The sequence below is a fragment of the Populus alba genome, chromosome 19, assembly GCF_005239225.2.
Source record: "Populus alba chromosome 19, ASM523922v2, whole genome shotgun sequence".
Lineage (NCBI taxonomy): Eukaryota > Viridiplantae > Streptophyta > Magnoliopsida > Malpighiales > Salicaceae > Populus > Populus alba.
In genome coordinates, this window is record NC_133302.1 from 14093141 (window position 1) to 14165229 (window position 72089).

The 72089-nt window shown below is 31.0% G+C and overlaps 4 protein-coding genes and 1 pseudogene across 9 annotated transcripts; 2 read left to right on the forward strand and 3 right to left on the reverse strand.

The window, feature by feature from the left end:
• Nucleotides 1-1665: 1665 nt before the first annotated feature.
• Nucleotides 1666-6249, reverse strand: LOC140955125 (uncharacterized). Of its 5 annotated transcripts, none has more exons than XR_012168869.1 (3): nucleotides 2895-6241; nucleotides 2387-2783; nucleotides 1666-2308 (listed from the first exon to the last, which is right to left on the reverse strand). XR_012168869.1 is itself a non-coding variant. In XM_073406845.1 (3 exons), exons 2-3 carry the CDS (start codon nucleotides 3635-3637, stop codon nucleotides 2462-2464), a joined length of 1065 nt encoding a protein of 354 aa, XP_073262946.1. In that variant the 5' UTR covers nucleotides 3638-4645; nucleotides 5332-6249; the 3' UTR covers nucleotides 1666-2461. The 5 variants fall into 5 exon arrangements, 4 of the variants coding, with proteins under 4 accessions (XP_073262946.1, XP_073262945.1, XP_073262944.1 ...); XM_073406845.1 differs by having other exon boundaries at nucleotides 1666-2783; nucleotides 2895-4645; nucleotides 5332-6249; XM_073406844.1 differs by having other exon boundaries at nucleotides 1666-2783; nucleotides 2895-4645; nucleotides 4737-6246.
• A 6370-nt stretch (nucleotides 6250-12619) lies between these two features.
• On the forward strand, nucleotides 12620-19231 carry LOC118028900 (uncharacterized). The gene is made up of 8 exons (XM_035032652.2): nucleotides 12620-12999; nucleotides 13083-13145; nucleotides 13236-13331; nucleotides 15366-15413; nucleotides 16765-16836; nucleotides 17987-18045; nucleotides 18593-18680; nucleotides 18787-19231. The coding sequence occupies exons 1-8, from the start codon at nucleotides 12700-12702 to the stop codon at nucleotides 18934-18936; spliced, it is 876 nt and encodes a 291-aa protein (XP_034888543.1). The 5' UTR covers nucleotides 12620-12699; the 3' UTR covers nucleotides 18937-19231.
• Nucleotides 19232-32099: 12868 nt separating this feature from the next.
• On the reverse strand, nucleotides 32100-36928 carry LOC118028899 (calreticulin-3). 2 transcript variants are annotated; one of them, XM_035032650.2, is made up of 14 exons: nucleotides 36773-36928; nucleotides 36042-36149; nucleotides 35532-35724; nucleotides 34495-34753; nucleotides 34302-34358; nucleotides 34157-34204; nucleotides 33874-33960; nucleotides 33732-33789; nucleotides 33542-33609; nucleotides 33334-33426; nucleotides 33172-33228; nucleotides 32973-33068; nucleotides 32579-32608; nucleotides 32100-32299 (listed from the first exon to the last, which is right to left on the reverse strand). In XM_035032650.2, exons 1-14 carry the CDS (start codon nucleotides 36870-36872, stop codon nucleotides 32288-32290), a joined length of 1266 nt encoding a protein of 421 aa, XP_034888541.1. In that variant the 5' UTR covers nucleotides 36873-36928; the 3' UTR covers nucleotides 32100-32287. The 2 variants fall into 2 exon arrangements, with proteins under 2 accessions (XP_034888541.1, XP_034888542.1); XM_035032651.2 differs by lacking the exon at nucleotides 32579-32608.
• An 8851-nt stretch (nucleotides 36929-45779) lies between these two features.
• LOC140955056 (uncharacterized) lies at nucleotides 45780-53801 on the forward strand (annotated as a pseudogene).
• A 13698-nt stretch (nucleotides 53802-67499) lies between these two features.
• On the reverse strand, nucleotides 67500-69915 carry LOC118028898 (acyl carrier protein 2, mitochondrial). Its single transcript, XM_035032649.2, has 2 exons — nucleotides 69616-69915; nucleotides 67500-67959 (listed from the first exon to the last, which is right to left on the reverse strand). The coding sequence occupies exons 1-2, from the start codon at nucleotides 69832-69834 to the stop codon at nucleotides 67783-67785; spliced, it is 396 nt and encodes a 131-aa protein (XP_034888540.1). The 5' UTR covers nucleotides 69835-69915; the 3' UTR covers nucleotides 67500-67782.
• Between the last annotated feature and the right edge of the window lie 2174 nt (nucleotides 69916-72089).

Here is a 72089-nt window from a genome sequence, read left to right on the forward strand (position 1 = left end):
AGAAGAAAAGTTCGTAGTGACCAGGAGAAGAAAGGCTTGCAGATGGCACTTCCACATTGCATGCATAAGTGTTCAGCAAGGAATTCCTGTTTATGGCATTAAGCCAAGCTGTTAATTAATTCAGGTTTCTATAAATTTTAAAACTGTAAGGCTAAGCTAATTTTTAAAAAACAAAAAAAAAAACCCATAAATGAAGGGATTTTGGTTTCCCGGTTTTTTTTTTTTAAATCGGATTTAATGAAGGGATTAGGTTTCCCGGTTTTTTTTTTAAAAAACCGAATTTAACCGAACCGGACCGGCTTGATTTGAACTGGTTTCTGGTCCGGTTTGGTTAATATTTCTCCAAAATAGTGAAATTCAGTTCGGTTGGTTTTTTTAGTCTGAACCGAACCGTGAATACCCCTAGCTCTAACCCTCTAAAACCACTGAAAAATGTTGCAAAAAGACCATCAAAGGCATGCTTGGCTAAAAGGATACAACCATGGTAGATAATTAAGATTAACTCAGGAAACTAATTGCCATAATCATTCAACCAAGAAAAAGTTTTAGGAGCTTAATACTTGCCTATAAATATAGGGGGAAAGAAAAAAAAAATAATGGGAGCCAAGCTAGAGAAAAAATGCCAAGTTTAAGAGGGAGAGAGAAGAAAAAAAGAGTTTAAACTTAAAGAAGTGAGGGTAGATTAGGCCAGAAGGTAGGAGAGATGAAAGAAGAAGAGAAAAAATCAAGAAAAACCTAGAAAAAAGGAGAGTTTTGAGCTAGAAATAGAGGTGTTTTAAACCACGAGGCACTAAAGGGAAAAATAAGAAAAAATAAGACAAAAGGAGGTACAAAAAATATAAAAAGGAGCCTCGAGTGGATCGAAAAACACATCTTTAACACACCACCATAAAAACAAGTGATAAAATCCTTCTTCCTTCTCTTTTTTTTTTTTTTTCAGGAGGTTTATGCATGGTTTACTATTCAAAACATAAAATAATGCACATATTACTATTCATGCATGGTTAGTATTCACTCATGCATTTTTATTTTATTTTATTTTATATTTAATTTTATTCACTTCACATTAACATTATCTTTGTTTTATAAAATTGCATCTTTGTCTTTTTACATATGTATATATGTGTAAATATTTATTTTTGAAAATGTTACAAAACCATGTTGACGAGTTAGAGTCAATTTTTTAATTAAACTTGGGCTTTAATAGTTATGTTGATGTTTCTCATAACTTTTAATGACCACCATAAGCCTAGCGTGACATTTTTAACCTTAAAATAAGTTCAATAATGAGTTGACATATTTTTTATTAAGTTAGTGTCATGTTTTCAAAACTTGAATTTTTACTACTAGGTCGACATGTCTCATGATTTTAGGTACTAACATAGACCTAGCATAATGTTTTAAAAATAAAAAAACAAGGTCGATAATAAATCCACGACAAGGTTGTCAAAAACACTTTTTTGACATGACACGAAACATACAATTTAAACTCGAATCGTAAAATCGTAAAATCGAAAGTAAAATTTTTTAACTAAAAATCGTAAAATCGAAAGTAAAATATTTTAATTAAGATCTTAAAATCGCAAGTAAAATATTTTAAACAATACAAATATCCAAACATATTAAAATACATAATTAAAATAAAAATAAAATAAACAATACAAATATCCAAACATCTTAAAATACATAATTCAAATAAAAATTCATACATGTCCATAGTATTTCAATAACTAAAAATTAACACACCTAAAACAAACAGTTTGTAGGTGTGTCATGTAAACTAAACACACCCTCATTGCCTTTGTCTCCCTCATTATTCCTAAAACAGTCATCAAAATCATTACCATCTAAAGGATTATTACCGCTACTACTAGTACTAGCACCGATATTATGAACATTAGTGCTACTACAAGTACCAGGACCAATACCAATATTGTTAACAATATTTAACTCCAAGCTCTTTGAATTATTTGGATTGACATCATTCTGAATCTCTTAATCATCTTCAATTCCATGACACTCCATCCCAACATCATTAAGATTTTCTTCATCATCACTTTCATCTTCTTTACCGTTTTTCCTTTGTGTTGCACTATCAATGACATCAAGCAAATCAAAGTTGGATGAACCATCATGTTTCTCTCCCTCGGTTATCCAATCATCATCAGATGAGAGATGATAAAAAACTTCACCAAAATCATTAGCTTGCTTTTTGACTTGGTTATCATTTAATTTCAGATTGCACATTACAAATACCAAGTCATTCATTTTTTTTATGGTGCAAACAATTTCTTCGTTTTGTATGAACCTATGTAAGCAATTCAAATTAACATATAAGATTCTTATAAAATATAAAAACATTAAAATTAAAAAGGAAAAAACTTACCATCTCAAATGCGCTCCAGTTTCGCTCGCATCCAGATGAACTACAAGTCAAGCTTAGAACTCCAATTGCAAATTTTTATAGCTCTGGACATTCATCTCTATAAGAATCCCACCATTTAGCTGGAGTCTTTTTATCCCTTGTTATCTTGACAGCCTCAATACCGAACAACCCACTTCCATCCTTGAATGAATCAAGTTGCAAGTCAATTTTACACCTTTCACTTGCATCGGGCACCATCCTTTCTAAGCATTGATATAATCCAATTTTAATGTTAGCATTAACTTTAAAATTAGAATTATAATGATAATAAAGATTCAAATAATATGCTGCTGCATGTAAAGGTCTGTGAAGTTGAAGTTCACATCTTGCATCAATGATATTCCATATAGGCATATAACTACAAAAAAAAAATAAGAATATTATCATCAACATTACATGACCTAGCTGGTAAACATTATAATCAACTGATAGTAGTAAATAAATAATTAGCAAGATATATAATCAATACCTTTTTTTCACAGAACCAAAATTCATTTGTATCTTCTCTTTTGCTTGATCCATTGCTTCATATATGAAACCCATAGCTGGTTTCTCATCTGAATCAACTAATCGAAGAACTTTTATTAGAGGATATGCTGCCTTAATACATGTAGTAACATCATGCCAAAACTTGCTGTCCAAAACAAAACTTTGAATTCGCTTCCCTTCTTCTGTTTTTGAAAACCTACATGACCTCCATTGGATAGAAGTAAACATTGTCATCAACTGTATCTTACAATCACTCAAACATCCAAGAGTTAAGTATGCAGTAGCAAATCTAGTGGTAGCAGACCTAATCAAATCCTTTCCTTTTGTAAAGTGTCTGAGCATGGAAATGAGAATAGTTCTTGAATATATGTATGAAGTGATTCTCCTCCCATTAACAATAGTTACTTGATGGACCTCTAGTTTCTTCTCAAAATCTTCCAATATCAAGTCGATACAATGGACAGCATATGGTGTCCAAAACAATCTTTTCTGTTTTCCCATCAATAATTGCCCTGCTGCCTTATAATTTGCAGCATTGTCAGTGACTACTTGCACCACATTTTCCTCTCCAATCCTCTCCACAATAGCATCCAACATCTCAAATATTTTATAATCAATCTTGGATATATTTGAGGTATCTATAGATGATAAAAAAAATTGTCCCCTTAGGACTATTAACCAAAAAGTTGCAAATAGAACGCCTTTTCTTATCAGTCCATCCATCAGACATTATTGAGCAACCTGTTTTTTTCCATTCTAACTTGTACTCCTTAAGCAAGTTGATCATGTGATCTACTTCTTGCTTCAAATACTTCTCTCTAATATCATGGTAGGATGGAGGCTTAAAACCTGGCCCATGTTTTGCAACCAATTTAAGTGCCTTAACAAATTCAGGGTTTTTCACATAGTTAAATGGAATTGCACTTATGTAGAAAAATCTTGCAATTTGTCGACATGCTTCTTCACTAAGATCCTTTTTTAACAGCTGGTTGATGGTGGTTTGTGTACTTCCACTCCCACTCGTTACTCTCTTTTCTTTGTCCGCTGAGGTAATTTCATTCCCTTCATCATTATCTTCATCTTTTCCAATATATTGGAAAGCCTTTCTTTTCTTCTCAGATGCTTCTTGATTTTTCACTAGAACATTCAAAATTATCTTCTTTACATCTTCTGGTGCTTGCTGGCATGGCTCAACATCCTTTCGAGTGCACGCCAAATGATGCTTGAAACAAAAAATGCCTCTACTAATAATTTTCTAACAAAACTTACACTGCACTCTTCTTGAATTCTTGTCAACATCTATACCATATTGCCATCCCACGTCAAGTCTATTGCCACTTGTAGTTTTTTTAGAAGTCATGTATCTTACAATTCAAGAATCATTTGTTTCTTGTAGTTCAATCATTTGTTTAAGAATTACAAATATGCATGTTGTATCCTACAGTTCAATACATTATTTATGGGAAACTATTTTAGCGAGACAAAAACCATTCGAAGCCATTTCAATTCATATTGAACATGATAAAGCTGAGTTTCTTCAGGGAAGCATACATTCAAGTTTTTGAAGAAAAAAAAATTAGAAAGCACGCACTACATGAGACAGAAAACATAATAGTTAGAGATGTTTACTTGCAAGCTTTCACAAACAGCCCCGGTGTCAATCACAATGAGAAAACTACGGGTATGCTACAAACTTTGTAGCAATCACAGTGTCATTTCGCATCTATTTTCCTGAAAATTAAAGCATGAATGCACTTATTGACAACCAATACATATTCGTAACATCTGTTGCAAGTAAAGCTCCTCAGACCATTCAACTCACAAATGGTTATGGCCCAAACAGAGCTCCTCAGGTGTTGCAGGTAAAGCTTTTAATTCGTAACATAAACAAGAGAAAAGATGTCTGTTCTAGCATTTTATAAACTAGAGGAAGAACTAAATCATGAAGGTCATCGTTGATTGCATGCAGTTCAAGCTGTCATAGACTTCCTTGCAGAAAGGTTTAACACATCTAATAAGATTTTCTTCTTCTTTTTTTTTTTTCCTGTAAGATAGATTCACAGAAATCAAAAGCACGGTTATTCATCAAGCCCAGTGATCAAGTGGATATTGAAATCATACTGCATGTCTATTATCAGAAATTATGCATACATTATGCCACATTGATCATCAAATTAATCACAGCATGCCCAGATCAAACCAAAAAAAATTCACACTTCACATATTCACACTTCACACTTCACAGCATGCCCAGATCAAACCGAAAAAAATTCCCTGGACAGAAGCAAACCACTTAATTGTATAATACACAGAAGCAAAAAAATTCACAGCATACCAAATCATTTTTTGTCTCTAATCACCAGATTCACCACCATTAGACAGAAAAAAAAAGCTTGGGATTGAGAGTCATTGCTTACCTTCGTCTCGCCAAGAACACTCTGGATCAATTCTTAGAGTGTAAGACAAAGAGGGGACGATTGGATGAAGTCTGGGACTCTGTAGTCAGGGAGAGTGTGAGACAAGGAGTCAGGGACGATGAAGTCACAGGTGGGGAGTCTGGGACCGTGGGGTGACCTTGAGACAGGGACGAAGTCGCAGAACTCAGGAGGGTGGTCGGGGACTTGGGTGGGAATTGGGAAAGAAGATAGATTAGTGCCTTAAATTCCTAATGCCCTGACCCTGAGTAAAAAAATTGTTTCAATTCTAATTTTCCATTTGGTGACCCGTGAGTCCGTGAGCGTCAGCTGTGTGACCGTGACATTTCCTTTAAATCGTGAAAACATAACGTTTTTAACGTTTTTTTAGAGTTGACCTGGTTTTATGCGAGTTTGACCCGGTTTTATACGAGTTTGACCATTTTCGAGTTTTGCTTTCGTTTCTACACGTTTTGCTGGTTTTGACTCGTAAAATTATACGATTTTACGAGTTAAAACGCATTTTTAACAACAATGATCCACGAGTCTTTTCTGGATTAGGATTGACATGGAACAGGGCGTCATATTATTTTCAATTTTTTTGCTTTGTAAATAATAATGATAATAAAAAAGTCAAGAAATATAAACAAATAAAATTTAAAACTAAAAAAATCATCAAGTTACGAGACACTTTATTCAAAGCCCGACATTAACTCAATGAAAATCCACCAATAATAAATGACTCACAAATAAGCTAGAAAAATAATTTAGAAAGTAAATGATGTAAAATAAATTTAGGAGAAAACACAAAAAACAAAAAAATGCAACCTTTCATTTAAAAGGATGGTATAAAGTTGATTTTTATATTTTCTTAAGTATAATCAACTATTTACTCAAATCTGTATAAACAATGCATGTTTTATAATTCTTAGTCTCTTTAAAAGAACTAGGTGAAAATTTCATTTTTCATTTTCCCCTTTTAATATTTGAAGTTCTATTTTTCATTTCGGGTGTGACAAGAATAATTATTTTTTAAATAACAATTTATCATAAAAATAAAAGTAAGTTTCAGTAACAAACAAAAAACTTATGTTTTGATATTTTTTACACAAATATATTAAAACAGAAAAGAATAATATAACTCTCGCTCACTACCACGAAAACAATTTTGAAATATTTTTTTAACTAATCATACGATTATTAAAAGGGCTTTCATATACAAGATAACAAATAGAATTATGGAACCAAAATGTATTTTTTATCAAAACCTGCTTTTGTGATTAATGTAATGTTTTTATAATGTAAATTAAAACTAATATCCTAAGAATAATTTTACTTATTTTAGTTAAACAATTGAGAATTGAAATTAAAAAGAAGAAGTTATAGCCAATTTCTACCCTAAACAAAGTAGGCCAAGCACACTTGAAAAGCTATGAATACATATTTTGATTTTTTTAATTGAAAAACACAAAGATAATATTTATACTTAATAAAAATAAATGTAAAAAATATATAAAGTGATAGACCGAGAAATAGTTGTTAATTCAAATTAAAAACAAAAATAGAAAGCTAATCATTCTCCTAAAATCGTAAGACATATGAGTATGCAAATATTTGACTCTATCTTTTCTTTTTAATTTATATATTTTAATTTATCTTATCTTATATATTATTTTTTCTTACTAAGAAAAAATGGTTTTTATTTTCTATATACATCATGAAAATATAGTTTCTTTCAATCTATATGAAAGGAAAAAAAAGATAAATTATAGTAATTTCTTTAAAACATTATAAAAATATAAAACAGTTATATAAAAAAAATATATTTAAAAAGGGTGAACCAAACTGATGTAATCATAGATTTAACATCAAGAGATCCATTAGAAGTTCTATTTGGTCTAATCACAAGACTTGGAGAAAAGAGATTCAAGGAGGCATTTAATGGATTTCTTTAATATACAACGACAAATATGGACTTCAAGAGAATATCAAAGAATAAAGAACAAGCCTTGATTAATATGATTTATATTCAAGAATGACTTGTAGGAGAGCATCAAGACATTGCAAAAATATTGGAATAAGAAGATTTAAATATGCCAGTTGTGACATTTCGCTACTGTTTTAGCTATAACTAGAGCTACATAATGAATTTTGATGCGATTTTAGTTGCATTGAAAAGTAGACATTCATATTTTTACAGTGATATATGTTATACCTTTTAATTCATCAAGCCAAAGAGATAACCATTCATTTAAAATCGGGCTTCTATCTTGCCAACAGATTATAAAATTTAAATTTGGTTTTATTTTAATTAGTTGGACTATTATTTATTTATCTTTTAGTTTATTTTAGAACCTGCAACATTTAAGATCTTATTTGGGTTAGGTTTATTTTACTATTTTAGTTATTTTAGGCTTTTAATATGTTAAGGTATATTTATCAAGTTCTGGTCTATTAAGTCAAATTAGGGTTAACTTTCTACTATATAAACCAATTGTTAATATTATTTTTCAGTTTATGATTTTTTCTTTAAAGTTTCCACATATTGTTTGCTTTGTTTATTTTTATGTGGTTGAGTAATTTTCATACTAAGTTCTTGATTGAACTTAGAAACTCTTTGAAGGATTGATCAACTTTGTTGTGATTTATACTTCTTGTTCATGTCTTGTTATAGGCGTAAGGTGAGAGTGATCAATTGTATATAACTTTAGTTCTCCAAGTCAAGGTTTTATTGGTCAAGTTGTAAACTTTTCTTCAAACCTTAAATTAGCAATCTAAAGGACAATTTTGCATTAGTTTGGTACATAGTTTTTAAACCCAGACAGGTGGCCGGCCTAGTCCAAGGCCCGGGTTCCGAGTTTTGACTGGGTCGCCCAAGTAAATCCTTATTTTAAAAAAATCATAACTATGTCATTTTAGTAAAAAAAAAAAAAAAAAGCAAAAGTCAATGGGTTGTAACCGGGTTTTGCCGAGTCACCAAGTTAACCCGCCGGGTCAGCCATGTCACACCGGATCATGACTTTTCCTATTTTTTCTTTAATCCGGTCCGGTTCCATTCCCAGGTCGACCCACCGGGCCGGGCTGGGTTTCAAAACTATGGTTTGGTATCAAAGCATGACTAATTTTTGGTTATATCTCTTTGATTTTTATTTTTACAAGTAATTCTAGGGTTTTCTTTAGGTCTTGCTATATTTAGGGTTTTCTTTAGATTTTTCCATATCTAGGGTTTGTTTTCTTGGTTTCTTTCTCTCTAGGGTTTCAACTAATACAAAAAAAGGAAGAAAAAAGTCGGTTTTGATATGGAAAAGTCTTAAAGTTGCCAAAACATTGCATACAAAACAACAAATTGTGTTTATCTTTATGACTTAAGAAATTTGGCACACATATAAAAAGAAAAAAAAAAGAAAAAGAAAGAAGGATCAAAATTGCAATCTTGAAAGGATTCTTGGGGAAGAAATTCAAAAATCTTGGATCTTGCATGAACTAAGGTTTAACCGAAACTTGTCTTAGGAACTCTTGGGATCTTGATTGATCTCTTGTAAATTTGGGTAGAATAGAATTCTCTTGCATCAATTGCTTTAGTTTCTTGATTTCTTGCATTGTTGTCTTTATTTTCTTTAATTTTATAGTTTTTGTTGTTTCATAATAATAATTTTTGCTTTTATTTCGTGCTTTTGTTTTCATCATTATATTTACACTAATTTATTTTGCTACTCATAATTTTAACCTTAAGTTTCATTTTAAAAATTTTGAATAATTGTTAATTCTTTAATCTTTAAACATTAAATAAATCATTGCATAGTTATGTTAATTGTTCGATAAGTTTTTAAATTATTTTTAAGAATCAAAGTATGGGAATATAGTAGTAAAAGACATAACGAGACTATTAGAGTGAAAAACCTAATAAGTTATATGAAACATAAGAGGAGTGAATTTTATTGTGAGTATAAACATGTGAGGTTTGTGTAAGAAAATTTTTTCATTACTACTAACCTTTATTTTGGATATAAACAATATTTTCAAAAAATGTTGAACAAAAAAAAGTGAGAATTGTGGAGGAAAGACATGATAGAATGAAAGCTATTATGGAGGTATTATGGAGGTTTGTGTTTAATTTCCATAAGTGTTAAAAAAAAGGTTAAATTGGTTGTGGTTGAATTCACTAATTATGCAATTAGTTGGTGGGATCAAATTGTTATAAGTAGAAGACGTAATGGAGAAAGATCAGTATAAACTTGGAAGGAGATAAAGACAATCATAAGAAAAAGGTTTCTACCTACTCATCATTATAGGGATATCTATAATAAACTACAAACCTTATCTCATGGTTCTAGGAGTGTGGATTAGTATTTTAAGAATATGGAAGTAACTATGATAAAGTTAATATTTCTAAGGATATAAAAGCTATAATGACTAGGTTTTGGAGTGGATTAAATAAAGATATTGCTAATGTGGTGGAATTATAGTATTATATGAGGATTGGGCATATGATACTACACATGGTTGTAAAAGTGGAGAAGCAATTGAGGATAAAGGGTAGTGCAAAACCTAATGGATATTTAGGTTTCTTTTTTGGTTGGAAGTTAAAATTTTAGAGAAAGGGTAATGCAGATGTGAAACCAATAATTGCATCTAAAGTAACCGAACCTTTCTTTGTTAGGAAGCAAGTTACGACTTTGGAGGAAAAAAGAGAATGTATTGCTCAGCCAAAGCATAAACAAAAGATTAGGTTTTTTCGATATCAAGGGCTTGGACATTATACATATGAATGTCCAAATAAGATAATTATGGTTATAAAAGATGATAATAAAGTGGAATCGGCTAGTAAGGATGGTTTGGAGGGGATGACAAAGCTTGATGATTGTAGTGATGTGGAGTATGTTATGTAAGGAGAAACTTTAGTTATAAGGAGATCTTTAAGTGTTCAGGTCAGAGTTTTGAAGCCTGGCTCGGTGGTTGACCCGGCCTAAAGCCCGAGTCATGAGTTTTGCCTTAGTCACCGGGTCACCTGGGTCAACTATATTTTTTTTTATAAATTAAAATGATGTTATTTTGGTAAAAAATAAAAAAACAGTCAACGGATTACAACCCAGTTTTGTCGGGTTGCCTCGGGTTGTGACTTCCCCTATTGTTTATTAAACCTGGTTTGGTTCCAGCCCCGGGTCAGCCGGGTCCCTGGTTGACCCACCGGCCCGGGTTTCAAAACTTTGGTTTAGGTTTGTGAAGAGGATATAGAGCAACAAAAGGATAATATCTTTTATATTAGGTGGTACATTGATAATAAGATATATAATATAATAATAATAAGTTATATGATAATTAATAATGGTAGTTATAATCATGTTACTAACTCAACTTTCGTTAGAAAATTGAACCTGAATACATCTAAGCATGCTAAGCCATATAAGCTTTAGTGGTTGAATGAATGTGAAGAAGTTAGGGTGATTAAGTAGGTTTTGATTTCATTTCTAATAAGAAAGTTTAAGGATGATGTTTTATATGATGTTGTTCTTATACATGCTACACGTTTATTGTTGAGGAGACCTTAACAGTTTGATAAGAAGGCAAAAAATGATGGGTTTAGAAATATGTATACTATGGAGAAAGATAGAAAGATTTACACACTTGCTCTATAATCACCAATGTAAGGGTATGAGGATCAATTGAAGCTTAAAAAAACTAGGGAAACTAAATAAGAATTTATGAAAAATAATAGTGAAGATGTGACACCAAGTGAAATTAAGGTGAGTTGTGAGTGTGAAACAATAAGGGGAAAAGTTTCGAATTAGAAATGGGTTTGAAGATTTCAGCAGAAAAAAAAAAAACACGGGGAAGGCTGAGAGTGGAGAGAAAATGAGTTGAGAGAATAAAGTAAAGACGAGAAAAGAAGAGTGTATAGAAAATTAGGAAAACACCTTAATTTTTATACAAAAGTTGAGCTTTAATTCTGTCTACAGATTATAAAATTTAACTTTGGTCTTATTTTAATTAGTTGAGTTATTATTTATTTAGTTTATTTTAGGGTCTGCAGAATTTAAATGTTTATTTGGGTTAGGATTTATTTTATTATTTTAATTATTTTAGGTTTTTAAGGTGTTAAGATTTATTTATCAAGTTTAGATCCATTAAGTCAAATTAGGGTTAGCTTTCTACTATATAAACCAACTGTTAACATTATTTTTTAGTTTATGAAATTCTCTCTAACATTATCACATGTTGTGAGCTTTATTTCGTCTTGCGTGATTACATGATTCTCATACTAAATTCTTGATTGAACTTGCAAATTCTTTAAAAGATTGATTAACTTTGTTGTGATTTATATTTTTCGTTCGCGTCTTGTTATAAATGTAGGGTGGGGGTGATCAATTGCATATAATTTTGGTTTACCAATGCAAAGTTTTTGTTGAGTCAAATTACAAACTTTTTTTCAAACCTCAAATTAGTAATTTAGACGACAATTTCAAATAAAATAAGTGAGAGTTTTAATTAAAACTTAAATAAAAAATTAATGAAAAATAAAAAGCTAGGAGATGTTGAGCTTGATAGTTTAGGCTCGTGCACTTAACAAGGTACTTAGGAATGTACGTGTGCCTAGGGTTGGAATTCTAAGCTCACATGTTTGAGCTGATTTTTTTCTAGAACGAGTATCATTCATTTTTTATATATATTTTTATATATTAGATGACTAGTCTTTTGCTATGACAAACAATCTATTGTCCAACACCATAAAAGCCTTTAAAAACTTTTTTCCTACCATAAAATAATTTACAATCTCTTTAAAAATTTTAAAAATATCATAGTAAAAAAAGTTAATGACCTGATTTACTTTTCCTATCATTTTGATAGGATAAATTCAACTCCACTGAACTCCTCTCAAGAATTTCAAATTATTAACACTAAAATCACCTGTTATGTTAAATTGATGTCGATATCCAACAACTTTCTCACTTCTAAACTTTTATTATTGGCTTTTTTTTTTTCATTTTCTAGGAATAAAAAATAAATAAAATAAATTTTAAAATCAAAATGTAAAAGTTTTAAATTAAAAAAAACAAAACTAAAATTATAAAAATCCTATAAGCTTTTTTTTTTTTGCAAATAATAAAATTAAACCTTTTTCTAGTAAAATTGAGCATCATTTTAATATTAAAATATTATTTTAAGATCACAATCACTTTATAAAAAATATATTAAACTATAAAGTTAAATTTTTAATAAATATAATATAACCGGCGGTGAAACCAATATCTCTTTTAGATTTTTGTGTTTGTTTTGTTTTTAATTTAATTTAACGAGCTTATACTAGAAAGCAAGAGTGACAACTCAAAACCAAACAAATTCAGCCTCTCCGAAAGCAAGCAAGGAAAAAAAATGGAGAAGGCGGCATGGCTACAAGTATTCGCTCTGTTACTCGTAATCTCACCTCTTCACGCATTCCAATCCGATGAACTAGACGAAGAGTTCGGCCTCGAGGGAGGGAATCTTCAACCTCATGAACGAATCCCTGATCCGGTCGTACCCACCAGATCAACTCCCAACCGAGTGAAGTATTCGGATTCAGATTCGGACTCAAAGATCCAAATAACCCTTGAACACGCCTTTGGCGACTCCGATTTCTTCCCTGCTGCTACCTTCTCTGCGCGCCTCAAAACGTGGAGTCACGGTGCTCAGGTTTGCTCTTCTTCTTCTTTCCATATTTATTTTTCAAGATCTCGAGAATTCTGAAGCCCAAATCCATTGCTTAATTGATGCAGACACTAACAAAGCTGCGGTTTTCAAGAAATTCTTTTACGGAGGTGGAGAAACAGAAATTCCAAGTAATCCCGACATCTTTGTAATATTCTTGATGTTTTTGATTTCGCACCTTGCAAGTTATTTTGATTTTTCTTTTATATTTTATTTTGCAGAAATTGCTGGAAGACGATGAGTTTTACAGGATCAGATTGCCTTCCAATGTTTTGAACCCTCCTGGAAAGGATTTTGTCATATCATCTGTCAGAGCTGTAAGTTGCCCAAAATCATTATTTTTTTCTTCTTTCTAAAGCTTTTTGGATGATATTGGAATTATTTGTACTCTTTGTGATTGCTTGCTTAAATATGAAAGATGAGCTGACACTTTAGCCTATTATTTCCTCCCTTTTCGTGTTTTTTCAAATTACTAATTTCTATTTGAATAACAAAACCCTTTTATGGACTGACTGTCCTAGATCATTAGGCATATCAGGCTAGCGCTGGTATGAATAATCAATCCTCTTTTATTGTTGCTTATGCCATTAAATTGTGAAACCCTCAATCTTTAGCAGAGGACTATATTTAATGGTTACTATATTGTCTTTCTCAAATACTTTTCTAACAAAAAGCATGAGTCATGTCTATTCCAGTATCTCTGGATTTAAGGCTTGTGGGCCCTAGAACCAGCCTTCACCTTACATTAAAAGAAAAGGAAGGAAATGTGAAAAGAATTCAAGGTTCTGTTCTAATTACTTCACATTGCTTTGGTTTTACCCGGAACTGTTTGTTTTTCCTCTTGCTGGTCTCTGCCTCTCTCCCCTCCCTAACATGCAGAATTTGCTGATTTTGATTGTTGTTCTTTTTTTTCTTTCCCGTAGTTGTTGTTCTTGCTGATATCACAGCTTTGGGTTTAGACCTTCGGACATCTCAAATGCACTCTGTACTGAGTTTTCAAGTCATATCTTCCTCTATTGCCTGAGTTTCCTTTTTTCATGATTTTGTTAAGTTCATATCTAGCCCACAAAAGCTGTATCTCTCTCTCTCTAAACCCATGGCTGCTTTTTTAATACTTTCCTTGACACAAGTTGTAATTTTGAAAACAATTTTTTTTTGTATTTTTGCTGTTGGTTGCGCAACTTGAAAGAAACTGAAGGTTCTTGTTTCTGGAACAATCTTAAATTTGCCATCTTCCCTGCTTTGCATGTAAGTAAAACCAAATGGATATGTGTCGCTAGAACCCCAAAAGTCAGATAAAAGGGAAAAACAAGAAAATAACATTAAAGCAATGTATGCTTCTTTATTCATGTATGTTTGTCTAGTTCTGCAAAAGGCGTTTTGCCTCATTGGGTCTGGAACCTTTTCAAGGCTACTGGCTTGGGATATAGAGATCTACAGCCCCAAGAGTTTCTTTAGTCTTCAACTGCTTTCTTTAATACTCTCTAATGGTTAGCTATTCTTAGTTTTATCTGTTTTCTATCATCCTTTGGTCTTCATATGTTGGAAATAGTACCACTAAATCATGCTGTTCGGCTTGCAATAGACATTTTTCCTTGACTGAATTTTAACAAAGTTATAAAAAATTAGTTTTATCGAAGTAATGTTTTTAGGTGCATCCTTTAAACCTTTCCTTTCCTTTTTTTTTGTGATTTCATTTGTTCTCTAGATGGGGATATTTGATTGCTTGTATGATTTTGAATTCATGAAATGTTATTTGCTTATCCATGCTATTCCTTAGTGAAGCTCAAATCTTATGTAGTAATGAAGAGAAAAGCCTATGCTTTGGACTTAAGATTACCAAAGTTTTTTGCAGTGTGAAATTGTCAATTTGAAAATTCAAATAAAAAACAGGCGATTCTTCTCTTTTCAGTGCTATAGGTGTAAGGCAGTAAGGCATAATGGAACACTGTGCACCAAGACTCTAAATGCTTCTGAAGGTCCAATTAATGAACCAATTCATCTAACCTCATATAAGCTGAAATCTCAAAATGTTAAAGTAGGCCTCATGAATCCTTATTTTCAATTCTGTGCTGTCTAATGCTGCTTCGTGAAATTCTTGGCAATTAAATCCTGAGCATATCTAGCATCAATTTCACACTACATTTAAAATTTCAAATCCTAGGTTTAATGACTTGGGAAGGTTCCAGAGCTGGCTATAGACGTGGCACCACATTATCATATATCTATGTATATGACACTCACCCCATATCTTGCACACCTTTGTTTATGTGTTTCTCTTGTCTAATGATTATTGCATATGGAAATTCCAATTCAATATAGCTCTAACTCTCATTATTCTTCAACTACAGAGATGTCTTCCACGGGATGGCTTGGATGAGCACTTTGTTATACACACGGTAATCTCCGGCTCCCTGATTAATGATTCATGCCTGCCTTTTCTCTTCAGGAGTTTGTTCTGTTACATGTTTCACATTTGAAGTTAATATGAGTTTACACACACTAAATCTTTCTCATACATTTTTCTCTTCAGGAGTTTCTTCTATGACATGTTTCTCTTTTGAAGTAAATATGTATTTTCATGCATTAAATCTTTCTCAAACATTGTTGGATGCTGTAATCCTTTGTTTTTGCTCTCAGTCTTCGCTGATGAATATACACCTGTGCTTGCATATGATCTTATTTGCATTAATTTTTAGATTTTTCTTGGCTTTCGAATTCAATGAACTGTCCAATTGTGCACTGAGATGGAACCAGAGAGTCATTAACCTTAGTTCGCCTACTATCCTATCTGACTAGAGTGAATGTGATATTGGACTATGCTTTAATTTAAATAGGTCAAACAATGCTACTTTTTCAATATATTTAACACATTGAATTTTTACTCGTCATAGTGACCTGGCACGACCTTTCTTACTAATCTATCAACTCAGGTAACATTAGATTTCATTCTTATAAATGGTAATTAATTTTAAGGAGCTTAAGAAAATAAATTGTTCGTTAAAAACAATTTATTGCATGAGTATGAGATAATTTAATAGTTCACTGAAGCTATTGTTTAAAAAATGTTTTAGGACTCTCATATGTTGGTGTGCGTATATGATGGTGTGCATGGTATGAGATATGATTGGTGAGCCGCTTTTACTTCAATAGAAAAGTGGAAGGGCTGTCTGCTATCTGAGCATTTTTGCTATTTTGGCTGAGATTCAGTGTTTGTCTTGAGTCGAATGCTATGGTTTTTAAGCATCAAACATTGTCCATGAATTTTTTTGCAAGGTAGAATGACACTTTTGGTTCCTTTCTTTAGTTGCTACTGTCTCTGATTAGATTTCTTTTTTAGTTTGGTTTCATTCTCCCAGTGGTGCTCTTAGGCTCTGAGGGAGATATGCTACACCGTTATAAGAATGTTTACCTTTTAGTACTTTCATCCTTTTTCTCTTTTTATAAAATTAGATTCTATCGTAAAAAATAAGCAGGTAAAGTTAGTCTTTGAGGAAATTTGAGTACTGAAAAAGAAAACCTAATCAAGGGATTTTCAAGTTACTAATTCTCCTCTCATGATGATGTGAGCATATGAGGTAACCATGGTGTATGTGGGAATATGCTATGTATATCTTGTTACTGTCCTATCTAAAACCAGGGCTATAAAAACATACTTCAATTATCATAATAAAAGGGAATATTTTTTCTCTGCAATGTACAAGTGTATTTCATAATCAGAAAGGTGTTATTATTCATCTTTTGTTGCAGGAAGGTGTTAATATCTTGGCTGTCAATTATGGTTCCCCTGGGGCATGCCCCTACCCACGGCAATTGAAACTTGTAAGTTAGAATTTCTTTTTCCTTTTTCTGTAGAGTTTCTTACTGTAACAAAGCAAACTACAAGAACTAATTTGCTCACATAGACAGAGGACTTTACTGAGACCATATAGTTGAAGCATATAGTTGTTTTCAGAACTGGAAGCATATAGTTGAAGGGAAAGTTCTTAGCTTTCCTCCCTTTTCCTCCTAATTGAGCCCTTTTCTATTTGAGAATTATACTACTATTACTAAATATCTGAAACACCTACAGATAGTTGAAATGTTGACCTCCTGGCCATACAAATTGTTGCAGCTGCAATCTCAAATTTCTTGATTATGAAATAAGGCCCTGTTTTTGGTGGCTTCTTTCTACAGAGATCTTGGGAGATGCTTGATGGTTTGTGTCATAGCCTACCAAGTATCCCATGATGAGTACCCGAAGCATGCTCCTTCCCTGCCAAAACACTAGTTAATTTTTTACTTTTTTCCTCTAAGATGTACCTTGGGACAGCCTCAGTATATTTGTCACTGCCCTCCTCATAGCATTTTTTGAGTCCTTGTGTGCTGAGAAGTCATATGCTCGCCAAGCATTCCATTCATAGTGGATCACATTTTTCATGTTATTTTGTCCCAATGAGAAATTTCCTTAATCAAATTGACAAGGAACTAGTGTTGTCAAAAGGCACTCAGGCTCTCGCTTAAGTGCTATAGTTGAGGCCACAACACTTTATTAGCCTCATGTGATGAATTTCAACAAAACGTTGCCTAGGCGAGCACTTAGTGCCTCAGGCATGACACCTTTTAGCACCTTTCACATTTGACAACACTATTACTACTTTAAATTATCTTATTTTGTTTTAAGGGTGAAAAATATAACTTTATATGACTTATGGTATTTTATATTATTTTTTGATTTGATTTTCTACTAACTAATCTTAACTGGGAGGATATATATATATATATATATATATATATATATATATATATATATTTTAGATTTATATATTATATTATAATATCATACAGATATTGTTTTGCGCGCCTTTTGCCTTTGACAACACTGCAAGAAACCTCTGGAATATATGATGATTGATGGAGGTTTTGAGGGCATATTTAACTTTTTCCAGTTGCATAATCTCTCATACAGATGTTTATGTCCTTTTTGTTTTAGCCTGCAAAGTGGTCATTCAACTCTCATACGGTTCTGAAGAATAGCGAGCAGGCACCAAGGTAAAATTAAGTATTTGCATATTTTTCTTTGCATTATGCATTTCTTTGCACTCTGCATTTCTGAGACATGCCCATACACTATTTTTTTTGTGTGGTATTTTTTGAAGCAAGTCTTGAAAGATGCAAAGAGAATTTGCTTCTGGTGTGCTTTGTTTACTATTTATCACCATGTTATAGCAATTAACTTTCCAAATTGTAAAGCTCATAAGCATTTTCTTTTGAACTTAAACTGTGGTCCAAAACACTTTATTACAAAATAACCAGAAAAGAAATAGGAGGTCAGCCAAAACTGTCGTGTACCCTTGTGACTGATTTTATTTCGAGAAAATTCCCCCTCCCTTTCCTTTGTACTTTTTTCTACTTATTTGTCAAGTTCTACTTATTCGTAAAGTTCTACTTATTCAGCGCTGTCCTAAAATTTTTGTAGCTAGAAGTATAAAAGAAACAAAAATATAAGGTTACCAAGGGATATGAGACCACCCACTGTTGTGTAAATTGCTTTCCTTGTTTTTGCATTTGTTGTTTATACTTGCTCTGCTTTCTTCAGAACTCCAATATTTGCTGAAGATTTGCCAGGAGAACAAGGAGAGGGTGTAGACGTACCACCACCAGAAAGGTCCTTTTGGGCTAAATATGTAAGTATTCTGCTAGTTGATTTACGGACACTGCAAATTATTATACGGAAGCTCAGTCATGGTATGAAAGAAGAAAATTTTAACCTATGGAGGTTCATTTTCTCAGTGGATGTACTTGATCCCTCTTGGACTCATAGTGATGAATGCCATGACCCAAGCGATGAATATGCCCGAGGAACAAGCTACTGGCCAATCAGGTGCTCAGCCAGCTGCAGCAATCCAGCGTGGGTCCAGCCCTGCTGTGAGAAGACGATGATGGGGTTAAATTGTCCTTCCAACAGGCATGCGTTCAATATCCCAATACCAGTGGAACTTACGATGGGATCTTAGATTTGCATCTCTTGCATGGGGACTGCAAGTTTTGTAAATTTTCTAGTCACCGATTCTTATTTTCCATTTGAATCCATGTTGTACTTTAGGAAATTTAACGTAATTGTCGTGCAGGGAAGGATTAGGAATTACTCATAGAGCACATTTGTCAAATTTTATGGTTGATTTTAACATTTTCTTTTGCAAACGATCCAATCACATACAGAGCTCGTTCTACTGCATTATTATTTGTTGCCCATTTGATTTTAACATCTTCTGGCATGCTTTTGGTTTTTGTCCGAAATAATCGAATCAATGGAGGGTCGTTTTGGATGCAATGACTCGTTTATGCTATCGAAATTCTCTTCTCAGGAAGGGACCATAGAGATTTCTTCATCTATTTGCATTTAACATGTCTCCTTGTGAAATCCCAGTGATTTAGCACATGTTCATGGTAGCAAAATTGTTGCTAGAAAGGGTATTTCATGCACGGAGTCGAAATGTTATGTGGGGAATACAAAGGGGCGAAAACTGGTGCCCTAGCTGTAAAATATATATATTATTGGGGCCTTCTTGAGCATCCAATACCATGGAGTCAGAATTTCTAGTGCCGTCTATGTTCTCCTCCCTCGCTACACGGAAAGGGATAATGAACTAACTTCCCTAAATAAATAATAAAAACTAGACTCTCTTAACTTGATTGAATTGAGTTGATTTAAGGATTATTTTAATAATTAAGTTAAAATAATGTTGGTTTGTAAGGAGTATAAAAAAGTCAATGAGCAGCTTTTAATCAAGTTAATCTAGGTCATAAATCAACCTGGAGGGGTTTTTTTTTTTTTTTTATTATGTTTTTCGTCAACCTGACTGATCTGGGCCTTGGATTAACATGTTGAGTTAATCTAGGTTTTACAACAATGTTTTTTATTCTTGCTCTAAATTTATATTATTGCAAGTTTTATTAATATACTAAATTATTTATTATTTATAATATAAATATAGAGCAACTTATTTTGATATAACAAATTTTATTGAAATAATTTTTATTATTAAAATTTAAAATTAATTCAAATAAAAAACGAAATATATAAAATTTTTAAATTTGAAGATTTTTAATTGCTTCATTATATATTTTAAAATAAATATTTTATTTATGAATAATATTTTAAAATAAAAAATTTTTAATTAGAAAAAATATAACACCAACCAATTTGTTTTTGAAGAAATTAAATTTTGTGATAGTAATGATAAAAATAAAATAAAATTGAATATCCTGATTACATTTTTTTTTAAATATAAATGCAAACTTCAATATTTAACATATATTATTTGTCAAAAATTTAATTATCTAATTAAGAATATTTTATTTTTTCTAATAAATAATAAAAGTAAATTATGGAATGTGATAAACAAAATATGGAGAGGGAATAATATCATCCATGTTTAATTGTACATTGTTATTTTTATTTAGAAAAATCAAATTTATTTAAATTCATATTCCTAAATAGTCGCATTTGCTTTACTTGGCTATTAATTTTATTATTTTTCTATAAATAGAGAAACATTTTTTTTACCAACTCCAATATAAATATTTTTCTCTTGTAATTCATTTTTTAAGCTTTATACTTTTATCTTAATGCTTTTGTTTTTAGTGTAGTTCTTTTTTCCTTAGCTTTCCGTATAAAACAATCTTCATAAACCTTTTGTAATTCATTAGATTTTTCAATCTTATAACCTTAACCATATGATATCTTTGGTTCTGATTATTGTAAATTTATGACTTTACTATTTCTTACTTTTTACTAGTTTGTCTAAAAGAAATCTGTATATCCATTTGATAATACAAAAATTCATCTTCTTTTTACAAGTTGATTTCTAGATATCTCTTTCAATTACTCTTAAAAAAATTCAATTGGTAATATAATTTTTGTATAATAATAGTAATGCAATAAACACCCACGGGATTACCATGTAAAAATACTAATAGTTCATTACCAAATAAGAGAAGGGATAGTAAAATCAATCATGAATAGTGAAATCAACTAGGTTGAAAGAGTTCTAATTAATAAGGAGGATTGATTAACCAAAGAAAAACAATCTACCTCACAAGTTTGAACTTGTATAAAGAATAAAAAAAAGTTTAATTCTATTTAGAGGGAGAGTTCTTAATAGAATAACTATTTAGAATTCACAAGATTAGCAAAGGATTCATATGATATCAATATAAGAGGGATTTAGTTTGTATTAAGATTTAATTAAGTCTAATGATCTAATACCAATATTAGTATAGTATTAGAGTTACATGTTTAGATAAGATTCAAACTCTGTACTAATATATAAAAGGTCATATAATTACTGTAAATAATGATCAACCTATACATGCAATTGCAAAACAAATTTATCTTTGTTTTAATTTTTATTTATTTCCTTTATAGCTTTATTTACTGTTTCTCTTTAGTTCTTGTACTTATAATTATTGCAATTCATCTATTTTTTTCTTCATAAACTCCTTTTTTTTGTATGGTGTTAATCAAGACATATTATCTTTTCTTAAGATTCAAAATCTTATTATTACACATTCTGCTTGATTTTACAAGGTTGTTACCTGCCTTCTCTTGGGAATAAATTCTTATTATGTAGTTTCTTCTTCTTGAAAGGTAGAAATGATTAACTAGTAGCATAAATAATACTAATATTATATAACTGATCAATAAATCAACATGTCTCTATAAACTTAATATTTAATGACAAGACTCAAATATTTTTTCCATTCACAAACAATTATGTATCCAAATAAAAACACAGGTATACTCATTACTATTGCATTGGATAAATAATTAGTACAAGAAATGAAAGAGGTTAACTTTTTGGCCTTAAAGAGTTTGGCAATCTACCGTCTCCCCATGTTCTAGTGGATCAACCAATACTAGACGTGCTTAGAGATAAGTCTCCATATCATCTTTTAATTCACCTCTACAACATTGAATTGTGTTTGAACATATCCTTAATGCCCTTATCTAACCCTTATATTTCAATCGATTTTAAAAGTGTCATCACCACCAACCACAAATAGGAATGTTAATGTATTTATACCTCATACATAACTATATGCATATCCTTTATTTGGATATGATGGCATTAGAAGATGGTCATAACCAGCTGTAACAAATACCAACTAATTAGCCATGATTGCTCTTGAAGAAGCATATTATGTTTAACTTATAAATCTCTCTAATGTTATATAAGGGCTCTTCAAGTAGAGATAGAGAACATAAAAAATATGACCTACCCTAAGAATATTATGATGGTCAATCAAATCATGTAGGCTATCGCACCTGCGATTGCGATGGCCCACCCTCTTTTCTAACAGAAAAATGCTTTTTTTTTTTAGAGGGGAGAAAAGGTCTTATGTTATAAAAAGGAGTCACTACCTAGTATTATGATCATTAAGAACTCTATCTGATCTGCAAAGTTCTGGTAAGACTAGTTATGCTAGATAAAAGATACTATCACCTTAAAACATTCATACTTGAAGATAAGTTGTATTGCTACTTATCTTCTATTTCTAATGATTTATTATGCCTAATCTATAATGGTCTTTCTACATGGGTGATAATGAGTTTACTGCAATGAGTTAAGCGTTGCATATAAGGTGAATGGTTAGGCCTATCCATGTCATGTTTGATGAATTGATATATTTACAACTATTTACTCCTGATCATAACCTGTGACCCATAACATTTTATCAAGCCATGCTAATAAATAATTGGATGGATATGTTATTGGGTTCATTAAAACCTGACCAAATCCTTGCTAAAAGTTTTGTTTATGCAATGATGGCTAATGAGTAATAATTTATTGAGGCTCATTTATTCTATTGTACCAAGGTTCACTCGCATCTTACCAAATGAGGTTTCATACCCTAACCCTAAATATCCAAATAGTGATCATTATAAGTTCATCTATTTGGAAATAGGACTTAGTGGCATAAATATCCCTTTATAGATTAAGTTTAGGCAATACCTTTATGGACCCATTGGACCTTAGTTGTGTTGCTATGTTTAACAATCACATTGAAATTTTTATTCATAGTGTTGCCCTAAATCAATGTTTGTACGCACCAGTCACAAAGACTTATGTATGACAAAAACTGTAAGCAAACAACTAATTTTATTTTCACCCTAATCATTAGTATACAATCTTGAGGTTTTATAAAGGAAATTAATACTCTCAATTGATACATGGGTGTCATTGATGAATATTAGCTTAAAATGCTTACAAATCATGAAGACTTATTTGTTGTTTGAAAACAAAATGAATAAGGTGTTACTCCTCCTTAACATCTAAAGCAATAACTTGTTATAAGTCCATTACTCCAAACACTATAAGTGAAAAAAAGACTTAATTTTTATTTAAAAAAAAGGAAAGGAAATTGTTTTTTTTTTTTTTAAAACAAAGGGAATGAGGTGTTACTTTCTAATTAATGTCCAATGTAATAACTAGCTATAAGTCTATTACCCCAAACACTATTCATGAGTAACAAATAAAAAAAATGTAATTTTTGTATGATTTAAAAGGAAAGAGAATTTTTTTAATAGTTGAAATGTCGATTCATATGGGTTTTTAATGTGGACTAAAACCCAAAGGACCTTGTAAACTTGCTCGAAGGCCTAAATGCATGTATGATGTTTTTTTTTTTTTTTTGAAAATTGAGAGGAGCAACACCCTTGGTAGTTTTAAATTCAAGATAGAAAGATATAAAGCATAGAAAATAATGATAAAAAAAATGCCAAAAACATAAAATACAAGTTGCAATAGGTCTAGACCAGAATACAATTTCAATAAAAAAAATGTTTTGAAAATGACTAGACTAGGTAAAAGATAAGTCTTTTAAAAGACCTACTTTGGTTGAGGTTTAGGGTTAACTCAAAAACTAAACCAGAAAAGACAAGACAATAAGACCACATCAACAAATATTGCTTTAAACATACAATAAACATGATAATTAGTCATAATGATATATAAGCTTTTTGGATATAAGCATATGAGATAAAAATGGACATGTTTTATTCTTCAAACTATGAGTCTTAACAAAAACAAATTATGGTAACATACTTAAGGTCAAACAGACACCAAGCATCGAGTGATGCTCATAAGCATTAAAACATTAAAACCAAAACAATTTTGAGCCACCTCTTTAACAATTCAGAAAACTATCACAAGTTCTAAAACAAGTATGATACCAATGGTATCCCAACAAGTAGAAATGCTCAAAAGAAAAACCATAACACTTTTACAAAAATTTAACCAAAATCCCATATGGCAATATGTAGTTAATAAATAAACCCATGACAGTTCAAACAAACAAATTTAAATGTTTTTGCAGGTCAAAATACAAGGCAGCAAAATATGACTGCTTATAAAAAGATATTAACATCATTCCAAATGTACAAGGCTACACATTTAAACATGAAAAACAACAAGCACATAAAAACTTAAAGAAGTAACAATATGAGTAACAATTTATACTTAGATGGTCTATCAAGGATTTGGTTGAAATGGCTGTAAGGTAGGCCTCTTTAATAGTAATGATCTAATCTCTTTCTCCCTCTTTTTCCCTCTTTTTTCCCTACTTAAGAGTTGATAAAATGAAAACTCAGAACCTAAATCCCTAAATTTCCCTTTGGTTTACCTCTCTTTATATGTCACTACCTTTAATTATCATTTTTTTTCCCTCTAATGCTATTGTTAATTCTTATTGTCTATTTGCCTTTTCTTTTTTCCTCCCTTTTAAACCTTAAAACCAGGATCATATTTATAGAGGAATATGAAACAACTTAGGCTTAAGACTTAGAAGACAAGAACCCTAGGGTTTCTAAGTGTAAATCTACATTGTTGGGGCTTAAAACAAAAATGAGGACCATATATTTTGGTAAAAGAGCACAAAAAAGGATAGTGAAAACTACAATTAAAAAGTATAAGACAATGAGGTTAAACTTGTTACTATATAAAGAGAAACAACTAAATACAAAATGATGCCAAGATTATAAGAGAACAACACTTAAAATCAGAAAAAATAATGCCAAGATAATAAAAAAATGACTCTGGTTAGTGAGGTTTACTTGAGAAAATGACAAAGGTGGTGGGTATGGTTTCTAGTTTTTATCTATCAAGAAAAAGACAAAGCTTGGTCTCCAAATATCAATGTCTTTTTAGATTTGACCCTTCACAAGTTTTAATTATATAATATGGGATGAAAAAAAAAATTAACAATTCAATTAGGTTCTTGGTCACAATCCAAAGCACCCTTCGACCTTTTTTTTTTACTTTTTAAAATAGTCCTTGGATTTTTTAAACCTTTAATTAGAGTCAATATTAGTTATGAAAATTTTAAAAAAAATATTCAATTAAGTCTTTGATTGAGTTAATATGACCTCTTAAATTATGTCAATTTGATAACTTTGGTCCTTAATCATTTAATTCTTTTAATTACAACCAATTTTCTGTAATTGCACCCTTAATATGCGTTAAAAATATGTCTTGTCTAATTAACCCTAAGAAATTTTGACCAACCTAATTTTAAAATATAAACATTTTTTATTTTTCTTTTTTTGTGAAAATATATTAAAGGTAAAAAATAGGTACAATATAGGCCATATTCGACTAGTTGACTCATATATAGAATGATCTACATTAGAATAAGTCTGGTAATTCATAGGCATGTACACCTAAGAGGCATATCCCAAAAACTTCTACAATCACAAGCATTCTATTAGGGGAGTTTGGAATGAAACATCTCATATAGGAGGATACTTCCTAACATATCAAACACAACAAGAAATATAACCTAATTTGGGCATGATAACCCCTTATATGTCAACCGTTTTGTAGGCATATAAACAAACACATACTGGTCGGTTGTTGGAATTTTCAAAATATAATTATGACTTTACAGTTTAAATCACATTGTAAAAAAAAAGTATGAGTGGAAAAAACATAACATTTATATCAAGTTATTCTCGATTTAGAAGAAAAAAGAATATGTCCAAGTTTTAAACTTTCAATATTAATTTTTTGTTGAACAAACCTCTTGCTTTATGAGATCAATGCCAAGTATTTACAAATGATAAAATCAATGCGTCTTCTATTTTCGGGGACTAATGTCAAACTCTCTTTTTTATTGAACAAACCTCTTTTCAAAGGATTAATGTTGAATTTTTCAAAAATGATCAATTCGATGTATCTTTTATTTTTAGGGATCGATGTTAATTTTTTTCAAGATAATTAAAAATAAAATAAAAAGAACAATTAGGATAATTAATGATAATTAAAAAGACAAATTTAGGAGAAAATACATAATAAGGGTAACCTTTTATAAGAAAGTTGTTGAAAGGGTGATATTATTTTTCTCTTAAGCATAATTAATCCTTTTACTTGAATCTTTCAAACTAATACTATCTTTCAAGATCCTTAGTTTCCTCTAATTATTAGATGATGACTCTTAATATCCACAATGTACATTTAGGCCCCCGTTATAACGTCCACTAAGATATGACATATATATATATATATATATATATATATATATATATATTAAGTGAGCAAAATGAGACATGAAAAATATCACCGAGAGACCAATATAAGGTTTTTTTTTTTTTTTTTGATCATATATGGATAGTCTCACAATACGTATTAGCCTAAAATAAAACTAGGCGTGAATTCAATTATTTAGTGCTAAGCATGAGAGTGTTTAAAGAACATATATTAGACACTTTAGAAATGACCACATCAAGATTTGTAAAATATTTTGAGAACTACATATTCTTAGTTTTGTTGAATTTGAGTGAATGAATCTCTATTTCTCACCATGTGAGTCCTGAGAACAATATTTTTAGAGTTTGTTCTCAATTAACACCCTTAGCTACTTTTGGCTATATCATGAAGCTGAATGATCAATGTTTACTACTTTAATATATCATTTATGATCATGATTGATTCGACCTCGTGGGATCAATGTTTTCCATTTTAGCATGTCATTTACGATCATGATTGTTTTGACCTTATGAGACATCACTAAGAAAACAGTTTATCCTTATGATATAATTGGGAAGTGAAATTTTTTTAACTATATTGAGATATTATTGTTGACAAATTTTGTTGCTACTAGGTTTACAACATAATTATGAGTACTATATCAATAATATGCTTATAAGGTTAATGAAACTCCTGTTGAAGGACTTAAGTTATTAACTTATGTAATTTATAAAAGATCTAAGACATTATGAGTCACTATATTTTTTGGGTTAATATCTTTATGCTGGCTCCAACAAGTTACCAGTGTAAAGATTTTAAAATTATACGAGACTTAGCAGTCACACTTTTCATTTATCTGTATGAACAATATTGACTATAAGGTGATGTGAGGTATAAGTTATGAAAGGTCATCCTAACCACATGCAAGTGAGAAATGTTAGACTTTTTGGGTCTATTTTGTATTTGGGTGGTGTCCATGGTTAGGTCTGACCCAAATTGGATTAAAAGAAAAGAAAACGGAAAGTCAAATTGTCAAATAATTTGACATAATAAGAAGAAGTTTTATCTTATTAGGGTGAAAAATCTCCCAATTATCCTTATTTAATAAGAAGAGTTAATTCTCTTAGTAGTGACAATTAAAAACTAAAAGAATGTTTCTTTTCTAAATGGTTTGAGTTTTTGAACCAAAAAAACAAGCTAGAAAGTTCAAGGTGAAAAGAGATTCTACCTCATATAAAAAGCTTAAATCAATATTGATATTGAAGAATTATTGAAAAGAGGAAAATTTTTTTGACTCGTGTTGTAAAAAAATAAAAATCATTGGTGGTTTCTTTGTTGACATGTAAAGTAGTCTGTTTTAAATTCGATTAATATATTTTTTTTCGGAGCTTGAAATGAATGTCCAATTAACTCCTTGCTTCCGCTATGAATATATGTTATTCTTCAACATTGCTACTAGAAAACAAGAGTTTTATATGGGAGAGTTTTATAAAAAAATATATTGATAGGGATGTTAAGGTATAATGTAATTATTATTTTAAGATGTTTGGTGAAAAATAAAAATCTAGAACAAGCTGTTGGTGTAACCATTATAGGACTTGTAAGAGAAGAAAATATCATGATTCAAAACAAAAACAAAAATATTGGATAAAAAAGTTTTCATAAAGAGAGAGAGTTAGAAATTGGTTAGATTTTGAGAGAGTTCTAGAAGAGTGTGTGTAAATGTTATTATTTTACATGAGTACCCACTTTTCATAGTTTAGCATGTTGGATTCCAAAGGAACTCAAATTTCCTCCAACCTTTGTTTACAAAAAATAACATTAAAATTGACATTCTAAAAGTTTATGATTATTAGAAAGAAAGGGAAAAGCACAAGTTAGAGAAAAGTATTGGTAGAGTGGTAATTGCAACTGATATATAGACTTTTAGCAATAAAAAAGGGCCCTTGACTATAACAATGCACTTTATTGATGATGAGCAGAAATTATGAAGTTACATATTGAGATAAAATTTATTTAATATATGTTATTATTAGCTTTTGCAATAATTTTTTATATATATTTGTTATCATATTTTGATTTGGTTTGATTAGGTACCATTCCCACATTAAAGTTTTGATTGATTCTTTGATGGATTAAATGTTAATACTAGTCGATAATTACATTAGATAATTGCATAACTAATGATGCCTTGATACTTGAGTTTAAGGATAAATTAAAAGTTAGTTCTTTGATATTAAATGATGATTTATTCATATGTGGTGTTTTGCTTATATTTTAAATCTAATAGGTAAACATAAGTTAGAAATAACTAAGACTGAGATTGAAAAATATTAGAGAGTGTACTTTATTAAATAGCTTCACCAAAAAAGGAGGAAAAATTTAAGGAAACAACCCATCATGTTTGTATTTCTATAACAAAAAAAAAGGTCTTGATTGCCCAACGAGGTGTAATTCAACATATTCGATACTTAAAACTGCTTTAATTTATAAAGATTTATTTACTTGATTTAAACAGCAAGACTCTCAGTATAAGAGCCCCTCACTTAAGTGTAATTTATGATAGGTTGAAATTGTTTTAAGAGGTCATTGAATTATTAATTTTTACGACAAAGTATCCTACAACTAACTTGTACTTTTCTAAATTTCTTTTAGATTAGATTGAAATTTTAAAAATGAGTTTGTTGTTCACTTGAGGTAGTATAAAAATAATAATAATGTTGATTTTTAATATATTATATATATATATATATAATATATATATATATAAATATTGGTGTTCCATTAGTGGGATAGTAAGAGTTGTAGCTATATTTGATCTACAATACAAAATGACTTTGATTGAATTTTACCTTTATAGAGTATATAGTGGTAAGCATATGAATATGTTTGAGAAGATTTACCGCTTTTATTATGATTTTGTGGATTTTTATGTTTCGAAGAAATAAAGAGGTAGTTTTCAATTATCTATATTTAATCATTCGAGTGATACTTTTATTGATTCAAGTTGTAGTTCATTAGCTGATTTTGATAACAATGTGATGCAAATGAAAAGAGAAAAAAAATTCATATGCTAGGACTGAATTGGATCATTGTTTAGATGAAGAGGTTTTCTAAAAAAATAATGACTTTGACATTTTATCATTATGGAAGGTTCAAGGAAAATATTCAGTCTTGCAATTCATTGCTAGATATTTATTGGCTATTGTTGTATCTATTGTTGTTTTAGAGTGTGCTATTAGTACTAGCAATATATTATTAAACCTGCATTGTAGTTCAAAGACCACTTAAACATTGATGTATGTTCAAAAGTGGTTGAGTTGTTGAAATTGAAGGTGATTTAGTAAATGTTTATTTTTTTATTATGTTTATGTACATTTGAACCATTTATTGAAGCAAAATTCTAACTTTTATTATATATGTATTATTTTTAGATGGAAAAACCCTAGATTCGGATGATTATGTCACCATATTTGATGACAGTGATCAAGGGCGGAGGAGTATAGGAGGCTAAGGTGGGTTGTAACCCAGGTTAAAAAAAAATTATTAAAAAACTCAATACTCTCCTGCATAACCGTTACATCATATCTGTGAAGGGAATTAAAGGTCGCTTGAATGACTTGCCTTCTGCCTGCATTGGTGATATGGTAATGGCCATTGTCAAGAAGGGAAAGCCTAATCTCAGGAAGAAGGTTATGCTTGTTGTCATTGTTAGGCAGCGTAAGCTTTGGCGCCGAAAGGATGGTGTTTTCATGTATTTTGAAGATAATGCTGATGTCATTGTGAACCCCAAAGGAGAAATGAAGGCTCAACAATTACCAGTCCAATTGGAAAGGAGTGTGCCGATCTTTGGTCTAGGATTGCAAGTGCAGCTAATGTTAAGAGCTTTAATTTGTCTGTTTCTTTTCTTTGGGAATCATACTGTTGTTAAGTCCTATATGTTTTTGTAGGGTTAATTTTAGTTGTGTTTTTATTATTTTGACTAAAATTTATTTGGAGCTTTATATGCAGTAATGAACTTTATGGATTTTGTGCAGAAAAAAAAAAAAAAAATTTCAGGGCTCCACCCCAAACCCCAGTAGGGGTGTACTATTTCCTATAAACACATCTACTAAAGTAAAAAAAATAAAGACTTTCCCTTTTTTTTTTTTTTTTTTTTTGTAAAAACCCAATGCTCCTTACAAAGATTTTTTCTTCTATCATTTATTAAAATCCACTCTTTTATCTTTATTAATACTCGAGAAGCACCATGGGATTTTTATTTTCTTCTTCTCAATAACATCGGGTTTTAACTTAGATTTTAAAGAGGAATTTAAACAAAGAGTCACAAAGAGTGCAAAACCATCACGATCAAGTAAGAAATTCTAAGCTCTAACTTAGCTTTACAACAAGGATTAGTAACAGTTTAAAGCTCAAGATAAAAAAATTTCCTAGCTCCGCCCTTGACAGTGATAGAGATTAGAAAGGTATTATACTTATATTATAAAAACTTATGAGTTATTTTTATGACTTTTATGAAGATAACTTATGTATTGATGACTAACTATTTATTTATGTATATTGTTCTCTTGTAAAATGACTTGTTTATGATGTAAAAGGAAGTTTAAAGTTCTATGAATGTTAAATGAGGATTTGATCTCAATGGAATTGTAGCTGTAATTATAATAACAAATAGATAATTCAATGGAATTTTAGTTGTATTTATAATAATAAATAGATAATTTAATATTTTGGGATGTTTATTTTAAAACTTCACTTAACTTTTATTTTTTTATTGTTTTTATATGATATTGACTAAACTTTTATTATTTTATTGGAATGAATGTATGATTTATATATCTAAATCATTGCATCAATTGGTTCGGATTAGGTAATGAATATCCAAATAGATATCCAAAACTCAATTGGATTGGACTTAGAAATCCAAAATCTCAACCTCTTAGATTTTGATTTGGATATAAAATATGATTTTAGATTCAGATATGAATAATATCAAAATTTAGTACGTAAAATACCATTCCTAATCACATCATTAAAGTAAGTTGGTTGTTTTCACTGGTTTTAGTTTATGATATCCTCACAACAACTCTTTTGCCATATTTGTTACCCTTCGTGTTTTCGCTGCATATTGTTAAGACATGCTTGAGTAATTATAAGGCGTGTGTGACTGTTGGAAAGAATTGAGATAAATAAAGTAACGGCAATAAGAAAAAGATGAAGAAATTGGAAGAATAAAGAGAGTGTTGTGGCTGTCGGGTGTTGTTCAGAAGCTGCGGTAATGGTGAGAAGAATATGATGAAAAAGAGGGAAGAAGAAATGGCGTGTCTGTGAGACTGTGACTGTTGGTTTTCTTCGAGGAAAGGAAAGAAGACGTAGTAATGGTGGGAAGCAGAAGACGAAGAAAAGGTTAGAGAAATAGAATGAAGAAGAAGATCAGCTGATGCAAATAGAAAAGGCCCTCCCTCTTGTCTCTGAAATCAAATACAAACGTAGAAGGAAAGTCTTTTACAAGCTCAAGATAGACTTTCACCTATCACACAATCACAATGGAGTAGCAAATAGAGGAAAGAGTTAAGAAGATGCAAAAACAATTAATTAGTATCTCTAGATATATATATATATTTCTTCAGAAATGAAAATCATACAACAATGAGGAAACAAAAAGCTGCCCCACCCCACCCAAAGGTAAAACTGTGGCTTTATTTTCACATTCCCAGGTATTGATAGCGCTGTCCAACGAGAGAGCTGACAATTTGAAAGCCTCTTCAAAGCTCATCCTGCATGCCAGATAAAGACAATCATGGGGGGCCGATAATATTGGACCATAAAGAAGAAAGAAACACTTGCAATGATCAGATTTCCAAATCCAGGAGTCATCCAGCAATGTGGACAGTAGAGTGAAATAACTGAACGATTCTCAGTATACTAGGCATTTGTTTTGATAGAAATAACTATGTAAAATGTCGGAATCTAGCGATACAACTCAACTGAAAGTGTTTTGTATTTTGATTTAATATGCTTGAGAAAGGGAAATTCAAGGCAAGATTGGTTCTTACATGATAATCATCCATGTCCCGGGAGTAATGCTGTGCAAAATGAAACATTTTGATCAGAATTAACATCTATGTGTAAAGCCATGCACTCATAACTAGACACGACAATCATCATAAGGTACACAATAAACACGGAGTGTTTCAGAAAAATCATCAACATCAGAAACATCAGGTACTTTTCAGAGGGTTTTAACAACTATAAAAATCCAGGAAAGAGCCGATCGTCTTCGGAAAGTTTAATCAACATAGCCATGCAAGTAGTAAAAGGAACAATGGTTCTGCTCACGAGTGAGTTGGGACAATGTTACTCTTGTAAGAAAGTGTAAGGAAATCTGAATGACTAGAAAAATATTCTAAGCACATAGATTAAAAAGATTCAAGCATATAGCATGTATACCCTTCTGTATTTATCTCTGTGTCTATCTCGGTAGCGTCGATCATATCCTCTTTCTCTCCTCCTCCTTTCACCTTCCTCTCTTGCTCTTTGAGCTTCCTGTAAATGTAAATTCTCGAATTACTTGGATATATTCGATTATGGTAAAAAGCTTATTGATGAAGCTCGGGTAATGTTATGAGCAAATAACCCAGCAAATTACCTCATCCTCTCGAGCTTTTCTAATTTTTTCTGCTTCCTCAAAGGCCTCCTTTTCAATCTGAAATTACCAAAGAAAAACACAAATTAGCCACCACTCATCTTAAATGTAACTCCACAATAATAGAAGCCAGTGTTCTCCGGAAAGGGCCAAAGACTGACACACCTCCCTGTTAGCTAAAACTTCTTGAACCACTTGTTTTGCATACTCTGGATCATCACAGACCAGAATATTGTCATAAACTGAGCCAGCCTTCACCTGCAATGACACCACATAATATTACAACTTATCTTAGAAATAAAAAAAAATCAAATGCTGCATCATAAAGATAAAACTCGTATCTAAATCAACAAAAAAGATGCTTAATCCTCACCTGCCAAACATCAATGCCGATGTATTTTATTGGCTTAAGCACATAGAGATCAGGGTCATCTTCAAACTCTGGTGACATTTACAAAGAAAGATATAACTAACTCTTTGTTGGTAAATTAACTCTGGGGAGGTAAATTTTCAGGCAAGCATTACAGTTATTTACTTTCCATGAATGGCTGCATGAAGAATACCTGGATTATCAATATAAGGAATCTTCCATTTCCCTTTATAATTTGGGTTCTTGATTCTCTGTAGATAAGAAAACTTTATTAACAATGAGAATATGCATTTAAACTTTTTAACTTCTACCATCTAGAAGGCCAATAAACACACCTTGAGTTTCCATGGTCCTTTATATGCTGGATTTGGTATCTTAGGTGATTTCCATAGACCACTCTCCTCTTCATCCCAATCATCAGGCTAATCAGGGAAACAAAATGCAATTATTAGCTATATTGATATATTCTGTTTTCCATAACAGTACTACATACTATTAAAATAAAACGCTATTTAGGTGAAGCACGTCAATTTTACATATGTCTCAGCATCTAAAGGCCAGGGATCATTCATATCCTAGAACTTCATCCAGACATTAACCTGTAAGTAACCCACTAACCTGTTTTGCTTTGGGGTCGGGAATCTCTTTTGGAATTGAATCATATCCCTGCATTATCAAGATACCCAAAAACAGGATTAAGTAATCTATTCACTACAATTACAATAAAATCTTCTATAAGAAAGAAAGAATAAAAGTTTTATACCTCAGGTTTGACATCATTAGGATCGTCAATATATTCTCTATCATCCCAGTCCGCAGGCTGTTAAAAATGGGAATGAAGTATGTCAGGATGTATACCCTCAAAATCTTCTAGCTATGGTGGAGGAGGACAACCCGATAATATTGCAATTTAACATTCTAATTCTTTAAGGATATGGAATCTCTTTGTATCAAACCTTTTTCGCCTTGACAGCTTTAATTTTCCGGGGAGGAAGTATATCCCAGTCTGTATACATGCTTCCAGAATCCCTTTCTCGACCATCAATCAGGACACTATAACTTGAATCAGGCCTAAGAATAAAGGTGTAGAAATGAGTTAACTTGTCTGTTTCACATTCCAAATCTTTCCTGATTGGATAATTCTGGCCCTGGTAGGATAGTATGACATGCAGCTTCTTTGTCTGACTGCCACATATATCAGGTCCAAACATAAAGCTGCAGAAAATAAAATTTGATATCAATACAAATTTGTATGATAGTGAAACCAACAGGCAGGAAAAGAGGAAACAAAACACATTTCCGAGCATGAGGAAAGTTGACTAAAACCTTCAGAATACATGAAAAAGTAGAAGGTGTCTGTCAAACCTACAATAGCTCTAAAATATTTTGACACTGACTTCATAATGTTAAGCCATACAATAATCTTCCATTTTGATATTGATTCTTTGTTTGCTTATTCATTTCTGCTCCTTCCCATGTAAATGGTTGAGAGAAATTAGAGATGGATGGAATTTATAATTCTTATTTTACCGAAACACATTTCTGCACAATTTATCTTTTTGTAAAGTGAATGTTTGTGATATGTGTGCAATTTGTACAGTATACAATTGAAAATTAGTTTGTGTTTGGTATTGTGATAGCTTTTACGATTGCGGTTAAAAAAAGAGGTTTAAGAAAAACTCTTGTGGTTTTAAAAAATATATGTTTGATTAAAACTGTTGTGTATTCAAAATAAATGAAAAGCATGTCTTCATGAATGAAAAACAAGTTATTCTAGCTTTTACAAGAAAGTTTAAAACGCAATCATACATGGAGCCCAACCAAATGATCGATCCAATTAACTTTTTTTCACAATGCAATGTATCAAAATGGGCAGCTTGAACACGAAGATATCTTATGAAGTACCACAAACAGATATTTGATCCATGTCTCAGATGAAAGGGAAAAGACATGAGGTGTAGATAATGTGAAATGAATTCAATAAGATTTAAACCTGTATGGAGTGTCTCCACCAAATTTCTTCTGGTTCACGAATCCAGAGAGAAGCTTGATGTAACCACCACCACATTCAATGTCCTGCTCAAGCCTTATAGAATACTGGAAGACCAGTGTTCTGTTCTTGTTGCTGAATTCCGGTATCTTTGCAGATATGGCAAAAAACCTGGCATCAGTAGTTGTCTGAATACCTACAAGATATCCAAATCAAGAGGTGAATAATCATCTACAAACAACTGATTATTGTGAAATAAAAGGATTCACCAATTAAGAAACCAACTGAATTCGACATGCCATCATATATTCTTAAGCAACTGCTAGAATGTTCAAGGACAACCTTGTCAATAAGGTTCCTGAACAGCATAGGTGAAATACACGCAAGAAGAACAAATAGTCCACTATTTTTCCTGCCACAGTGCCCTTTTTTGTGCTCTAATGGCTTTGTACTTTGCAAAATGAGTATGTAATTCATCAAATCCTATATGAGCAAAAGTAGAAAAGACGATACCTTTGTCATCTGGATCTCCAGGCCACCTTCCAGCTTTGTGTTTGAAAGAACCTGCCAATCCTTCAGTCCTCTTCCAATCCGATTTAACCCAACGGCTCTCCCAACCATCTTTTTCCAACACAAAATTACACTTATTAATACCAACCAACTCTTTGCATAACAAGATCATCTTAAACTACGAACAATCACCGAAGTATTCTCACACTTAAATAAGCCTTTTAATTAAGTAGGGGAGGTTCTTTTAAACTCTGCAGTTTACAATCACTTTAGTTCAAGTCAACCCAGATAACCTGTTGACTTCATTTTTATTTTTAATTTTTTCCCAGAAAAGTATTCACCGATTGCAAAGCAAACAACACCCTCAAATGTCAGATTTTCTTTTCTTTTCCATGAACAATTCTCAGCCACCAAATAGAAAACAAGAAAGAAAAAGAACATTTTACTTCAAAAAAATTAAAATAACACCACTTTACACCAACAAAGGAAATCACAACTTGAATTTACAGTAGAAAGAATGAAAGAAGAAGGGTATCATTATTATCCAAATCCCACTTCAAATCCTAAAATTATTTCACAATGACAGCATGCAAGACCCCAAAGAAAAGACAAAACAAGTGAATGACGAGTTCAACGGTTAACTAGAAGCAGCTAGCATTAGGATTGGATGCTAGCTGGTGACATAGCAAAACAGAGTAGTGAAAAAAGGTGGGAAGAAATTAAGAAGAAGTTACCTTCAAATCTCTCTTCAAAAATGATCTCTGAAACTGAGAACTGAATGACGCATAGGAATAACAAAACTTTAGTACTGATAGCTAATGCAAAGCCCGTCATTGCGGAAAGGCTGCTCAGTGTAGTCTGCCTGGGCCTCGAAGCTCCAATTATAGAAGGACCCTTAAATTACTGCCCTTTATATTCTATTTATTCACGGCTTTGCCATTCCTTGCAATTGTGTATTTGTCTGACTACTAGTCTTGCCGTCTTAAGTGGGAGAGGTGGTGTCGATGTCGTGTTCGTGGGTCTAGTGGCTCATTAATGATTATGGTTTTTTAATTATTTTAAAATATTAACGTTAAAAACAATTTTTTTAAAAAAATATTTTTTAATATATTTTTTAAAAATAATTTAGACTCAATAATGTAATTAATTAATAATAGAGTCCAATTGATTTTAAATTATAATTTATATTCAACTTTTAAAATTTATCTCGTATTTTTTAAAGTTTTCTAAATAAAATCATAGGTTATATTTTATCTTAGGTTTGTGAATAGAAATGGAAAAAAATAAAACTAAATTTATGCTATTTATAATCCAATCCCTTATCAAAAACTAATTAATTAATTTATATTGTATAAAAAAAATAATCAAATAACCTCTTGATTAGAATTGAACATCCTTATTTTTTCATCTTATCTACTTTTTTTTTATTCTTGAATAAAGAAAAAGTAAAAAATAAATTGGAAAAAGAAAACAATTTGACGAAATAACTAAGTTTTAAACATATTTAAGAATAAAATAGGGATTAAGTAAATAGTTTTGGAAACCAAGAGGACCAATTGATTAATTTTGTTTTAATACAGGGAATAATTGATAATTAACTCGACGTCGTCTAGTTGGATTTTACAAATTTGGGAAATTGCCCTGGTTTTGCTTGATTAATTACAAGGTGGCCTCACCTTTGTTGGACATTTTTTTTGTTGCTGGCCAATCAGAACTGAGCAGGACGTTGCACTGTCCAATTGTATCCTCTCTTTTTTCTTTTTTCTTTTTTTCATTCACCTTACTTTGTCGTAGTAGCTTTCTCAGGTCAACTTACATACTGTTCAAGTCAGCACAAATGGTTAGTGAATCTTTTTTACTATACATGGGCCCGCTATGTGAGAAATAAGAAAAAACAAAAGATTTGAGTTGTAGCCCGTTCAATTTTTAATAACTTCATGATAAAAAAATGGCAGCTATAATAAATGATTTAAAAAAAAACATGATAATCTTGAAACAAATCTTTGAAAATACATAATTGGGTAAAAATACACTAAAAACCCTTGCTTGACTCAATCCAAGATAACGTAATAAATATATAACCTGTATAATAAGGGTCGAGTCAATCAGTATTAACCTACAAAACTTATATGAATCATGTTATGAGATTGAGATAATTTATTAAAAAAATTAAAAGCTAATTAAAAAAAACTAATATTAAATGATAAAAAAAAAGAAATAAAAAAAAAGATGTTGACCCCCTTCAACATTTTAGATCGAGTCATTAAATTAGAAATATCATATATGAAAAAAATGCAAAACACAATTCCTAATAAATTAAATATTGAAGGATGAATCATTCTTACTACTACTAATATCATCATCATCATCATTAATTACTACTATTATTGTTATTGTTATTACTGTTCTTATTAATAATTGATAGTGTCTAACACCGTAATTGGTTGAGAGGGTTGGTAAGAATCATTGACACGTTAATGATAAATAATAATTGATTGAGAAAGATATTCTTGAGTTGTATAGAAAATGATTCGTGTTTGTATTGTTAATTAATGACTAAAAATTATGGTGCTTGCATAAAAATTTGTATATATAAATAATTTATTAAAAAATATATCATTTAATCATGAAAAATATTGTGTACACATGAGGTGTTTTTTTAATTTACTTTTTTTAAAAAAAAATGTGTTTTCAAGAAAACAATTCTTATTCTTTGTTAGTAAACACGTTTTTTCAATTTTCTGTTTATATTTAATATTTGTGGAAAACTAAACAATTTTATAAACCTCAAAATCTCAATTGTCTCCTCAAATCACCTGTTACGCGTTTATATGATTTCCCTCGAATTTCCGTGAATGTTCTCCTTCCCTTTTCAGGAGAAAGAATGAATGAAGAGCAGAGAAGGAAGGAGCTCATTTCCAAGAAACTGCCATTAAAGCCAAGATTTGTACAGGAGCAGCCCATTTCCTGGGCAATGACTCATGTTGTAATTTTATTGAAAGAAAGGGCGATTTTCTAAAAGGGTTGTGGGAAGAAAGACTTGGGTCGTCCCCAGCTTAGTTGACCGTCATTTTCATTGACCTTTTCTTAGTCTTCTTCCCTTGTAGCTTGGAAGGAAGACAACAAAATGATGTATTGAGAGATAAATTTGGCCAATTAGATTTCAGGAACCACTCAATTAGCCAATTAGATTTCAGGAACCACTCATTAGCCAGTCAAGTTCATCACCAGTATACCATCCAGTTTGTTGATACTCTTGGAGCATTGGGCAACAAAAAAACCAAAAAACTTCTTAAATTAAGAAAATTAGAAAAAAAATAAAAAACCAAACCATATTATAAAAAAAAATGATTAAACCGATTAAAATTTTAAAAAAAACCAAACCAAACCGAACTTAAACTAGAAAAAACCGAGCCAAACCGAAAAAAACCGAGCCAAAACTAAAAAAACCAAACTAAACCAGTTTGAACTGATTTTTTTTCTAAAAAATTGAATCAAACTGAAACCGGTCAGTTTGAACTAATTTCTGTTTTTTTTAAAAATTCAGTTTGGTTATTTTTTTTTTATAAAAAAAACCAAATCAAATCGAAAATGATCACTTCTAATCAGAGGGATAATGATTCCAGTTTTGATTTCATAAATAATATGATATATGAGTTTAATTGAAAATAAAAATGGATGGTGATATCATATAGACTAAAATAGTTATTTCTAATGTGTTTTGAGTATTTTATTTAAAGATTAAAATAATTAATTTTTAAATGAACCTTCTTTTTATTCTTGTGAAAAACAATATACTGAAGAAATAGATTATGCCTAAATATTCATGACTTTATTTTTTTAAAAATATAAGTCACAAACTGTTAGTTGGTTGATATTACAAATTTTATAAATAAAATAATGACACAAAACTTTTTAAGTATCAAATATCATTAATTATTGCTAATACTTTAATATTATTTTATGGTATAAGGACTCCATTATTAAATGTTTGTGTTAGAAATTAAAAAAAATATGGTAATTATACATATTGACAAGTTAGATATTATAAAATATATTATTTAAGAAAAAATATGTTATAAAGTACAACAAATACTGAAGATGCAATAAAATCTTTTAAAATATACTTTTTATTTCTTTCTTCTTTATTTTTGAAATATTCCTTAATCTTATTATTTTGAAAGAAACATTACAAGGAATTTTTTAAGAAACTAATATTAAATAGTAGTTAAAACACATATTCATTAGGCTCTTTTAGCCTGGGGATAACAAATTATTGAGTGGAAATAGCACCACCCATAAAAATTCTCAATAATGTGTCATTAATGTGTTTGTTTCGTTACTCAATGATAAATTTAATTAATGAGATATTTAATCAATGAAAATATCAAAATATTATTTTGTCCAAATTTATTATATTGTTACTATATAATTATATTAATTGTATCAAGTAAATAATATATATACCATTAAATGACTTAACATATTATATTAATTATTTTGGTACAAGATTAAAATTTTCGAGATATAAATCAATTGTCCAAATTCATATTTTAACAAATAAATATAAACTAATTATCTAAAACATTTGTGTTATTACCACAAAAAATAAGGATATATTAGTTGTCATAGCATATTTCTTGCCACTAATTTTTTAAACATTTTTCAAAATAACACAATATTCCAAAAAGTATATATTTTTTGTTGTTGCTTATTTTTGGACCCTACGTGCTGGAGATGATGTGTATCCCTCTTGAATCAAATGCAAAAGTTTAGTTCATGGTTGATGAAAAATTGACAAAAGCAAAAAAGAAATGAATGTTTTTCGAACTCTGTTTAAGTTGTTTTTTGCTCTCTTTATCCTTCACTTTCGTTGCCGAAATTATCAGGATTCTTAGATTAATTAGGAGTCTTCGTGATGCTAAACTCGTCCATTCTTTATCTGGTCTTTAAATTTGGATAAATCCCTTAGAATTTGCAATAAAAAAATGATTATGTTGTTATACCAATTTTGTTCTAACTTAAACTTTGATTTTGACTTGGTTTTGCGCAATATTTGACTATCCCAGCTATATTCTGTCATTCATGACATGTTAAAGAATTGATCTGCACCTTTATTGGGTCCTAAGGCTCACTTTTCTTATGTCAGACTCTCATTCATATGGGGATGCTCGACATTGTCAATTTTTCGAATCAAATCAGGAGATCTTTTTTACCAACCAGATTCTGTCCTTCAAAACAAATTTATCTCACTTTGAATCCTTCATGAAAGTTATAGTTTTGTACTTGTAGATTAATTTGGATTTTTGAATTTCCTGATTTTGATATCAAAAACTTAAGATATTTCCTTTTGAATATCTAACGTGAAAATAAAGAATCATATCGCGAAAAGGGTTCCAGCCCGAGTTCTTTTTGCAATTCTGTTTTTCAAAACGATTTTATCTCATTTTGAATCCTTCATGGAAGTTTTAGTCCTATACATGCTGATGAATTTTGGCTTTTGAATCACTTGATTTCAATATCATAAGCTCAAGATATTCTCGTTTGAACATCTAGTGGAAGAGTAGAAAATCCTGCTGGAAGAAGGATTCCAGCCCGAGTTTTTCAGGTCTTGATTCAAGGGACCCGATTTAATATTTTAAGGATTTATCAAATTAATTAAAGACAAATTTCAAACTTGGGAAAGTGAATCGGTTTCGTTGGAGGAATTAAAAAAAAAAACGGGGCTGGATCAGAAAACGTCATAGTAAGTTTTGTTACTGATCGCCATGTTGGATTATATTTTGCTTCTCTTCACAAGAAAAAAAGCTATCGTTTGAGACTTTGCAGCATGAAACAACATAGGAATTAATTAGCATGGTATTGTTCATTTGTGTTTTGAACAGTACCCCTCCCCGTATGCAATTATTTCCTTTTCTCTTCAAATTCCTGCTAGTTTCCTTTATCATCGCGCTTGATTTTTAGAGCTACAGACCATGTTTTTTCTGCCTCAGTCCAAAGGAAACAGTTGGTGCCTCATGGTCCCGGCTATGGAAGGACAAAAAGTAGTCGCACCATCCTCTAATTACTGGAAAGAAATCACTGGAATCAACTGAATATCAATCAGAATATTTTGGTTTCTTATTTTGCTTTATTTGATCACCCGAGATCACATCCTAGAATTAATGTAATATTTGTTTCCTAATAAGAGCCATGTATAGACTATATATATGTAAATAGTACTTAAAAATGCATTTTTATCAAGGTTTTATATCATCATTTTGCACTTGAAGTATCAATAACTCTTTAACTAAAGCATGTTTTCTAATAACATATTTAATAATATAAGATACCTTTAATTTATGACAAATATTCATCTTAAATGCAAGCCTCTTATATAAATGAAAGGATTGATTGATGAATTTAAGTACTGAAATTGAAAAGACAAAGAGAGGGCTAAACTTAGAAAAGAGATGTTGGTACAGTCCAAACTAGAACACTGTAAGGTACTTAGGTCATATCTAGAGCTGTAGATCTCGGATTTAGGTCTACTTTATATGGATGGAAAGGTAAGACATAGGCCTACAACTTTCATGTGGAGTCCAAAATTTAAAAAGACCGTTTTCAAGTCCAAATTATAACAACAACATAGAAGTCTGAATCTATCATATAGCCTAGACACTATTTAGTGTTCAGCCTATATCTCGAGTTTTAGAAGTCTAAATGACCTCAATTGTTTTTTCCTAGAAAGATAAGACAATTTTCTAGAACTTTCATGAGTACAGTTGGTTCCAATTCTGATGTTAGCAATGATGTTTTGTTCAAACAATAAGATAAGGATTTTAACCAAGTCAAGAGTTGGTCACCCACTTAACAATTAGTCATCAAATCAATAGTTCCAAATTTTGGCCTATAAAAGGAGGCATTTTCCATGTATTTAGGAGCTTAGTTATTCAGATCAAGAACTTGTTCTTGCTCTCTCTCTTTATATTTTTTGTAATTCTTAAGTTTTACTTTCATTAATATCTTGTTTATGTTTTTCATTTCCTTTTCTTTACTTAGTTAACTTGTATCTTATTTATATTTTTATTTTGTTTATTTATGTTTCTCTCTTTCATTATGTTTAGCTAAGTTTATTATGTCAAGTTAAAAAGGTTACACTAATGGAGTAAGAATAAGTATAGTGTAAACTCAACATGAACTTTAATGTTTGATACTAACATGTTTTGTATTTGTTATCTTGTTCACTCTTAATACTTTGCTTATTAAATGGTTAATCTAGATTTGTGTTGTATAACACATGGTACAATAAATGTTTGGCACTTTCATAGTCCAACCGTATGGTATAACCTACACACGTGCTATGAAATGAACTTGATTTGTTGTTAACATAAGTTATAATCATGAATACCTGACAATATTTACAAGTATTAGCATTATTCGAATAAGATAATTAATGTAATCATGTTAACAATTTATAATCCGATTAGAACCTCCTTTGTGTGTGGTTTCCAGTTGAGTAATAAGAGTTTATATTATATTTGTTTGAAATACCATTAGTGGATCCTCTAACCTTGACACTTGTTTTTATCATTGTTTAATTCTCACATTAATCTTCAATCTCAAAATTTTCATCAACTTCTTCTTCTTCTTCTTCTTTATTATTATTATTATTATTATTATATTACTACTACTACTACTACTACTAATAATAATATTATTATTATTATTATTATGACTATCACTACTACTACTACTACTACTACTATTATTACTATTACTATTATTGTTATTGTTATTGTTGTATTATTATTATTTATAATTTATACAATTAACCTCCTTATGGTTCGACCCCGGTCTTGCCGGGTTATTTATTACTTCGACACTATTGCACTTAGGAGAAGACATCAATATTTTGGTCGTGTCAAGTTTTTAGCGTTGTTGCTAGGAGGTAAATTCTTGTACAAATTATAGTATTTATTTTATTTTCTCTTTTCTCTTTTATTGTATCTAACTTTGTTTCTTTTGTTTTGTTTCTATTTTTTTTTTCTTCTTCCTTTTATTCTCTTTCTACACATGCATGAGTGTTTGGTCACGTACATTAAGTAGTAGACTTTATAGGGTATCCTCATTATTTTCAGAAAATATGGCCGAAGAAGATAACTAGTCACTTCATAATGAGAATAACCGTGTTAGAACACTTAGAGACCATATGAATCTCACAAGAACAAGTGCACCCTCATGCATAGTTTTCCCTCTTGATACATCTCATTTTAATTTTAAGCCAGACATTATTCAACTTTTACCTTCTTTTCATGGCTTAGATCTAGAAAATCCATACTTGCATTTGAGAGAATTTGAAGAAGTTTGTAACACTATAATGACTTAAATTGTAGCATGAGATCTAGCTAGAAGCAAGAACTCCTAACCTCCCTACACTCGGCTTGCCCTACCGTGGAATACCATTAGATTAAAGCTTTTCCTTTTTCATTAAAAGATAAAGCTAAAACATGGCTTCAAAATCTTAGGTTAGGATCCATTCCTATTTGGGATGGAATGCAAAAACAATTTTTAAAAAAGTTTTTTATATCTCACAGAACCAACTCTTTCAAAAGATGAATCACCACTTTCACTCAAAAACCAGGTAAAACATTTTACCAATGTTGGGATAGGTATCGAGACATGCTTAATACTTGCCCTCATCATGGTTTTGAAACATGGAGATTGATTTCATAATTTTATGAAGGGTTAACACCTACAGATAAGCAAATGGTTGAATTGATGTGCAATGAAACTTTTAAAGATAAAGACCCTAATGAAGCAATGGAGTATCTAGACTTGCTAGCTGAAAATGCGCAAAATTAGAACACTACAAGCACTTATAAAGCACCAAGTAAAACCCAACCTCATACATCTAGTGGAGGCATGTATAACCTTAAGGAAAATTATGACCTCCAAGCCAAGTTTGCATCTTTTAGCTAGAAAAATCGAAGCACTAAAATTGAAAAAGAGTGGTCAATTAAAATCTGTTCAAGACATTGTGTGTCAAATCTATGAAACAAATGAACATGCAACTAATGATTGTCCAACTTTGCCTTTTTTCAAGGAATGCCTCCATGAACAAACTCATGTTTTAAACAGTTTTTAAAAGCCCAATCATAACCCATACTCACAAACATACAACCCTTGTTGGAGAAACCACCTAAATTTAAGTTGGAAGAGTGCTAGTAATAATGCACAAACTTCACAGCCACCATTTCAAGCACACCATAATTTTCAAAATTCTCATGGATATGCACCTCCTTATGCTCCACTACCTAAATTTAAGTTGGAAGAGTGCTAGTAATAATGCACAAACTTCACAGCCACCATTTCAAGCACACCATAATTTTCAAAATTCTCATGGATATGCACCTCCTTATGCTCCACTACCTAAATTTAAGTTGGAAGAGTGCTAGTAATAATGCACAAACTTCACAGCCACCATTTCAAGCACACCATAATTTTCAAAATTCTCATGGATATGCACCTCCTTATGCTCCACCTCCTAGAAGAAATCTTGAGGAAAGATTGCATGCATTCATTGAAAAGCAAGAGGCAATCAACACTCAACTTGCTCAAAACATGACAGATTTTAAAGATACTCTTGCAAAGTTAACAGTTGTTCTTAGTTTCTAAGAGAAAGGTAAGTTTCCATCTCAACCATATCAAAATCCAAAAAGGCAGTATAATACAAATGCAAGTAGTTCTGGAAGTCAATACATGGATCAAGTCAAATCAGTCATCACTCTTCGTAGTGGTAAGGTTATTGAAAAACTCATTATTGAACCTTGTGAGAAAGATGATGAGTCAATCTCTAAGGGTAAGAAAGGGGTTGAAACTGAACATTATTAAGAAAAGACTGATTCTCCGCCAGCACTTCCATTTCCTCATGCCATGACCAAATAAAGAAAAGTCAATCACAATTCTGATATCCTTGAAACCTTAAAACAGGTAAGGATCAATATACCTTTATTGGATGCTATTAAACATGCACCTTCTTATGCTAAATTTTTGAAAGATTTATGCACTATGAAGAAAAAACTGAATGTGAAAAGATAGCATTTTTAGCCGAACAAATAAGTGTTATTCTTCAGAACAATAATGCTTTGAAATATAAAGACCCTGGTTGTTCTACAATTTCTTGCTTTATTGGAGAACATAAAATTGAAAGAGCTTTACTTGATCTTGGAGTAGTGTGAATTTACTTCCATATTTGGTTTTTCAAAGTCTCAATCTAGGTGAGTTAAAACCAACTTCTGTAACTCTTTTACTTGCTGATAGATCTGTAAAAGTGCCTAGAGGAATAGTTGAGGATGTGTTAGTACAAGTTGATAAATTCATTTACCCTGTAGATTTTATTGTCTTTGATATACAACATGTTGAAGCATGTAATTCAATTCATGTTATTTTAGGACGTCCATTTCTTGTAACTTCTAATGCATTGATTAATTGTAGGATTGGATTGATGAAGCTATCATTTGGAAACATGACATTGGAGATGAATATTTTCAACATTTGCAAGCAACCTGAAGATGATAATGATTTACAGGAAATGAACTTTATTGAAAAATTACTTCATGATCAATTTCAAACCACTTCCAGTGAAACTGAGATTGATGAATCTGACAATTTATAAATGGTCTATTTTCAGGAAAAATCAAAGGCATGTAATTAGAGACCACAAATTGAATAATTGCCACCATGATCAATTGAATCCATACCCTCAACTGTTCAACCACAAAAACCTGATTTGAAGCCGTTACCATTCAATCTCAAATACTCATTTTTGGGAGAAAATGAAACTTTTCTGATAATAATCTCTTCAAAATTTAATGCACATCAAGAAGGTAAGTTATTACAAACTCTAAAAATGCATAAAAATGCATTAGGATGGACCATAGCTGACATAACAAAGGAATTAGTCCTTTGATTTGCACACACAAGATTTTTTTAGAGGACAATGCTAAACCTTCTAGAGAAATGCAACAAAGACTTAATCCTAATATGAAAGAAGTAGTGAAAAATAAAGTTATTAAGCTTCTAGATAATGGAATCATTTATCCTATTTCTGACAGCAAATGGGTAAGTCCTACCCAAGTTGTACCCAAGAAGTCTGGAGTCACTGTGATAACAAATGAGAAAAATGAGTTAATTCTAACTAGAACTATTATTGGTTGGTGCATGTGCATTGACTATAGGAAACTTAATTTAATTACTAGAAAATATCATTTCTCTTTACCTTTCATGGATCAAATCCTAGAAAAAGTTGCAGGTCATGAATTTTTTTTAGTTTCCTAAATGGCTATTCAGGTTATAACCAAATTGAAATTGCATTGGAAGATCAAGAGAAAACTATTTTCACATATCCATTTGGTACTTTTGCATATCGAAGAATGCCTTTTAGATTATGTAATGCACCAGCCACATTTCAAAGATGCATGCTTAGCACATTTGTGATATGGTTGAATGTTTTCTTGGATTTTTATGGATGATTTTTCTATTTTTGGTGATTTATTTGATGATTGTTTAACTAACTTGGAAAAGGTTTTAAACAGGTGTGAAGAGAAGAATTTTGTACTGAATTGGAAAAAATGTCACTGGTAACAAACGGCATTGTACTTGGTCACATTGTTTCATTGAAAGGAATTGAGGTTGACAAATCTAAAATCGAGTTAATTGCTAACTTGCGAACACTAAAATCTATTAAAGATAGATAATTCTTAGGACATGCTGGTTTTTACAAAAGGTTCATTAAAGATTTTAATGTAATATCTAAACCATTGTGTAACCTTCTAATAAAGAAAAATGTTTTTGAGTGGACTGAACAATGTGAAAAAGCCTTTGTTAAACTTAAAGGTTTGCTTACTTATGTTCTTATCATTCAACCTCCTGATTGGTCACTACCTTTTGAAATAATGTGTGACGCTAGTGATTATACCGTGGGTACTGTCTTGGGACAAAGAAAAGATAAGAAATCTTATGTGATTTACTATACAAGTAAAACTTTAAATATTGCTCAAATGAATTACACTACCATTGAAAATGAATTACTTGCAATAGTGTTTGCATATGACAAGTTCAGATCTTATCTTGTTGGCTCACCTGTTGTCATTTTTAATGATCATGTAGTATTAAAATATCTTATATCTAAGAAAGATTCTAAGGCTAGATTGGTGCGGTGGATTTTGTTACTTCAAGAATTTGATATCACAATCAAAGAAAAGAAAGGCACCAAAAATGTTATTGCAGATCATTTGTCAAGATTCACAACAGATTCGAGATCTGACATCACACCAATCGATGACTACTTTCATGATGAATCTTTATTTTCTGTCTCTACAATGCCTTGGTTTGCTAATATTGTTAATTTTTTTATTTTAGGACAATTGCCAGCTCATTGGAGTATCCAAGACAAAAGAAAGTTTTTGAACAAAATGAAAAACTTTTATTGGGATGACCCTTATTTATTCAAATATTGTCCTGATCAAATATTTTAAAGATACATTCCTGATAATTAGGTAAGTAGTGTCATTAAATTTTATCATTCTAAGGCATGTGAGGGTCATTTCTCATAAAAAAAGACAACAACAAAAATCTTACAAAGTGGATTTTACTGGCCCACCATGTTCAAGGACTCACATGTATTCTGCAAGACTTAAAAGATTAGGATCTATTTCAAAATGTCACATGATGCCTTTAAATCATATTCTTGTCATTGGAATATTTGACTATTGGGGTATAGATTTTATAGGTTCATTTCCTCCATCATTTGGTTTCTTGTACATATTAGTCGCAATAGATTATGTTTCAAAATGGATAGAGGCAATTCCAAGTCAAAACAATGATCATAAAACAGTGATAAAGTTTTTAAAAGAAAATATTTTCAATCGATTTGGAATCCATCAAGCTATGATAAGTGATGGTGGAACACATTTCTGCAACAAGTCATTTGAGTCTTTAATGAAGAAATATGGAATCACACATAAAGTTCCCACCCCTTATCACTCTCAGATGAGTGGACAGGTAGAACTTGCTAATAGGAAGATCAAATAAATCTTGGAGAAAACAGTGAACCCTAATCGGAAAGACTAGTCCTTAAGACTTAATGATGAACTTTGGGCTTATCGAATTGCTTATAAAACATCATTAGGTATGTCACCTTATAGACTAGTCTATGAAAAACCTTATTACTTACCTGTGGAACTTGAACATAAAGCTTATTGGGCTATTAAAGCTTTCAATTCAAATCTTGATGATGTTAGTCAGCTGTGAAAATTACAAATAAATGAGCTCGAGGAAATAAGAAATGATGTATATGAAAATTCAAGATTTCATAAAGAAAGAATTAAAGAGTTTCATAACAAGAAAATACTAAGAAAAACATTCAATGTTTGTCAAAAAGTCTTGCTTTATAATTCTCAACTCCATTTATTTCCCGAAAAACTAAGATCAAGATGGAACGATCCTTTTATTGTGAACCATGTGTATCCATATAGAGCCTGTAATATCGAGAATCCAAAGAATGACAATGTTTTCAACGTAAATGGACATCATTCAAAAGTTTACTTTTACAATTTTTCAGTTGAACATGACTCTATTGAATTGGGTGATCCTATATATAAAGATTGATTTTTTTTCCTCGCATTGTTTTTGTGTTTTTTTTTTGTTATTTTTATTTTGCTAATTTCTCTCACCCCCGTCAAATGGCGTATAATGGTACTCTATAACTTAAGTCGATTCTTTCAGTTTTCTATAATAACTGATATCTGTGTATATATTTGTACAATTCTTTGCTCTTACCCCTTTCTTTGAATATCTCCTTCAATTCTCGTTTGAAAATGGACACCACTCTTGAAAAATTGAAAAAGTATTTTTGCGCTCTGCCTCAAAATGCAATTACAAAAATTTACCATGCTAAATGTGCAAGATTGAGGTTGTTAATGAACCATAGAATTTCTAAAGATATTCGCTGGCTAATTGAAGCAAAGGTCCAATTATCAGGTGAGTCCTCTAATTCTTTCATTTCATACATGCCTAGAACAGGTAAAAGCACTTTTGCAAAGAAACGTTGTGCAAAACGACTGAAAGTCTGTCACAGATGTGCTAGATAGACTTGTAATGCAACATGTCGTTCTTTAGAAATGGTATCTGTAAACCGTGAAGATAAAATAGAATTCATTAAGGATAACCTGAGTAAGGGGTCTTTAGATAATCTTCTATTGACTTTTGAGACACACACTAGTGGAGATATGTATCATGCAATTCATGATTTATGGCCACAATTCCATAAAGAACATGCTAGACATAGTCTTGGGAATCTGACAAAAAAAAGACCTTATTTGCCAGTTTTTTAGACAACTAGATGGAAAGCCTATCCCCAACCCATAGAGGGCGTTTAAGCTATTATTAGATGTAAAACCAATGAAAGATATGAGCTACAATCATAACTACCTGTACATACACATGCTTTTTCAAAATAAATAAATAGAGAGAGAGAGAGAGAGACTACAACTAGCTTTTATATAGGTGGTTTAACTGCATTTTCAATTTCTCATCTATAAATTCTTCTCTTCCTTCCCTTCATTTCTACTCAACCTATACATTCATCAAATATAGAAATGTGTAGAAATGGCAAGTTCCTCAAGGCATTATATAAGAAATATTTTTGTTTTCGGTGGATCTAGTTCTGGGAAGGAAATTGTAATCACCAAAGAAAAAAAAAACCGGCTTTAGATAAACCAAAACAAGGATAAGGATACATCTAAACCAACCCCCAAACAACCCATTTCTTTTGATGGGGAGTATAAATATAAGGAGAGGAGAGTGAATGATCCATCTTCTTCCCAAACCAGCAGTTGCATGTCATTCCTTCCTTCCCCTTTCACAACAGAAACGTGAATCAAACTAGTAGAGATGACTTTGCGAACTTGTGAGGGAGAGATGAGACCTTGAGAGAGGAGTGGGCAGCTGCATAGAGAAGAGGAAAAAGAGAGCTGGAAAACGTGAGAGGAGGAAGCTGAAGAGAAAAGAATAGTGTCAAACCTTCCTCAAAATTTGTTAAATTCAGAAGGTACGGGTCATGAAACTCTCTTCCTCTACCCCTTAAGATCAAAAAACGAAAATGAAGAAGAAAAACCCTAAGAAAAGAATTGATCTAAGACCTAAGCCAGCTGTGAAGGAAGCTGAAATTAAATAAGAGAACAAGCAAACAAAAGTAAAATAAAGCCAATTTCAGAACATCTAACAAATAAATAAAATGGAAATAACAAATCATGATAGAGGGCTAGCTCTAACTATGGGGTGGGCCAGCATGCATGTATGTGTGTTCTGCTGGAATTTATTGAAAGATTTTATGCAGAAATTAATGTGTTCTGCTGTGATGTTGTTGTGTTGAAATAAATGTGTTCTGCTGTGATGTTGTTGTGCTGGAATTAATGTATTCTGTTGTGATGTTGTGTGCTGAAAGTAAGGAATTCTAAACCTGTTTTTATGAGTTTTTGCAAGTTGATTTTGAATTGATGACTGGATATTAAATCATAGATTTTAGTTCTTAGACTTAAATTGAGGAAAAAGTATGAGTTACTAAATTAAAGAACTTCTTTTGTTGTGTGTAAATAGAAAGGTTGACGAATCTGGACAGTTTCGTCTCTTGATTTTCAAGAGATTTCGGGTAGGAGGATGAAAGAATTAGGATCATATTCCTTATAGAAATTGTAGTTTTGAATGTTGGCTAATTAATGAAATTGATCTTGCTCAATTTAGAGTTATAGAACTCCCGTCATGGGTCACCAAATGAGACAGTGACAGTTCAAAAAATGTCTAGATAGTAACAATTCAAAAATGTCTAGATAGTAACAATTCAAAAATGAGACAGTGACAGTTCAAAAATGTCTAGATAGTAACAGTTCAAGAATGAGACAATAATAGTTCAAGACAGTAACAGTTCAAAAAAATAAGACAGTAACAGTTAAAAAATGAGACAGTAACAGTTAAAAAATGAGACAGTAACAGTTCAAGACAGTAACAATTCAAAAAAATAAGACAGTAACAGTTCGAGACAGTAACAGTTCAAAAATGAGACAGTAACAGTTCAAGACAGTAACAGTTCAAAAATGAGACAGTAATAGTTCGGATTTTACGTAGAAATAGTTCAAATATGTGTATATAGAAATGATGACTGAAAGAAAGACTTATTGGTTGTTGATATGTTTATAATAAAACATATTCGTGAGTGAGAGGAACTTATGGGATAAACCTGTGAATTTCAGGAGGGACCACAAGCTTGGGGCAACAACAACAGCAGCAGCAGGGGAGTACAAATAGAGCTTCTATTTCAGGTAGATGACTTGCACCTTCCCTTTCCATATGTTGAATATTGAAATATTTAACTTGAGTATTACCATATTGTTAGAACCGATATTAGATTGTCGAATGCTTAAATGTTGATTAAAGGTTGATTAGCTTCGGCTAATGGCATCTGTATGGATGACCGGGATAATGGACTGATTAGCTTCGGCTAATGGCATCCGAGTGGATGGCCGGGACAAATGAATGATTAGCTTCGGCTAATGGCATCCGAACGGATGGCCGGAACAAAGAATGATTAGCTTCGGCTAATGGCATCCGTATGGATGGCCGGGATGATGGACTGATTAGCTTCGGCTAATGGCATCCGAGTGGATGGTCGGGACAAATGAATGATTAGCTTCGGCTAATGGCATCCGAAAGGATGGCCGGAACAAAGAATGATTAGCTTCGGCTAGTTACAATTCGAAAACTTGTGCATCTAATTGTATTACTAGTTGTTATATCAACTACATGAATAAATTATAAATGTTAATACTTTATTTAATGGCCAAACCGTTAGTACCATTATTATTATTATTATTAAGTATTTTCATCCTCTTAAATGTTTTATACTACTGCAGGGACGTCACACCAATGAGATGTTTAGGAAACCCGATACACGGGAACCTACTTTTGCAAGGAATCATGTAGATGCATTCTATATCACAATGTATTTTGTATGGATCAATGTACTAAATGTATAACTTTTACTAGATCCTTTTTATTTAAAAATGTGATGTCTATTAGTGGGATAGGAATGCAAAACTTATGACTATTTATATATTCTTTTAATATGATCTTCAAATCATGCAACTTTGATATTATGTGTTTGTGTAAGATTCACTTTTAAATGAAATGTGGATTGTATCGATTGTAGTTTGATGATGTGAAGCTTCAAGTTCCCTAATTACCGACACCATGTGTTTTAAATATAAAAAAAAAAAAAAATTACTGTTGATTTGGGCTTGGAAAGCCGGGTTGTTACAGAAATAAAGTTTTTAGAATTAGCAAATCATTTTGATCAGGTACTAGCTGAGAGAAAGATTCATTTAATGTATGGTGGAGTCAACCTTGGGTTAAAGGGGGGAAGTGTCAATAGCTCCATTTTTAGGAGGTAGTCAAGTTTTAGGGATTGTCCCAAAAGCTTTAGCACAATGGGACATCATTGGAAAAATAATTGGAGAGAAATTACAGGTCTCCACATTGTTTGATCAAATGAATATAATGTTTAAACATGTTGATGCTTTCATTGCTTTACCAAGTGGTTTGGGCACATTGGAAGAGATATTTCATATTTTCTCTTGGGCCCAACTGCACATTCACCATAATTTCATAGGTCTGTTAAATGTTAATGGTTTTTATGATAATTTATTGTCTTTTCCGACCAAGTTATGAAATAGCAATTTCTAACATCTTTGACACAACAAATCATAATTTCTGCTGCTACTGCTGAACAATTGATTAATCAACTACAATCTTTCATCCCTGTAATTGATCCCTCCATAAGTCGCATAAATTGGTCGACTATAAAAAGCCAAAAAAAGCTTAGATTGAATTTGAGCCTTCGTTTGTGAAACCTTGTGTCTTTTGGTTTTATTAATAGCATATTATTTTGTTTTGTTATTTCTTATATTTATTTAATGTGTTTCAGAATTGTCAGTGTTCTTTGTTTCAGCTGATGTCTTCTATACTATATCTTTTTACCTTAGAACATTGAGGATAATGTCTCATTTTGGTTGGGGGGAAGGATAGTAGTTGATATTTTCAAAAAAATAAAAATAAATTTAACTAACTGTGTTTTCCATTTCATAAATCAATTGCAAAACTATTGTTACTAGGATGGTAAAGTAAAAGAGTTCTTTTGACTTTTGAGACGCATCTTAGTAAATATTTTTAACAAGATCTCTCAAAATACTTCTTGAAATATTCAAGTTTACAAACTCTCGTATTGTTATCACTTGATTATGCTCATATGCTCATTTAACAAGTATTCTTAAATCTTCATTTTCACACACACACTTTAACATATGATTGTGGGTTGCACATTGGATTATTACATTATTTATGTTCTTTTGTTAAAGGTAACAACTAATGAAAATGGATAGTATATAATTTGCAAAAACAAAAAATAAATAATGATAAAAAAAACATAGATACGTTTGGTTTCGTAGCCTCCCTAACTTAAGCAATTAAGCCCAAAAGGGTGTTTTAACACTTAATACCCTAAAGTCAACTGACTTGGGAGCTATTGGCCTAACGCTTGTTACATGGGTTAAGGAGAAAAGCTTAAGGGAATCAAACATTGCACTATCTACATAGCAGTATCTGCAACCCGAGTTACTAAGATCGTAGGGGTGTCTCAACACCTAATGCCCTAAGACCAACTGGTCTGGGAGTCATTACCCGAAAGCTCATTACATGGGTTAAAGATGCATTGTGTTTTAATTTATGTGTGTGTGTGTGTGTGTGTGTGTGTGTATTTGTTTTTTAAAAAAAATAATAAGAAAAAGATAATAATCATAACCCAAGGAAGTTAACCTTAAACATTAGAACAAAAATTTTTTTTTCTTCCAAGTAAAGCCCTATAACTATGTGCTGATATATTGAACACAAAACGAAGGTTTATTAATATCTTGTTTAAGAGGTATTGAGAAGATATATAAATTTAATAAGTTTATTTATCTGGATAGATTAATAGAAGTTGAATGATGAATGTCTTATTTTATGGAATTTGCAAATTATTTTTCTATTTTAACGCTTTGATTACTAGGGACTAGTAATAAGCTGGTGGGGTGTGTGATTAGTACTTGAAAGTGCATTTTCATCAAGGTATTATACCATTATTTTGCACTTGAAGTATCAATAACTCCTTAACTAAAACATATTTTATAATAACATATCTAATAATATAAGATACCTTTAATTTATGGTAAATGTTCATCTTAAATGCAGGCCTATCATATAAATGAAAGGATTGATTGATGAGTTTAAGTACTAAAATTGAAAGGACAAAGAGAGCACCAAACTTAGAAAAGAGATGTTGGTACAGTCCAAACTAAAACACTGTTCAGTAATTGGATCATATCTAGAGTTGTAGATATCAGATTTAGATCTGCTTTATATGGATGGAAAGGTAAGGCATAGGCCCACAACTTTCATGTAGAGTCTAAGATTTAAAAATGTCGTTTTCAAGTCCAAATTTTAGCAACAACGGAGAAATCTGAATCTGTCCTGCAGCCCAGACACTTTTTAGTGTTTAGCCCATATCTCGAGTTCTAGAAGTCCAAATGACCTCAATTGTTTTTTCCTTGAAAGATAAGACAATTTCCTAGAACTTTCATTAGTACAGTTGGTTCCGCTTCTGATGTTAGCAATGACATTTTGTTCAGACAAAAAGTTAAGGATTTTCACCAAGTCAAGAGTTGGTCACCCACTCAATAATTAGTCATCAAATCAATAGTTCCAAATTTTGGCCTATAAAAGGTGGCAGTTGCCATGTATTTAGGAGCTTGGTTGTCCAGATCAAGAACTTGCTCTTGCTCTCTCTCTTTATATTTTTTGTAATTCTTAAGTTTTGCTTTCATTAATATCTTGTTTATACTTTTCATTTCCTTTCCTTTACTTAGTTAACTTGTATCTTATTTATGTTCTTATTTTATTTATTTATGTTTCTCTCTTTCATTATGTTAGCTAAGTTTATTATGTCAATGTGAAAAGGTTACACTAATGGTGTAAGAATAAGTATAGTGTAAACTCAACATGGACTTTAATGTTTGATACTAACATGTTTTGTATTTGTTATCTTGTTCACTCTTAATACTTTGCTTGTTAAATAGTTAATCTAGATTTGTGTTGCATAACACTTGATACAATAAATGGTTGGCACTTTCATAGCCCAACCGTATGGTATAACCTACACATGTGCTATGAAAGGAACTTGATTTGTTCTTAACATAAGTTATAATCATGAATCCCTGGTAATATTTACAAGTATTAGCATTATTCGAATAAGATAACTAATGTAATCATGTTAACAATTTATAATCCGATTAGAACCTCTTTTGTGTGTGGTTTCCAGTTGAGTAATAAAAGTTTATACTATACTTGTTTGAAATACCATTAGTAAATCCTTTAACCTTGACACTTGTTTTTATCATTTTTTTGTTCTCACATTGATCTTCCATCTCAAAATTCTCATCAACTTCTTCTTCTTCTTCTTTATTATTACTACTACTACTACCACCACCACCACCACCACCACCACTATTAATATTATTATTATTATTATTATTATTATTATTATTGTTACTACTACTACTACTACTACTACTACTACTACTACTACTACTATTATTATTACTACTATTAATATTATTATTACTAGTACTATTATTGTTGTTGTTGTATTATTGTTATTTATAATTTATACAATTAACCTCCATGTGGTTCAACCTCGATCTTGCAGGGTTATTTATTACTTCAACACTCCTGCACTTGGGAGAAGACATCAATATTTTGGTCATGTCAATATGCCTCCTCTGCAGACCTAAAAGAGGAGAGGGGGAAGAGAGAGGCGGGAAAAACCAGGAGAAATAAAAAGGGCAGGAAAATGAAGAGAAAAAAAAGACAACGAGAGGAGAGAAAAACGCAGATAACAGGGGAGAATAGAGGGGGTTTTCTTTCATTCTTTAATAGCTGTGAAAGAAAGGAAAAGAAAAACATAACAGAAAAGAGGAGAGGGAGAGAAGAGAAACGAAAGCAAAACAAACCGAAAAGAACAAAGACACAGGAAAAGACCAAATGAACGTAGACAACGGAGGATTGAAAAAAAAAAAAAAAAAAGGATTGCCAGCAAACCAAGTCGTGTCTCTTCACTCCTAGTTTTTTTTTTTTTTTTTTGCATTTTAAGTGATTGGCATTGTGCGGAGATAAATTTAATTACCTCCGCACTGTGTAGTGCATGTATGAATAATTCATGCATGCAACCCGCAACAATGCCAGTAAGGTCACTGGCTTAGGCCAATGATCCTGCTAGGTCTGTTGGGTTAAGCCCAGCCATATGGACCGAGCTGGACCCAGCCAAAAAAAAAAGGAGTAAGATCGTTGATTTTTTTTCATGTATTTATTTTATGGTTTTTTCATGTAGTTATATATGTCTAAAAAATATTTTCTTGTGTGTCGCATACAACCAATACCCTAACATATTTTGAACATTCCTCCTTTTATATATATAAACAAATATTAGAAGTTTTAAAGGGTCAATTTATAGGAATTATTTAGTCATAGTGATGCGAACCTCGTGATCACGTGGTCACGCAACCCACACACAAAGACAACAAATCCCAGAAAGCCAAGTAAATCAAGTTTGATAGGAGTGTGGCACAAAGATAACTTGTATCTAGGCACCAACACTATTGGAAACGGAGACCCCCACCTAACAAATATTGATTCGTGAACGAGAAGTATAAGGATGACGTCACGAAGATAGTTATTCTTCGATAAGTCATTTTTCAGTTCTTTAGAGAACCATGGAAGGGAGATTATCTCACCAACACACACGCACAAAGTGCGGCAAATAAGAAGTTTTATTAATCTGAATTGTCTAACCTTACATGTCTGGTGATGCCTTTATTTATAGTGATTGCAAACTAAAATAAACCCTAATGGACCTCTTATGTGGACTTATATGATGTCCACTTACAATTAAACCCAAATAATATAAATAAACCAAAAACTAAGAAGAAAATAATAATAAAATAAATAAATCCAAATTTAAAATTCTAAATATGATAAGATCAGATTTGTTGCCCTTTATAAGTCTCATATAAGCTAGGAGAATCAAATCTAAAGGTGGAATTAATTCTGAAATCTTCTTTCCTTTTTGTAGCTAGGATGAATAAGGAATCCTTGTAAGAAAAGAATTCTGAAACATTTATGAATCCTTGCCACACTTGGAAACTATGTTGCAGCCCATTAAAAATCTTTTTAGAATTAGGAGATTTTCAAAATAAGCTGTCACATCCTTTTAGGAAAAGAATCCTAGCCAAATAGGAAGCCCACAAGTCAAAAGGAAGTAAATAACAAAACTCGTACAGCCTCTGTTGACCTGTGTTTGGATGCCTTGACGAACTCCGATTGATATGATATTTTAACCCAACATGGGACAACATGTCAGAAGAATCCACATAAAATTTCAGTCCGATCCAATGGTAGGATTGAGAATTATGACGATTGCCGTAAAACTGGATAGTTACACATTTTACATCAAAATCCGAATTTGACCTTGCCTGGATCGTATCACATAGTTTACATATGATAAATTTGTTGCATAAGTAGTTAATAAATGAGTAGCTTTCTATAATGATATCGAGTTTAAAAGGTAGTGTAAAAGTACAAGAAATATAATAAGCATATTTTAGGGGAATTTTATGAACAAATAGGCTAACCCTCTATAAAAAAAACCCTCGTAAGGAAAAGGGAAAAAAAGAGAGGACATATGTTTCTTGTAAGAGACATAAAAAAAATATCCTTCTAAAATGAAGTTTTCTAAAAAAAAAGTCTAATAAGAATTATAAGACTTCTTCTTCGGGAGTTAAAACTTCTAAAAAGATTGTTCCAATTTGCTATATATGTTGCAAACCTGGATATTAACAAAATAAATACAAGGAAAAAAAGATTAATTCCCTTGTAATTGATGAAAGCCTCAAGAAAACCCATTGCACAATTCTGATTAATGAATCAGAAGGTGAAGACCTAAACCTCATAATAATTTAGAGATATGATTCATCATTTGATGAGTTGGATTCTAACAATTCTACTTCCTTTAAATCACAAACTTGCAAAAATAATTGTGATTTTGATGGTTGCATCACTAAAAGCTTTTTTAGTATTAGTATAAAAATGCTTATAAATGAAGAAAGTCTTATGTTAGACTTTATAGATAGAATTCAAGACCCAAATAAAAACAAGATCTCCTTGAAGCCTATCTCAAAACCATAAATCTTAAAAACCATATTGCTAAGGCTTATCGAATATCAAACTACAAGCATCCATATCTATCATGTCAACATAAATCTCACTTCACTTTTTCATGGGACAAAAATACTTTATAGTATTAGGTTACCCTTATTTCTACTATTAACTTAATCCACTTAATTTTATATGGGTTATGATGTGGTTATAATGACAATTTTAATTTATTTGTGATCTGTTTATCAATAATATCTTCATAGCTTTCATTATCAATAATCAAATCATTAGTGCTTATATATTTATTTGAATGCTTATGTGAAATATTCTTGTATGAAACATGCATAGATGTTTAAGTTAAATGAAAATTATATACAAAGTCGAGGCATGCATAAAAGTTAAGGTAAGTAGCTCTACTTAACGTATATGAAAACATATTATTGGCATTTATGTGTTGTACAAGCTTTATGATGATTTAGACGAGATTTAAAATAATATAATCATTTAAGGAAATCGTCAAAAAAAAAAAAAAAAAGCAAGGCATGGATACATGAAGTGATGCAATCATGGTTTTCAACTTCAAACAAAAAACTTGACACAATAACTTTCAACTTGAAAGATCAAAATCTTGTAAAAAAAGGTTTGCCAAATAACTTTCAATTTGATTACGAATTATTTTCTATACCTACAAAGCCTAAACAAAACTAAAAGTCTAATTGGTCTAATACCTAAATCGGTCTAGTCAATTTTTCCAGAAAAAATATCTAGCCAGAATTTTTCCAGTTTTTAAATTAGCCTGGTTAATTTAAAATACAGGTCATTGTTTTGAGAAATAGTCTAATCTTTTTCTAGGAATTATAGAATTTTCCAAGAATCTTCAAAATAGTCTAACCAACTTTGATAACAAACTAATTGATTCTCCAATGGATAGAAATATTTTGAAAAGTGAGCCCAACGACTAGTTTGATCTTTTAGCCTTATAAATACAACTCTCTTCAGGAAAATGATTAATATCATCCAATGAAAAAAAAATATAATCATATCCCTACTCTCATACAACCACTTACAACCTTTGTTATACTTTTGACTCATCCAAAATAAGGTTAAATTGTTTTTGGAAAAACTCTTTCAAGTACTTGATTTGTATTCCATTCAGCTTTATTAAGAGAGCAATATTGTGGAAAATTTAAGTGAGACTTAAAAACACTTGGGAAAACCTTATAAAAACTATTTAAGTGGTTTAATACTTGACCATCTATAAATAGTATTATTGGGAAAGGTTTCAATCTTTAACTTATGAAAAAGATTGTGTGAAGATTTGATCATCAAAAACAGACTACTATTTATGGTGAATTAGGTATGAAATAATCTATTTTGCTTTGAATCCTCAACAACCTTTGTTGTTAGCAACATCTTCTTAACCCTATGGGATTGTCCTTTATCATCATCATCATACTTATACAAATCTTCTTTATAATCTTCATCAGCATGACTCTCCCTCATCTTCAAAAGGTTTTTACTCATGCTATTTATCGATAATGATGATCAATTTCTATCTCTTAGGTTATGGTGGTTTATCTTGGTTTGCCAAGTCTTAACCATCTACCATCATGTTTGACTTTGCTAACACCCTCCATATAAACCAGTTGTTGTCTATGAAAAACTTAACTAATTGCTCTAGCCATAATATTCACAGTTAATTATGAGTTATTTAGGGCATTGTAAAGGCTTAAAAGGAAGCGTAAAAAACTCTACATAAAGATTTGATCAATGAGAGCATTTTATAGCAGACTTAACTAAGTAGATATATCAATTACAATGGGGAGGTGAAAACAAGAATCGTGAAAAAGAGAAGAATATATTTGAATATTCACCTTAAGGTAGTTATGAAATCATACCTATTTCTAAAAATAAAGATTAATAGTACACAATAGATTGATATCATTGATAGAGTTATCACTTAAAAATGGTATACCTAAATCACCTTTGTAACAAAAAACAAAACTCAAACAAACTGTTAAAGCTTTAGTTGATTCAAAAACTTATTTAAATTACATAGTTAAAGGACTAATACCATCCAAATATATCTAAAAACCAAGGTTGTTAAAATCGAGATTTTAGAACGAAACGGAAAGCCCTTCACAAAATCGGATCGTAAAATCGTAAAATCGTAAGGAATTTTGAAATACATTAAAAAAAATTCATGTTTCAAATAAAAATTCATATATAGTTCAAGCACATTAAAAAACATGTTTCAAATAAAACTTCATACATATTTCAAGCCTTCAAATAAAAATTCATATATAGTTCAAGCATCTTAAAATACATGATTCAAATAAAAGTCATACATAATTTAAAATAATCAGCTTCTTGTTCTCTTCTAAGTACTGCATGAATCACAAATAATCATTGTCTTAAACTTATAATCAAACAATGATAGAACCAGAGGCAGATCAAAAGAACACCCATGTTGAATCCTTATTAACATTAACTAATTGGCGAAACCTGCCTAATTTTAATAAAACCAAGGTTTAAAAAAATGTTTGTGGCTAACCCCATAATCTCACATGCTGCCAGATGACGGACAAGTGCTTTACCATTCATCATCTTCTTCATGGAAAAGGCAAGGCTTAAAGTCACAGGCAGTGGTGGTAGCCCCTCGGAACTGAACACCAAAAACACAACAAGCAAAAAAAATTCAATAAAACCAAGGTTTAAAGCTCGGAGGTAACACCTTGATCAACTAAAACCGATTTGTCAGCACTGTGCAGCAAAAGAAGACAAATCAAAAGAAGTGCAGCAATTAAGCTTTCTTGACAACTCAAAACGCAGTGCACTGCTTAATTTGTCAGCACTGTGCAGCAATGGTACCTGTATTTGTTAATTGTTCTGAACCCGGCCGAAGCGAAGCAGACCGAAGCGAAGACAATCACTTGCGTTTTGAACTTCAAGGCCGAAGACCGAAGCGAAGGATGGAAATTAACAAATACAGAGTAACAAAAACGAAGATCGAAGCGGCGAAGCAGACGTGAATGGGATGGGAATTAGCAAAGAGCCGAAGACCAAAGACTGAAGAGTCACGTGAATGGGAAAAGGAAATTCCAATAGGCGTCTGACAGGTGGACATTGGGGGGGAACTTTCAGTGCAGCAATTATATTGAAATCGTACAATCGGTCATGAGATCGCGATTTTGCGTGATTTCATCTTATTTTTGCGATTTTACCCGATTTCAACCCGATTTTACTCATTTTCGATTTTGTAGTCCGATTCAACCCGTAATGCATGTTTTGACTCGTAAAATAGTACGATTTTACGAGTCAAAACGCGATTTTGACAACCTTGCTAAAAACCCATTCAAGTTCTCACTACTGCTAATAGATGGACTCTACTAATTTAGTATAAACTCTTTAATGTTGTTATTTGTAAAAATTGAGTTTGAATCTCAATGTCTTTTGTCATGGTTAAAAATCTTTCCCCATGAAAAATTCTAGAAAATTCTTCTTTGTATACATTATTTCATATCACACATCTTGATGAAACTAGCATCATCACCATAATAAATAGTCACTAAATACATTTCACCTTTTTCACTTAACTTGTTCCTCACTCTATCAACACCCATCTAAAACGCAAAGAAAAATTTCTTTCCTACCTCTAAGAAGAGGTAGGATGCAATCACATAGATCAAAAGCTAGAAGAACCTGAAGTGTAATGGAAAATTGCCCAAAATCAAGGTATTTTAACCAAGAAAATATGTGCTCCCATCCATAATGCCTTTTAGGATAGAAAAGGCTATGTCCTTAACCTATCTTAGAAAGATGGGTTTGATGAAAGACACATCCCAACTAATGCCATTCCTATTGCTATGAACCCTAAGCATTTAGACCCATACCAAAATAAGATAAAAGATCTTTTATCTAAAGGCCTAATTAGGCCTAACCTCAACTCGTAGAGCTACCTAACTTTCTCTGTTAAAAGTATTGTTGGGCTAGAATAAGGCATCCTGATGCTAGTAATTATTTATAAGCCTTTAAAGAAGGTCCTAAAATGGATCGGATATTAAATTTCTAGTAAGGAAGATTTGTTGAAGAAGCATTATAAAGACAAAATATTCTATAAGTTTGATATAAAATCAGGTTTTTAGCAAATACAAATCAATGAAACAGATAGATACAAAATAAAATTCACAATACCATTTGGCCACCACAAGTAGAACATAAAACCTTTTGGACTAGAAAATGCTTCTTCTAAGTTCCAAAAAATCATGCATGAAATCTAAAATCATTATTAAAGATTTATCACATTTTATATTAATGATATTGTAATTTTCTTTGAATTCATGGATCAACACTTTAAACACCTCAATATATTATTTAATTCTATAAAAAGGCAGGCTTAGTTGCATCATCTAAAGAGAAGATTATATTCTAACCTAAAATAAGGTTATTGGGACATCATATTTATAAAGGTCTAATTCAGCTTATTAATAGGGTTATCTAATTTAGTGATAAGTTCTCATATGAAATTATGGATAAAACATAACTAAAATGATTTCTTGGATTCCTTAATTATATGTGAGATTTTTATAAAAATATCATCCATAATTGTAAGCCTTTATTTTGCAGGTTTAGAAAAGAATGTGCAGAATGAAACTATTAATACACCATTGTAAAATAATAATAATAATAATAAATAGCAAGGTCAAAGCTAAAGAGCTTCCTTGTCTTTCTATTACTAATCCTATTGTTTTTAAAATTGTTGAGATAAATGCCTCAGAACTAGGTTTTGGTGGAACTATAAAGCAAAGAGTTTATGATAAAGAACAGTTAGTAAGATTCACTTTTGAACTTTGAAATCAAGCTTAACAAAACTATTTCACGATTCAAAAGGAAACCTTATCAATAGTTTTGTGTATCTCTAAATTTAAAAGTGATCTTATTAATTAAAAAAAAAATCTTATTGATAACTAATTAAAAAATATCCAAAAGAAATTCTAATAAAAGATGTAAAGAATATGACCTCTAAACAAATATTTGCTAGATGAAAAAACCCTCTCTTTTTATTTGATTTTGATATATAATATTTAATATATCAAAGCAGAAAATATTTGTCTTCCTAATGTTTTTAATTAAAGAATTCATTTTCTAATTAGAGAATTCTTATAGGGATCACAAACTAAAAGCAATTTAGAGGTCTTTAGAATTCAAGAGATCTCCAAATCCTTGGCATATTAAAGAAACACATGTAGTCTATTCTAATATCCAAAGAAGCTTATGAGCTAGCTCTTCCTCCAATCAACGATAAAGAAATTTATATCCGTTTCATTCCATAAAATGTTTCTAGCATTTTAAGATTGAAAGACCTTTGATTCCTTCTTCAACCTCACAAAAGGTTGCGACATTGCACTTATCAAAGCACTTTCTACCATTACATAATCAAAAATGGGCTATTTATTATGAATAGCTCTTATTAGAGACATGATCAATTTTTGTCCAATAGATTCCTAAAAGTAGAAAAGATTGGGTTTATTTTAAGCTCCTAATTAAAGGAATTATTACTCAAATAGGGCTTTAATTCTCATATCTTCATATTTCTTACTAACTATTAGTTTTTACCCAAAACTTATAGTTATTATGACTATATCAATGTCTAGAAAGGAGCCCTGACATATGATAACAATGTTGGTAAGTATAGTTGGTCCATTTAGTTTCAGCTATCTTAGAAATCTCAAATCTTTTCATAATGGTTTCAAAGCTAAAACTCTAAATGAGGAATCTTCCAAATCCAAATGTCAATTTCTATGAAACTTTATTTGGAGAAATATCTTAAGGCTAATAAGTTTATTTTTAAGCTGATTAGTTTTGTGAGCCACTTTCAAGCATATTTTTTAAACTCGGCCTGGTCCAAGGCCCGAGTTCTAGGTTTTGACTGGATCACCCGGATCAATATCTATTTTTAAAAAAATCAAAACGACGTTGTTTTAGTAAAAAAAACAAAAGTCTATGGGTTACAATCGGGTTTTTTGACCTAGTTTTGTCGGGTCAAACCATTGGGTCAACCAGTCACACCGGGTCATGATTTTTTCTATTTTTCTTCAACCCGGGTCGTTTGGGTCCCGGGTTGACCCGCTGGGCCGGGCCGGGTTTCAAAATTATGTTTTCACATCCCCTGGATAGTTAAATAGGATTTTCAAGTCTCATCTCAAGGTGAAGTCTAGTTTATCTTTACTCACACTACCTCAATCCTTATTAGGACAACACTTATTAAATGGTGGGATAAATTCAATTTCTTAGATGATCTAGGTATTTTTCATAGAGAACAGCAATTCTCTCCACAAAGCTCAAGATCCCTAAACTTAAAAAAACTTTGTAAAGACCTTCTCTCCTCATCTTCGAAGCAAGAGCTAAATAGATCTTTGTTTAAAGCCTTTAAAGAGATTAATGAGCATAGTTTGTACTAAGATTATCAAAGATCCTTTAGAAGATAATAATGATGTCATGAAAGAGCTTAGCACCCACCTCAGGTATAATTGATGCCCTTCAGACTTTTTCGATCTTATCAAGCATGTGACATAATCTTTTGCTTTTCTATAAGATTGTTAGCCACTTGTTTAGGTCTTATCTTTTTTTATATAAATTCTTTAGCTAATTGTTTAGACCTTATCTTTTAGTTTAGTAGTTTTAATGTTGTATTTCGAGGCCTACATAAAGACCTTTTTAGTTTGTAATGGACATCAAAGAATTAAAAAATTATATCTTCTCTCATAACAAAAAAAAAAATCTCTCTCAAAGAAGTCTCCAACATTTTCAATTTGTAATTGAAATGCAAGTTAAACCTCTCCTTCTTTATTTTAGTTTTTTATACCTCTTAGTTTTCATCAGTTTAATACTTGTTGATCTTGCTTTAGATTTTGGAGTGAAAATAGCACCATCCATAAAAGACCTTTCTAAAATAAGAAGCTAGCTCCCTTTTAAAAAAAAAAAAAAAAGCTCCTTCTCGAGCCTCACAAAAACCGACAGCCTAACTTCTTTTAAGGTAATTGAAGTTCAAAAAAAACTCCCTCTTCTCTAAGTAGAAGAGATCATTCCAGATGAATAAGGAACCAATATTGTTAAAAAAGCAAGTTAACTATTAAAATCTTACAATTTTACGAGTCAATATGTATTTAACATGTCAAATCGGATTAAAACTCAAAAACTAGTAAACACGGTCAAACTCATTCAAACTCGGTAAAATCAGTAAAGTCAGACCGATTTTACGAGTTTGAAAAAAATATAAAATTGTGCATTCTGATATTCTGTACTTTAACATTTTCATTGTTTTAAATTTATATTTTGCAAAAGTTGTGCAATTTGATAATCAAAAGCTTGATTTTGACTATAATTATTATAATTTTTTTTAATGATACAAATTATTTGTGGTTTTCATTTCCGTAAAATTAAAATACCCATTCATTCTTCACAATTTTTTATGTAAACTATTAACATATCAATTGATATATTACTTTGTTTTAGCTGGCAAATATATAAAATAAAAATTGTAAATTGACATGCTTGACCTTTTGAGTAATTAATATTAAATGATCTAATAAAATTTAGAAAGACTCATTTATTGTAAATGGCAAAATAAATGAGTCGATTTGTCTAAGAACTGAAAGAATCAATGTAAATAAAATAAAGGTATTTAGACTTTTCTATTATTTATTTTATTTTTTTTTTATTATATTATATTATTAATTATTACTTGATTGAAATTGTTAATATATAATTAGTTAAAATATTCTATTTATAATTTTACAATTCAAATTTATATTGTATATTCTGTGAAAATCAGATTTTTGACAACCTTATAAGGAACCAATGAAATCATTACATTATTGTTTTTTTGCATAATTTTGGCTGACATTTTCCAGTGTAACTTTACTTCTTTTTATAACGGTCCAGATCCACTTCACTACTTTCTATATTGGTCTGGATCGCAAGTATCCTTGATGGGCAGAAGTGAAACCTAAGCCTTGAAAAATAAGAAAAATAAGAATTGAACATTTAGTTGCCCTGAAATACCGAGATACACATTTTCTCCATCGTAGGGAGCATTTAATCAGGAATGTCCAAGCACCTAGATGGGTAATGACCTCCATATAATTTTATTCAAGATATCAGATAGACATGGACAACTAGTGTCAACCAGTAGTTTGGTTCGTTGGACCATACAACTATAAGTCCCTTCCACTAGAAGAGCAAGCATGCCAGTCACATTCTGAAACAATCCTCTTCAACCAGAATTGAGGAAAGATAAACCAACTCGAACATGGAAAAGTAGGTACCAAAATATGATGTTTAATCCTGCAGCTAATCACTGTAGCAAAATGAAAAAAAATAAAGACGATAGGGCTCACATTGTACCCTACTTCGCTTGAGGGTGTGAAGATATGAAGTCAATGGCAAGACTGATGGAATTGATCTTGTCTGCTTCATTATCTGGGATCTCAAACTGAAACTCTTCTTCAAGGGCCATCACAATCTCCACACTGTCTAGACTATCTAACCCAAGATCATTCTGGAAATGGGCATTTGGTGTAACCTACAAAAGTGAAAAATAAATAACAAGCAAAATCAGATCCACATAGAAGATGGTGTTATGAATCTACAAGTTCTTTAGCCACCCGCCCTTTGTGGCAATGAAAGCAAGTAGCCAATGAGAAATTTCAAGTGAGATTCTTTAGGAAGAAATGTGGGAAAATACTATGTGCTAAGAATAGCCTTTACATTTCTTATTCAAATCTCAGTGCTGTATTCCACCATAAGGAAAAGGGGGTAAAATAATTACGAAATATGAATGAAGCCTCTACAACAAAGCAATAAAAAAAACCATGCCAAACACTCATTTATCCTGGCAACAAAATTCACCAACCTAACACACCAGTGGAAATGGGGTGAAATAGCTAAGGATAGGAAATCAAAACAGCGAGCCCATGTTTGTGCAGAAAAATATCTGGATAGTGTCTCCAACATAACTCAAATTCCTAAATTAGACATGCAACCTTCATGCACTACTACAAACTAACTCAACAAATTCTAGGGCATCAAACATTCTATAAAGATTCACCACATCCATTCAAAAAACAAAGTTCTAGTTGTAATGAATTAACATGAGAAATTGCTATGCCATCAAAACTTTTAACATAGCAACATCGTCACTGACAATGATGATGTAGAAAATAATGCAATCTAAATCTCAGACCAGAGATCATTTGGTGCAAGAACCCAATCTATAAGCGGAACCCGTTAATAAATCAGGAATTTTCAAGGTATAGACACTTCGATTCAAAGAACATCATTATGACTGAGACTGGGTGATTATGACCAGCTGCACCACGATTCATGTAGCAGACTACTACTAGAGATTTTGATAATAAAAAAAGAGAGCAAGGACAGACCCACGTCATGGTGCAAAAAACAAGCTTAAAGGTAAGGACTAGTGGCAAGTAGTGATCCAACATTGTGCTCCTTCGTTTTGGGCTAATATTCTTTATGTGATATTTGCAGATCAATTTTCTTCTTGACAACAGACTGGTTGAAAAAAACTTATTATCACATAATTTTGAAGATTGAAGATCAGAAGACCCTACTACCTCAATGCAGAAAAGTAGGTCAAACCTAAACATGAATTTAATCTAGAATGCCAAAATTCAGCTCAAGTCAGCACTGATTGCCTTGATTAACTCAAACGAGTAATAAAATAAGCATTCACATAAAAATAAAAGCACTATATCTGTCTTGGAAAATCAAGATGTACTAATCTTCCAACACCATTTTAATGAAGCTTATAATTTCTCCATGAAGCTTTTGCTCTTCCGTAGCAAATACAGAACACAGAGCTCTACTGCACATTTGCATCAGATTGTCGACTTTGCAATGAACCATAAAATCAAAACAGCACAACAGAAAGTCTTACAAGTCACAACACAAATAAATCAAACTGCCCTTTTGTTTGGTTCCTAAAAATATTGGATTAAGGACTTGAACGGTCCGAAAATCATAACCCTAAACCCATTTAGTTTACACTTGTTCATTTCTATTGAAATTGAAAACATATTAGTACCCATTTCACTTTCAGCTTCCAATCATAGCCCTAAACCCAAAAGAATAAAAACATGAAGCACCAACACATCTAATCTATTATTATTTAAAAAGTAGCTGGTATTAAATCTGATAAATATTTAATAACATCATTTACCTTGGAAGGATCGACTTTCTGGAAGTTCTTGACAACATTGACGACTCGATCGGTGACCTCAGACTTGTCAAGGAAGGTGCCTCTAACTTCCTCGGAGAAACGGCGGCGTATGGAATTGAAGGAGAGACCGACGAGGCCGTTGTTGTTCGGGTTTCGCGTGGTAGGCATGGCCTGTACCTTCACTCTCAGGTACTTTAGCAAAGCTCCTCTCGCCGCCATTTTACTCCTTTTCTATTCTGCTCGCTACTACAAATTTCTTCTTCAGTTCTCTCTCACACACACTCTTGCCTCTCCAATCAAATAAGCAAATATTTCAATCGGCTGCTTTCTTACGGTGTCGTATTTGTCGGAAGATAATTGTTTTTTCAGGGATTATCTTTTTCTATTCTATTCTCTACTTTTTTTTATATAAAACAAAAATATTATATTAATTATCCGAAAATCTAAATCCTGATCGACACCGTTTCCTATTTTTCCTTTTCTTTTATAAAATTATTCTTCTTTATTATTTATTATTTATTGGTTATGCTTTCTCAAACCTCTGTATATTTTAACTTTTATCTCACTAAAGAAATAGTTTGCAAATAAATTTTTTTTTTATTTGGTTTAGTTTTTTTTTGTTTATAACCTGTTTAAGAGTTTTTTAAGTTAAAAATAAAATTATTGAGTTGCATTGAGTGCTTTTTTGTTGAAAAATAATTGAAAATAAACTTTTAAAATAAAAAAATTGAATCATAATTTTGTGATCACAATTAATAACTAGAATCTTTACTAGATTATATGTTATTTACCACAATAAATTACATGCCATCACATCACATTATTTGTTTAATTTTTAAATAAAAAATAAATCAGTTAATATTTTTTCTAAAATAAAAAAGGTTTAGCGTGCGAGTATGGTTTTATATAGAAAACGCGGTGCAAACCATGTTTTTTTAAAATTTAAATTTTATTTTTTTTATTAAAAATTAATTTTTTTTATATGTTTTAGATTGTTTTAATGCACTGATCTCAAAAATAATTTAAAAAAATATTATTTTAATATCTTTTGACACGAAAAATACTTTAAAAAACAACCGCAACCATACTCTAATATATATTTGAGCCTTTTTGTTTTGAAACAATTGCTCTCGCCAACCTTCCAAGCATAAGCACCTAATCTTTTTTTATGTTAGCCCTTTTGTATTTTTCTTGAATTTTAATTTAAATTCATTCTAAATAAAATAATTAAGATTATATTGAAAATATTATTCCATTAAATACATTTTATTTTGCCAAGATTATAGCATTATATATATATATATATATATATATATCAACCATTTTGTTAAGTACTAATATGAACTTAATATGCAAATTAAAAAAAAAAGTGATTAGGAATATTTAATAAGAAATTATATTTTTTTAATTTTTCCTTAGATTAATTTTTTCCCCTATAATTGTATGTAAAAAATAAGATATTATTTTTTATTTTTTTTAATTAATACTTGTTTTTAAGATGATGATAAGTCTTTTTATAGAAAAAACAAAGCTTCTCATAAAATAAAATATTTTTAGTAAAACAAAATGCATTAATAAGAAAATATAATGTACATTAAAGAGTAAACATTTTTTACTACTTATTTAAAATTATTTGTTTTTTTTAAGTGCTTTAATTTCTTCACTTTTAATTAAAAAAACATGCTAGTAATAAAAATACATGAATAAAAAAATAGTAAGCAATTTAATAAAATAATTTAAAAATAAATAAATCATAGTATTTCGTACAAACATCTATTTTAATTGTAAAAGAACTAACTAAAAGCTGATTTCAAAAATGACTCCACGACATCTCGAGTGTTAATAACTAGTATATACCAAACATATTTTTCAATAATTAACTATGCCATAAGTTATAAGAAGTCTTTCATTAAGTTGGCTTTCTTAGACATTCTCTTGGTTTTGATAGCTAGTAAGTAACTCAGAGTTAATGTCTAACATAATAAAAAAATATATTAATATGATGAATGTATTTTTAAATATATCTTAAATTCAAACACGTAAGTATGTTATTTATACTTAACAAAATAAATTAAAAAAATAAAAGAGTTGTTAATTCTAATTAAACACTAAAATAAAAGGCTAATTTCTCTAAAGTAAAAGAAAGATATATATAAAAATATTTAACCCCAATTTTTCATGAATCCTCTATTACTGTAACTAATTGTTTTTCTAACTCTAGAAATATTTACAAATTTATGATCAAAGCCTTATATTCAGCTTAATTATTGTTATAGAAAAAATTAAGCCAAAATGATAAGGTCATCTTATGACTTATTAGAGACACTATTATCAATCCTACACTAGCTTTATTCTTTTTCTTTTCAATCCATAAAGTCAAAATACTATAGAAAAAATTATGTAACAATAATATTCATATCGTGTTTCAATTTATAATCGATCTCGAGACAAAAGTGATTCACTAAGAAATCAGC

Coding starts and splice junctions, on each gene's coding strand:
- LOC118028899 (XM_035032650.2), bottom strand. CDS start 36,872: ATGACGGGCTTTGCATTAGCTATCAGTACTAAAGTTTTGTTATTCCTA. Junction 35,725..36,041: donor TGGAGATCCAGATGACAAAG/GTATCGTCTTTT, acceptor GATATCTTGTAG/GTATTCAGACAACTACTGAT. Junction 34,359..34,494: donor AAGCTGTCAAGGCGAAAAAG/GTTTGATACAAA, acceptor CATTTTTAACAG/CCTGCGGACTGGGATGATAG.
- LOC118028898 (XM_035032649.2), bottom strand. CDS start 69,834: ATGGCGGCGAGAGGAGCTTTGCTAAAGTACCTGAGAGTGAAGGTACAG. Junction 67,960..69,615: donor AGAAAGTCGATCCTTCCAAG/GTAAATGATGTT, acceptor TCACTTTTGTAG/GTTACACCAAATGCCCATTT.
- LOC118028900 (XM_035032652.2), top strand. CDS start 12,700: ATGGAGAAGGCGGCATGGCTACAAGTATTCGCTCTGTTACTCGTAATC. Junction 13,332..15,365: donor TCATATCATCTGTCAGAGCT/GTAAGTTGCCCA, acceptor CTTCAACTACAG/AGATGTCTTCCACGGGATGG. Junction 15,414..16,764: donor AGCACTTTGTTATACACACG/GTAATCTCCGGC, acceptor CTTTTGTTGCAG/GAAGGTGTTAATATCTTGGC.
- LOC140955125 (XM_073406845.1), bottom strand. CDS start 3,637: ATGGATGGACTGATAAGAAAAGGCGTTCTATTTGCAACTTTTTGGTTA. Junction 2,784..2,894: donor TTTGGTTCTGTGAAAAAAAG/GTATTGATTATA, acceptor TTTTTTTTGTAG/TTATATGCCTATATGGAATA.